The sequence below is a fragment of the Notamacropus eugenii genome, chromosome 6, assembly GCF_028372415.1.
Source record: "Notamacropus eugenii isolate mMacEug1 chromosome 6, mMacEug1.pri_v2, whole genome shotgun sequence".
NCBI lineage: Eukaryota > Metazoa > Chordata > Mammalia > Diprotodontia > Macropodidae > Notamacropus > Notamacropus eugenii.
Genome location: NC_092877.1, coordinates 166657360 through 166729448, shown reverse-complemented (window position 1 = coordinate 166729448; position 72089 = coordinate 166657360). Strand labels below are relative to the sequence as shown.

The 72089-nt window shown below is 37.2% G+C and overlaps 1 pseudogene; it reads right to left on the bottom strand.

Annotated features, from left to right (window-relative positions):
• Nucleotides 1–37338: 37338 nt before the first annotated feature.
• On the bottom strand, nt 37339–38433 carry LOC140510843 (mitogen-activated protein kinase 13 pseudogene; annotated as a pseudogene).
• Between the last annotated feature and the right edge of the window lie 33656 nt (nt 38434–72089).

Sequence of the window (72089 nt, the reverse complement as noted above, 5' to 3'; positions counted from 1 at the left end):
TGTCTGGTACCTTATCCTTCCAGATGATCCTTAGAATCTTCCTAAGACAGTTCAAATGGAAGCAAAATCAAAAAAGAGATTGACTATAGAAAGTTACTGTGGTGATAAGGAGGATCAAAGCATAAACTTAGAAGAGGACAATAGTGTCAGAAGAGCAACATGTGAATCCTCAAAGAAAAATGTAATTGAGTGTCAGGTCCAAAAAGAATTCCTGAAAGAGCTTAAAAAAGGATTAAAAAAACAAATTAGAGAAGTAGAAGAAGAATTGAGAAAATGAATGAGAGTAATACAAGATGAAAAAGGAGTCAAAATCATGGGAAAAGATATAAAAAAAATTTAACCAAGGAAAATAACTCCCTAAAAAATAGAAATGACCAAAGGAAAAAGGAAGTACAAAAACTCACTGAAGAAAATACTTCCCTAAAAAGTAGACTTGAACGAGTGAAAACTGATGACTCTATGAGATATCAAAATATGATAAAAGAAAGAAGTAAAAGAAAAATAAGAAAATGTGAAATTTCTCATTGGAAAAACAACTGTCCTAGAAAATAGATCGAGAAGAAGTAATATAAGAATTATTGGACTACCTGAAAGCCAAAATGATAATAATACTAAAAAAAGTATGGGCAACACCTTTCAAGAAATTATCAAAGAAAACTGCACTGATATAGTGGAACCAGAGGGCAAAATAAAGATTGAAAGAATCCATTGTGTGTGTGTTCATCCTTTATTGCTGAAGAAGACCATGCCATCAGAAAAATAATGACATGACTTACACTTGACTTTGTTTTGAGTGAGGGAGGGCTGTGCAAGTCACCAGCCTCACTTCTCCTCCAGAGACATCTGAATCCAGTTACCAGATATTCATCAGGATAACTGGACATGACCCAGGATGAGGCAGTTGGGATTAAGTGACTTGCCCAAGGTCACACAGCTAGTGAGTGTCAAGTGTCTGAGGTGAGATTTGAACTGAAGTCTTCCTGATTCCTGCGCTGGTGCTCTATCCACTCCACCACCTAACTGCTCCAAAAGAATCCACTGATCATCACCTGAAAGAGATTCCAAAATGAAAACTCCCAGGAACATCATAACCAAATTCCAGAGCTTATAGATTAAGGAAAAAGTATTATAAGCAGCCAAAAGGAAACAATTCAAATATTGTGGAGTCAGGATTACACAGGATTTGGCAGCTTCCACATTTAAGAACTGGGGCGTTTGGAATATGACATACTGGAAGGTCAAGAAGTTAGGATTACAACCAAGAATCATCTATCCAGCAACAATGAATGTAATCTTTTTTTTGGGGGGGGGGGAGGAAATGGATATTTAATGAGATAGAGGACTTTCAAGAATTCCTAATTAAAAGTGCAGAACTGAATAAAAAATTTGATCTCCAAATACAAGATTGAAAGGAAACATAAAAAGGTAAAAAAGAAACAAGAAAGAAAGTATAAGAAAGTCAATAAGGTTAAACTGTTTATATTTTTGTATGGCATGATGCTATGTGTAACTCTTAATACCTTTATTACTATAAGAGCAATTAGAAGGAGTATATGTAGATAGAGGGTGTGGATATAAGGTGGCTTTGATGGGATGATATTCCCAAAAAACATTAAAGGGGTGAGAAAAAATTGAACTGGAAGAAGGGGGAGATTGAATAGGGTAAATTATCCTACATAAAAGATGCACAAAAAGGCTATTATAATGGAGGGGAAGATTGGGTTGGGGTGGTGGGCTAAGGTTTTTTTTAATTTTAATTTTTCATTTTTAACACAGTTTATAACAGATAAAACAATTCAAACTTTTGGTCAGGTGATACTTCTTTTTAAAGCATTTACAATATAGACCACAAAAGAATTTTTTTTTAAACATTAACCAACTGAGACACAAATAATATTTATGTCACTAACTTCACAAGCTCTTGACCTAATTGTCTCCATAGTATTACTAAGAATTAAAGGACCCTAACTTATTGTTGTTGGTCTAAAGTCCTATGCCTAATAACTTAATTTTAGACTTAACCTCAGATGTTCCCCTACCAATAATCTATAATTTAATAGATCTGGTATTAAGCTTACAAACCTTTTGACTATAGGAAATTGCCACCAAGAGTAGGGACATTGCAAAGATACAATATCTCCCCAACTTCATGTCAATTCTAGGCAGAATTATATTGTCCACTTGCATCAGTCAGGCTTAAAGTCTGCCAGGTGTCAGTGGGGAAATTGAGTCAGGAGAATCCTACCTTAGCCCAGGCTGAACAGCCACTCTCCCATCCTTCCCATGAGATCACCTTTTGCAGTTGCAGTCCTCTCCTACTTTCCTGTGGTGTCATGTCAAATTTAGTGAGCATGTTATTTCCTCCTTCATCCACATGTGGAGAGAGTAGCTTCACTTTTCCCCTCTCCCCTTCTCCCTTTTTTCCTCCATTGAATAAGATTATTCTTATCTCTTTTATGAGTTATACCCTGCCCTGTTCCATTTCTCCCTTTCTCTTCCTGGAATTTTCCTTCTTCACCCCTTAATTTTTATTTTATTTTATTTTTTTTGTGTGTGCATATCATCTCTTCTGATATAACACACCCTGTATTCTCTATCTATATATATGTGTGTGTATGTACAATCTCTCTATCTACCCAAATACTGAGAAAAGATTCAAGAGTTAAAAATGTTTTCTTTCCACGTAGTAATGTAAACAGTTCAGCTTTGGAGAGTCTTTTATGATTTTTCTTTCCTGTTTACCTTTTCATGCTTCTCTTGATTCTTATTTTGGGAAGTCAAATTTTTCTGTACAGATATGGTCTTTTCCTCAATATGAATGATTGAAAGTCATCTATATCACTGAATGACCATTTATTCCCTTGAAGTATTATACTCAGATTTGCTGAGTAGGTGATTCTTGGTTTCAATCCCAGTTCCTTTGACTTCTGAAATATACCATTCCAAGCCCTTCAATCCCTTAATGTTGAGGCTGCCAGATCCTGTGTTATCCTGATTGTATTTCCACAGTACTCAAATTGTTTCTTTCTAGCTGCTTGCAGTATTTTCTCCTTGATCTGAGAACTCTGAAATTTGGCCACAATATTCTTAGGAGTTTCTCTGTTCGGGTCTCTTTCAGGACATTATTGGTGATTTCTTTCAATATTTATTTTGCCCTCTGATTCTAGAACATCATGGCAGTTTTCTTTGATAATTTCATGGAAGATAATGTCGAGGCTTTTTTTTTGATCATGGCTTTCAGGTAGTCCCATAATTTTTAAATTATTTCTCCTTGATCTACTTTCCAGGTCAGTTGTTTTTCCAATGAGATGTTTCACATTACCTTCTATTTTTTCAAATTTTTGGTTTTGTTTACTAACTGCTTGGTTTAACTCAAAGTCATTCATTTCCCTGAACTCAATTCTCTCTTTCAACAAATTATTTTGTTCAGTGAGCTTTTGAACCTTCTCCTGCATTTGACTAATTCTGCTTTTTAAAACCTCCTTTTCCTCATTGTCTTTTTGGACCTCTTTTTTCCAATTGAGTTAGCCTCTTTTTAAAGCTATTATTTTCCTCAGCATTTTTTTGGTTCTCCTTTAGTAAGCTGCTAACTTATTTTTTAAGGTCTTCTATTGCCTGAGTCCAGTTTAAGTTCCCTTTGGAGGCCTTGGAGGCAAAGGTCTTGACTTCCTCTGACAGTGTGCCTTGTTCTTCCTCACCTGAAAGTATGGGGGAGAGACACCTGTTCCCCAAGAAAGTCACTTCTATGGTCTTATTTTTTTCCTGATTTTTGGGCATTTTCCCAGGCAGTTACTTGACTTCTGAATTTCCTCTCCACAAGCACCTCACCTCCAGTTCTGCCAAGCCAGCACTAGGGGCTGAAATTCAGATGAGCTGCTCCAAAGCCTCCGGGGTTTTAGGCAGGGGCAGGGCTGCTATTCAGTGTGAGATTAAGATCAGCTGCTCAGCTGGGGGCAGGGCCATGACACAGGGCTCAGTTCCCTCAGGGGGTTTATTATGAGACTTTCAACAATGGATGCAGGCTACTACCTGCTTTGGGAGCCCCTCTCTGCTGCTGCCTCTACTGCTGCCTCCTGAGGAGGCCTGAGTTATGGGGATACCCTGCTCCCCTCTCAGCCCCCTGAAAAGACCCTCTCACTGACCTTTGGCACCTGTGGATTGAGGGATCTGCGCTGCCACCAGAGATTCTGTCCCTGAAGCCTGCTTGGATCTGCTCCTTTTTGGTGCTGTGTGGCCAAGGTAGGACTGGACTCTGCTCCACGTCCAGTGCACAACAGACCTTTCCCGTTGGTCTTTCAGGTCTGTCTGGGATAGAAATCTCCTCCACTCCATTGTTCTGTGGCATCTGCTGCTCTAGAATTTGTTGAGAGTTCTTCTTTACAGGTATTTTATGGGCTGTGGTTAAGAGCTAGCATATGTGAGTCTTTCTACTCCACCATCTTAGCTCCTCCCCTCATGGGCTAAGGTTAAACCTTACTCTGATCAAACTTGGCTCAAAGAGGTAATAACAAACACACTCAGTTGGATATTGAAATCTGTCTTACCCTATGGGGAAGTAAAAAGCAATGAGAATAATAAAAAGGGCAGAGGGGTCTCATAAAAGGGAGGTTACATTGGGCAAGGCAGTGATCAGAAGTAAAACACTTGTGAGGAGGGAAAAGCAATGGGGTAAGAGAGGATGATAAACAAGTGGAAAATAGCATGAAGGGAAACACACAGTTATCATAAGTATAAATCAAATAGGATGAACTAACCCATAAAATGAAAGCGGGCAGCATAATGGATTAAAAACTGGTATCCTACAGTAGGTTGTTTACAGGAAACACATTTGAAGAAGAGAGATTCACACAGGATAAAGGTAAGGGGATATAGCAGGATCTATTATGCTTCAGCTAAAGCAAAGAAAACAGGAGTAGCAATCATGATTTCAGACTAAACAAAAGCCAAAGTAGATCTAAGTAAAAGTGATAAATAAAGAAACTATATCTTGCTGAAAGGTACCATGGACAATGAAATCACATCAAAACTAAACATATGCCAAATGATATAGCATCTAAACTTTTGAAGGAAAAGCTGAATGAGTTACAGGAGGAAATAGATAATAAAACTATACTAGTTAAGGAGGTGAATAAAGTTCTGGAAAAGTTATATATGCTAGATCTGTAGAGAAAATTGAGTGGGAATAGAAACAAAGACACACCTACACAAAAACTGACCATGTGTTAGGACAGGGATTCTTAAATTTTTTCCATTCATGACCCCTTTTCACCTGAGAAATTTTTACACAACCATGGGTATATAGGTATTACAAAATAGGTGTACAAACCAAACATTTACTGATAAGAAATCATAAATTTACTTAAAAACAATTCTTTGATATATATACATATAATTTTGCTATTTATTAAAGACAAGAGCAAATGTGCATAGTAATGAGATGGATATGCTTGTTTATTTTTACATAAAGAATTAAATGTTTGTGGAATATCTGATACTGCAGGAATTAGAGAATCTTCAGTGTTTTTCAGAGTTGACTGATATTTTGATTTTATAATCGTCAATGCTGAGAGCACCACTTTGCAAAATATGTAGTGCAAATTGGCAGATGTATGTTTAGGGCCATTTAAGAAATTTCTGGAAATTCTGTAGCAAGCCAAAACTCATTTAATGATTTTTTTTTAGAAAACTCAAGTTTTAAAACTGCATGTCTTGATAATTCAGCAAATTCTTCTTGAACTTTAATGACAAATAACTGACATTTTTTATTTCAATTGTATTTGGTTTATGAACTCAACTTGGTTTTTTAGAATCATAATTTGAAGGGAAGTATTTCTGAAACTGTCTCCAGGTACTTCAGATGATCAATTATATGTCTTACAATGCAATGTCTGGGAAGGTAATTTTCAATTATAAAATCATCTGTGTCTGTAGACATTTCTAAGGAATCATTTTCCACTTTATTATTCTTTATGTTAACTTTTTAGTAAAACTTTCAATTTTATTTTTTAACATAAGTATATTATAATTTTCCTTGAAGTGACATATTTAAATTAGTTTTTGTGGAGATAAATACCACAGTTTTGAAAGCCATAAGTCACCATGAAAAAAATTAACAAAATTGTATTTTTGCTCAGTCAAAAATATAACAACTTTATCTTTCAGTTTCAACAATCTGTTTTAAATTTCTCCCTCTTGAGAGCCACCTTACCTCTGCATGTAATAATAAGTTCTTGTAATTAGAGACCAGGCCTTTCCAAAGGTTTGAAAACAAACAACTGTTAAGAGCATGGCTTTTAATGGAGTTAATGATTTTGATAGTATCATGAAGTGCAACATTTAACTCTGGTGATATTTTTTTTAGGTTATGAGTGCCTCCCAATGGATCATGCAATGAATAAAAGTGACATGTTTATTGCTACCAGTTTTAACTTTTGCTACAAATTCGACATTCTCACCCATCATTGCTCCAGCACTGTCTGTATGGACTCCAATGCAATTTTTCCACTGTAAACCTTCATTTGTGATAAATTCATTGACTTTTAGATACATTTATCTTCCCCTCTTGTGTACTCTTCCAAAGAATGACAAAAAAACAATTCCTCATGTATGTTACCTTCATAAACATATCTTACACAAACTAAGAACTGTGCCATGTTAGAAATATCAGTTGTTTAATTTAACTGAATTGCAAACTTTGGGCTTCCCTTAAGTGTGGTAATAAGCTTCTGGACATTATTATTTCAGAAATTGATTCGATATCATTTGATGAAGAAATTTTGTGGTTTTCATTGCCACATTCTTTCCCATGAACTATTTCTGACATTTTAATTGCTTCAGGTGACATGAGACTTCTTATCACATAGGGCTTTTTGTTTTTGCAAGTAAATAAGAAGTTTCATAATTCACAAGTAAACACTTTTCATTCACAATAGCACATTTCTCAAAACATTGTTTTTCTTTTATTTGAAAATTTAAAAAGTGTTAAAAATATTCCTTTGATAGCAGTACACTGCATGCTTGGCATTAAGATATTGTTTTGGTTTGACTGATTTCATGCTCTCCACAGCCAAAACTTCATTACACATTAAGCAAAGAAGTTTTTCTACACCATCATTAATATTAGAAACAAATCTATGTTGCAAAGATGATTTGACTTATTTTCTTTTTTTTGTCAATTTAAGTGTACTACAGCCTGGCAGAGAAGACTCTGTGACATTATCATCAGTATTTTTATCTCTGCTGTCTAAATTTAACCACTTCTCCATAATAAAAAATATTTTTGTCTTAAAATATAAATAAACATTATTAATAGTTTCTCAAATAAATACTAGCTTTACTTTATGAAATTACATTTGTGCTTAATTAAAGAAAAGACATGTTCATATATACATATATAATGGTGGAGAAATATTATTAAAGGGCTTTATCTATACTTGCTGCAGTTAAACACTTAGGTTTCTGTAAAAGAAGGAGATAGCAGCAACTTTAAAAATCAAATATTCTAACACAATCCAATGCAGATATATTAATTTGAGACCTGCTGAGGAATGATGGTAGAAAAACATTAGAAGTCTTTATTTTCCATAATTAAAGTATATGTTTCTGTAAGAGCAGAAAACTTTGTAAGTACAGTAAAAACACTGCAATTTCTAAGTCAAGCTGTTTCTGGCAGCTTTTGTTGGCATTGCGTGCCATGATGGCATGTGCAGTGCAAAGTACACAGGTTATGTTCAGAAAGAAGGCTGTGGTGAAATCTTGCAATGAAACATGGGAAGTGCTCCCAGAAACACTTCAGATTCATCATGCATTTGATTTTGTATAAATTTTTGGTTGTCGCAATTTTACTGTTGCCAAATTTTTTCCACTTCCACATTCAGTTATGTGACCCTATGTGAGGTTGCAACCCATGGTTGAAGAAGCACTGTGTTAGGACATAAAAGCCTCACAACCAAATGCAGAAAAGTAGAAACACTAAACACACCCTTTTCAGATGATATTGCAATAAAAATTGCATTAAGTAATGAACAGTAGAAAGAGAGATTTAAATTTAATTGGAAATTAGATAATCTGATCCTACAAAATAAGTGGATGAAAGAGCAAATCAAAGAAATGATCAATTTCATTTAAAAAATGATGAGTCCAAACAAAATTAATGGGATGCTGCCAAAGTGGTTCTTATGAGAAAATTTGTATTTCTAATTGTTTATGTCAGTAAAATAAAGAAAAAGCAGATCAATGAATTGAGCATGCAAAAAAAAAAAACTGGAAAAAAAAACAAATTAAAACCCCCAATTAAACACGAAATTAGAAATCCTAAAAATCATAGGAGAGATTTAGAAAAGTGAAAGTAAGAAAGCAATTGAACTAATGAATGGGAGCTCGTTTTGTGGGGGAAAGCCCCAATAAAATAGATAAACCACTTGGTTAATTTGATTAAAAAAAGGAAAGGAAAAGAAAAACAAATTACTAGTATCAAAAAATTCACCACCAATGAAGAGGAAATTAAGACAATTGTTAGGAGATATTTTACCCAATTACATGTCAATAAATATGACAATCTAAATGAAATGGATATCTACAAAAATATAAATTACCCAGATTAACAGAAGAAGAAAGAAAATACTTAAATAACCCAATCTTTGAAAAAGAAATAGAACAAACCATCAATGAACTTCCTAAGAAAAAATCCCTAGAACGAGATGGATTCACAAGCAAATCCTACCAAATATTTAAAGAATAATTAATCCCAATACTATATAAACTATTTGGTAAAATAGGCAAAGAAGGAGTTCTACCAAATTCCTTTTATTACACAAATATGATGCTGATACTCAAACCAGGAAGAGTCAAAACAGAGAAAGAAAACAATAGACCAATTCCCAATGATTACACAAAATTTTAAATAAAATACTAGCAAAGAGATTATAGCAACATATAACAAGGTTCATACACTATGACTGAGTGGGGTTTATGTCGGGAATACAGGGTTCATTCAGTTTAGGAAAACTATTAGCATAATTGATCATATCAACAACACAACCAACAGAAGTCATATGATTATCTCGATAGATTCAGGAAAAGCCTTTGACAAAATATAGCACCCATTACTATTAAAAACATTAAATGTAGGAATAAATGGAGCTTGCCTTAAAATGATAGGTAATATTTATCTAAAATGATCAGCAAACATCTTTGATGCAGGTAAACTAGAAACCTTCCCAGCACAATCAGGGATGAAGCAAGGATGTCCATTATAACTTACATTATTTAAATTATACTAGAAATGTTAGCTATACCAATAAGAAGGCAAAGAAATTGCAAGAATTAGAAGAGGCAATGAGGAAACAAAACTATCATTCTTTGTAGATGATATGATGTCATATGCAGAAAACACTAGAGAATCAGCTAAAAACTGCTTGAAATTATTGAGAACTTTAGCAAAGTTGCAGGATACAAAATAAGCTCGCATAAATCATTGGCATTTCTGTATATCACTAACAAAGTCCAGCAGCAAGAAATAGAAAGGGAAATTCCATTTAAAATAACTGTAGACAATATAAAATACTCAAGACTAGACAATGTAAAATACTCAGGAGTCTACCTGACAAGAGACATTTAGAAACCATATGACAAATGGAGGAACTATAAAACACTTTTCACACAAATAAAGTCTGATCTAAAGAACTGGAAAATATTAATTGCTCATGGGTAGACCAAGCCAATATAATAAAAATGACAATTCCACCTAAATTAACCTATTTATTCAATGCCATAACAATCAAGCTATGAAAAGTTATTTTGTAGAGCTAGAAAAAATAATAACCAAATTCTTCTGGAAGAACAAAAGTTTGAGGAAATCAAGAGAATCATTGAAAAAAATTTGAAAAGGACTGGTCTAATTGTACCAGATCTCAAACTGTATTGCAAAGCATTAATTATCAAAGCAATCTGGTACTGGCTAAAAATAGAGTGATGTATCAGTGGAATAGATTAGGTACAAATTTCATTATGGTAAATGACCATAATAATCTAGTATATTGAAAACCCAAGATCCAAATTTTGCAAGAAACCTCATTATTTGACAAAAACTGGAAAACAGAATGATAGAAACTAGGTATACACCAAAATCTCACACCATATACTAAGATAGTCAAAATGGGTACATGGTTTACACATAAAAGGTGATGCCATAAGCAAATTAAAAGAACATGAAATAGTTTATCTGTCAGATTTATGAATGAAGGAAGAATTTAGGACCAATGAGGATACAGAGAGCATTGCAAAATGTAAGATGGATAATTTTGATTATATAAAATTTAAAAGTTTTTGCAGAAACAAAATCAGTGCAGCCAAAACTATAAGAAAAACAAAAAAAAAACTGGGAAAAATTTTGCAACAAGAATCTCTGATGAAGGCTTCTTTTCTCTAATATATAGAAAACTGAGTCAATTTATAAAAATACAAATCATTCCCCAATTGATAAAAGGTCAAATAATATGAACAGGCAGTTTTCAGACAAAGAAATCAAAGCTATCTATAGTCTTGAAAAAAAATGCTCCAAATCACTATTGATCAGAGAAATGCAAATTAAAACAAGTCTGAAGTACCACCTCACACCTATCAGAGTCACTAATATGACAAAAAAGGAAAACATTAGATGTTGGTGGACATGTGGGGAAACTAAGACATTAATGCACTATTGTTGGAACTGTGAACTGATCCGTCCATTCTAGAAAGCAATTTGGAACTATGCGTAAGGGACTATAAAACTCTGCATACCCTTTGATTCTCTTGGTCTTGTATCTCAAAGACATTCCAAAAAAGAGAAAAAGACTTATTCATATAAAAATATTTATAGTAGATGTTTTCGTGCTAGCAAAGAAATGGAAATCAAAAGGATGCCCATTAATTGGAGAATGACTAAACAAGCTGTGATATATGACTGTAATGGAATATTATTATACTATAAGAAATGACAAGCTGGATGATTCCAGACAAACCTGTAAAGGCTTGCTTGAACTGATGCAAAATGAAATGAACAGAACCAGGAGAACATTGTATACAGTAACAATAACATTGTTCAGTGAAGAATTGTGAATGACTTGGCTGTTCTCAACAACACAGTGATCCAAGATAATCCCAAAGGACTAATGATAAAGCATATTATCTTGAGAAAGAATTGATATTGATTGAATATGGATTGAAGTAGGCTATTTTTCACTTTCTTCTTTTTCTTTTATTCTAGTCTTCTTGCACAAAATGACTAATGTGGAAATGTTTTACGTAATTGCACATAATTGCTTACCATCTCAGGGAGGAAGGAGGGATGCAGGGAGAGACAGAATTTGAAACTCAAAATTTTAAATTAAAATGTCAAAAAGTTTATAAAATGTTTATTTAAAAAACTGCAAATCTACTATGTTCAACTTGCTGTTCCTTTCAAATTTTTCTTCCCTCCCTAAAGATGATACCATTAGACACAGATAGGTATATATGTGTAAAATTATTCCATACAAACTTTTATTTATCAGTTCTTTCTCTGGATGCAGATAGCATCTTTCTATATTTATTTTGGGTATTTATAATAGTGAAAATAGTTCTTCTCATTTCAGTCTTCATTTTTTGTGCAAGTCTTTCCATGTTTTTCTAAATCATTGAGCTTATCATTTCTTATAGCACAGGATTCTTTCCTTCACATTGTCTTTTGGGTCCCTTTTAGCTACAAGCCTATGATGGCTTTAGGGATCTTCTTAGAGGGTACTGATGGTACCTGGGGGAAGATTGGTATATGAGGGAAGTTTACTTCCTTTTATGCTATGCTTTCCCAATGAGAGATAATTGTGCTGGATCAGAAACATGGAAACACTTTTCCATTGAATAGGGTTAACATAGTTATAGAATACAACTCCAAAGAGAACAATGGAAGGATGAAAGAACATAATTAACATAGGACAGCATGATCCCAAACTGATGTCTTCATGTTAGAAAATAATTCTCTGATATCCTGGGAGATGTACTTTATGTTATAAAAAATATGGGTTTTAAATTAGTAATAGCTATTTCACCTTTAAAACTATTACCTTTGAAGACCTTTCAATGGGAAGCAACATGAAAGAATGACAAGAGCTTTAAGGCACAGAGCAGTAGCTAGCACAGATCTGATAGGCCTCTGCCTCTAGGTGCTTACATTTGAGGACAACTAGATGGCACAGTGGATAGAGTGCCTCACCTGGAAACCAGAAAGACTTATCTTCCTGAGTTCAAACCTGGTCTCAGATACTTACTATCTGTGTGACTTTGGGCAAGTCACTTAGCCCTGTTTGCCTCAGTTTCTTCATCTATAAAATAAGTTGGAGAAGGAAATGGCAAACCACTCCAGTATCTTTGCCAAGAAAACCCCCAATAGGGTCAAGAAGAGTCAGACATGCTTGATGACCAACAGCAACAAACTGGCATTTGAGGGTGGCAATGGGTATAACTTTCTTAGTAGGAGGGTTTTCTTCACAAGGGTTTTCTTCACTTGCTGTCTTTATGCTATCTTTATCTCACAGCCTTCCCCTGGTCTTCACTGCCACATGTTGCAACTAACTTTTGTTGCTACCCTCATTATCCCCTTTCTATGGTGCTCCTCTCCCAGTACATTCTTCCACTTCCCACATGGTATAAGTAAAATTCTCTATTCTCAGAATGACTATACAAACTGTTAGATTCTCTTCTCTGCATCTCTACTTTCTCTTTATGACTATTGCTCCTACTCCAACCTTCCCAGGTGCTTTTTCCACAAGTGAAGTAATCTCTAATTTCAGTTTACTGACTCTGGAGTCAAAAGACAGAAAATCCTGTTTTATCAGCTACTGACTAAATGTTACTGAACAGATGGCTTGTATTTCATGTGCACTTATTTATTCATCTGTCCTTTATATCAAAATAAATGAAATAATATGCTTAGTAAGACCTATGTGCAACCACTGTGCTAAGTACTGGGGATACCAATACAAGTCAGCCCAATAATCTCTCCTCACAAGAAGTTTACATTTTCATAGGCAGAAGACAACATCAGTAGAGGAGTGGTGGCCAGAAAAGAGCGTTTTGGTCAAGGAAATCAGAGGGAATGGCTATTGGTCTCATGATTTGCTGACATATTTTCTCCAAGAAAAGTAGTGTTGATTTGAGTACTCTCCTCAGGGCTAGAGTTGGAAAGATGGTGGCATGTCTGTTGGGGACTTGTTTTTACTACTACTTGTAATAGTACTCAAAGGAGGAATTAGCAGCAGTATAATTTTTACTCCATTGCTGTTGGAGGTCTGAACTTTTGATCTGATTTTTTCATCAGTGACTTTCATGACTCTTGTAGATGTATAGAGGGCAATTGAAGGTGAGTTATAGACTGTCATGGTCTGGAAAGCTTGGTATCTACAATTAAAGCTATTGTGAAGATTTCATTAAGATTTTTAAAAGTATTATAGGCTTCATAAAAGAGCTAAGGTAAGTGGGTGACCAGGGTGCACAGACAGAGGTCATTCCTGTGATTCCAGTATACTCAGTCATGCTTTCAATTTCCTTGCCTCAGGACAGATGTGCTACCTTCTTCTTTATATCTATGCCTTTTCCACTCCAAAATCCTTTTGGAATTCTCCTTCTTATCCTTTGCATTTTCAACCCAGACCCCTTCTTCCAATGTGTATACTTTCCCTTTGCTTCTTGGTTCCTCTTTGCATTTCATATCCCTTTCCAAAACGCTACAAGTATTTACTTCAGAGACAAGTTTCAATGTCATTAACCCCCCTCATTCACACAAACTGTGCCATTTTCCAAAGATAATATTCTCATTATTTAATTTTGGGCTCAGATTATTATCAACTTTCAGTCTTATGCATTATCCATCCAACTGATAATCCTAGACTGAAGAATAGACTTTCTTTATCTACTTGATTTTTATTCTGTGGAGAGTTGGTCTGAAAACATTTGAGTGATTATGAGTCTCATTTAGGAAGCTCTTTAGTATCCTAGGGATTGGTGCAGCCAGTTTAATACCATCTACAAATGAAAACATCTAGAGGACCTCTAAGGAATATCTTTCTTTTGTTGCATCTGTGCTGTGCTTTTTCTGAGCATTTCCCCTTGTTTTATGCCTCAGCTGATATTAATAATCAGAGAGTTATCCTGTTAGATCTTTAAAGACATCTTGTATGACTTATGAATATACAGATTTTTGTTGGAGGATGTATAGTTTTCCTTATGATTTTGTAGATGTTGAAAAATAAGCATACGAAGCTTTTTATTTTTGGTGGTGGTGGTGGAATAATAGAGACCATAATTTTTTCCCTTAAGTTTTGATATCCTATCCTCTTTAAGATATTTTGAGAAATTATCCCTCTATTCTCTTAAAACAGTCTTTTCCTACAGATATTATTTCTGTATACTTGGTCTGGATAAGCCTCTTGTCTTATCTTTATTTTCTTTATTTCTACCATAACCACTGCTACTTTTACCTCTGTCTTCACTGCTTTCTCCCTTTCTTTGCTTCCTTTTTTTGTTCCTTCATCATCTTTCCTCCCTCTTACCTCTCAGTTGGTCTGGGATAATAGGTAGGGGTCTAGAATCAGAATCAAGAACATCCAGATCCAAATCCTGCTTCAGATACTGTTTAGTAGCATGACCATGAACAAGTTACTTAACCTCGTTGTTACTCAGAATTGGATTTGGTGGCCTCCATTGTCCCTTTCAGCTCCAAATCTATGATTTCATCATCCCTTCCTTCTTGCCTACTTTACCTTTCACTGCTTCAGTGCTGAGAAGTGTACTCTGGACACAGTAGGGACTTGTTGATTTAAAGGAAGTGTGTGTCCATCCCTTGTCTTTTTGGAAGCATCTCTCGGAAGCCTGTGTGTAGCTCACCAAATTTCAGCACACTTTGTCTGAAAAGAGGAAAGAAATTTCACAGTGGGAGAAGACTCAGGCTATAGGTCTAGGCAGAAGAACAGGGAGAGGTGAGGGTGGGGGAATGGATTAATAAACCATGCCAGCACTAAAGCCCCATGGTAGAAATGAAGGCAGGAGGCATTTCCCTTTGCCTAGTTCTCCTCAGTTCTTGTGCCAAGAAACCCAATGTGCCAATATTCTTGTTGTATATATCAAGCCAACATTCTACTGTGAGATCCCTTTGCCAACCAAGCTGTGCTGACAATCTAGTGAGTGGCAATGAGAGAGAGAAAAGATGATTCAGTGGCATCACTTGTAACCCTTTTTAGTAGACCAGTGCATGAGTAAAACTTCCTGAATCCCTCTTCCATTGTGTTGAAGATATTGTTGAGTGGACTTTAGAGGTATTAATTTGGGGAATTGGTGCTGTGAACATTTTCGTGTGGTAATATGTGATTTATTATGGCTTGATCAGGGGCTAGTCAGTAGACCTGGGAGCTCATGAGCTTTGGATTGAGTTAAATAAGTGCCTCAAGTACCTTGGGCTAGAGACTAACTGATTTGAAGGGGAAAGGTTAAGGGGTATTTTAGAGCATTAATGCTTCTTGAATAATCATTGAATGACTCAGACAGGGAGTCCAAAGATGTTAGTGCAAATAGTGTCCCCAGGTAACACAAAGATACAGAAAGAGATATAGATGGAGACTTAGCTATTTAACCATTGTAATTAAATAACACTGAAAGTAGAGCTGAGATCTTCTTTAAAGTCTTCTGTCTCACAGTTCTGAATAATTTGAAAGAATGCAGGGAACTACAGAAAGAGTACGCAAGCAAGCAAAGGACATAGAGAAATGAGGTAATTGATCATAGTGCACTCTGATAATGTTTTTCTACCTGTAGGGACATCATAAAAAGCATATTATTCTATTTTGATCTCGTAGCACACTCGACACCTGAATAGTTCTGCTTTTACTGTTCTACTCTTATACTTGAATGTTCTTACTGTTGTTAAATGCTGAGCAGAGGAAATACCACTGCTACACCAAATTCATAGTCTATACAGTTTGTACTCATTAGCTTCTTCATGGCCAAGAGACCTGTAGCTACTACATGTAACTCCTGGAGGAGTATCGTTAATATCATTAATAAATTGTAATGACCTTTCAGGAAGCAAGACAAAATAATCAACAATGGAATCCTAGACTATAGCCAGCACACCCACACTATAGGAAGACTTGCTCACATTAATATAATTGGGCTGGGCCAGATTTGGGCAGGATGAATAATAGCCAACAGTAGTAGAATCAGAGGCAGGCATACTTGAAGAGGTCTTCATGAAAACACAGCCTCAAGGTAAGAGATATAACCATTTTATATGCAGAGAACAGGGACATCCACCAGCCCAACCAGGGGTGTAGCTATGGGAAATGAAGCTCTGTCTTTTGAGCAAAAGCTTTTTCCCAGCTCTTAGTCTAAGAGACAAAATGAAAAAGAAAAATGGGCACTTGAGAGTGATGGCCACACTCACTAATTTAAAGATGAGGTTAATGATCTCAGTGCAGAAAGGACTTTTGGCGCTTTCTTGATATCTTCAGACTCACTCATGCTAACTATAATTCAACCATGAAGTGGCGCCATTTTCAAAAATAAATACTACATTCAGTATAATTGGTGTCTTTTTATAGAGAGAGGGAGGGAGCAAACTCACTTGCTATTAAAAACACATTTAAGAGCATGAACTTTGAAGCAAAGTTAACGCAGTTATAATTAAACTGATAGATTTTTTTTCACAGAGTGAAGTATGAGTAGATTTACATTAGTATTTACATTAGTATTGAGCATGTTTTGACAGGTGCTTTGAGACCATTCTGGGGAAAGAAAGAACAGTGTCTTGATAACATAAAAATTTGTCCTAGGAAAGTGGCTTCTTTACCTTGGCTTTTGAGTTTCACAGATCTGGAGCTAGAAGGGACCTAAGCATTCATCTAGTTCAACCCTTCATTGTAAACTGGGAAAACTGAGGCTTAGAGAGATTAAGTAAATTCCCCAAGGTTACACAAATAGTGAATGACAGAGGTAGAATGGGTGAGGAGGAGCAAGGAGAAGGTGAAAGTGCAAGTATGAAGTGAGAAAACATAGAAGTGAGCTCAAGTATACGGCTCAGTAGAAGCTCAGAAGAAGACAGAAAGTTTGGTATAGTGGATAGAAGGTTGGCTCAAAAAGACCTGGATTCATATACTACCACTGACTGTGTGAACAAAGGCAACTCATGTAATCTCTTTGAGCCTCAGTTTCCTCAGCTTTAAGGTGAGAGGAGGTTGAGGCAGATAGCTTCTAAAGTCTTTTCTCACTCTATGTCACTGATCTTATGATGTATATGGCTCTGTACTTGGGAATCTTAGCTCTCTTCAACTTGGTAGAGCCAAGCGTAGTTGATTTTTTGAAGTCTGACTGAGCTGCTGAGATGGATTACTTAACAAAACCCCCATAGAAACCATGTGAATGATTCCACCTTCTTGATTCTTCTCTTTTCTTGTAAGCCTAGTGAACACCATATTTACATGTACTAATAGATAGCATGCAGCTGGTCCCAAGCAGAGGGCCTGGCTTGTGATCCATCATTGTGACATTTCGGTTCTGGGAAACACAGCTACTCAAGAGAGGATATAATATAGGAATGGAACTGGAAGATTGCCAGGCTGGTGGGAACCATACATCAATAAAAGAAAGGGTGGCAGGACTTAGAGGAGGGATGGGGGCAGGAGTGATGGTTTATATTCTAGATCTGTTAGCAGCAACATGGATTCCACTCTCAAGTTCAAGCACAATTCTTTTAAAATGTTCTTTCTTTTTCTTTTAAAATTAATCCCTCCCCTGGAGGTCATAAATCTCTGTCACTTGGGAACCATTTGGAGGTTTGGAAATCAAGTGGCATCCAGGTTGGTGTTTGTTTCACAGTGGCAGCCAACCTTGGAAGCAGGAGTGGTTATAATTTCAATTGGTCAAGTGTAAAATCAAATGGTTTCTAATCATAAGGTTAGAGAGCTGAAAGAGTCCTCTAGTTCAAGTCCCTTATTTTTAAAATGAGGAAAATCAGTTTCAGAAAATAAAGTAACTTTCCCAAGCAGGACAGGGCAGAGCTAGAATTTGAACCCTCATTTTCTGATTTTAAATCCAGTGCTCTTTGCCCATGAGCTGTACTGTTTCCTTAACTGTTGCATGAAGATGTCCAGAATTTATAGCAGGGTCTAGGATTGAAATCCAGATACATGAATATAGGATGAAACTATATGTAATGGACTGAGACTAGTACTTTGGCCTTCATTACACTTTTCTCAAGGTAGAGCAGTTTGAACTGTTGAAAATAATGTAAATTATGATTCAGGAGGCAAGATATCTAGTGAGAGTTTATTAATGGTGTTTAAAAATAAATGCAAACAAATATTAAATTATGTTGAAATTTTCTAAAATCAAAGAAATTTTACATGAGTTACTTTCAAACAGCAAAAGAGATGAAGAAAGGGAAAGTGATAGTTCAAAGAACTTTTAAAAATTGAATATTATTTAATTCAGCTAGTGGGTTTTTTTACATACCAGACAGCTATTGATTAAATTCATAGTACTTGGTACTAAAGTACTTATCAATCTCTTATAAGACAAATACTGGAAACTCCATCACTCCCAGTGTGGGGGCTACTCGATGAGAGTTTTATCTTCAAAGAACTGTATGATGATTGATTAGATGATTTTCCTAATATCTCCAGGAAGTAATTAAAGCTAAACATTCATTTTTCTGAGTGGAAAAAAAACACAACTGAGGCTAAGAAAGTTACTTGCCAGGGCCATACAAAAAAGGTTTTTTTAATTGTAGAATTTGAAGGTGTTCTGACTTTTAGGAAACTAAAACCCATCAGCAAAACACCCTTAATACATATCTAGAGTGAAATCTGTTTAATTCCTTATCTCATTGCTCTGGGAGAATGGCCCTACCTGAGAATATGCATTTTAATTAAGATGGGCTAAATAACTCCAAGTCAAGTTGGACTTTTCTATTTTGACTGTGATCAGAGCATCATACAAAGAGGGCAAGACAACTGGGACTTTGACCTTGAATATTTATAGTTAGTGAACATGCCTGAAGTCTTCTTTTCTTTTTCTCTATGGTCCTTCACCAGACTTGTGCCATATGACACCACAAAATTCCCATGAAAAGTTCTTCTTCTAAAACCTGCCTTCTGTAATGAGGGTCCTGCCCCATTACTGCTCTGATATGCTTCTTCCACCAACCCTCAGCCTTCTCTGGGGGGTTGCCAAGTGTGGCTAAACTTGACCAGAATAGACTGTTTCCTTTGTGTTCTCCTCTTCACTTGCTCAACTGCTCTTTGACCCCAGAAGTCCCCATCAGCTCAGTCTGCTGCAATCAAGATTTTAGATATGATAATAGTAATAATGATAAAGCAATCACCACCATGATCACAATAACAATAGCTAACATTTATATAGTTCTTTAAGGTTTGTAAAATGCTTTACAAATATTATCTCATTTTATTTTCACAGTTCTGGAAGGTAGGTGCTGTTATTAATCCCATTTTACAAATGAGAAAACAGGCTGATGATGATTAAATGACTTGCCCAGGGCCACACAGCTAATAAGTGTCTAGAGCTGAATTTGAACCCAGGTTTCCTGATTCCGGGTTCGGTGTTCTACGTACTGTGCCACCTATTAATCACCAGTAACTAGATTAAAGCTAATTAATTAGTGGTAATTATATTAGTAGTCTAATAATAATAATGATCATAGTAGTAATAATAGCAGCTTATATTTATGTAGAAGGCAGCTTCCTTGAGAGCAGGGACTGTTTCAATTTCCTCTGCATCCACAGCACCAAGGACAGAATGTAGCATGTAGTGCAATTGTGACTGATAGCATTTCAGGGTTTCCATAGGGTTTTGCATACATTATTAGATTATCAGGACAGCAAAAAGAGCAATGAGCTACCAGTCAGAAGATGTGGATTCAACTAATGATTTTGAGATGAACAAACTTTTATCTCAATCAAATCATTTAAATTCTTTGGTCTTTGGTTTCTCCATCTATAAATGAAGGGGTACTGAACTAGGTTAGGGGCTCTCAAAGTTTGGATGGAAGACCTCTAAGGGTCCCTGAAACCCTTTCAATAGCTCTACAATTTTAAAATTATTATTTTAATGATAAGACATTTTCTGCCTATTAAAATGCTCCTCCTTTTATAATTATTGTATGTATGTAAGATTGTGATGATTGTACTGTGTGAGGTTGGATTTTCTTCATATACTTTGACCAAAATAATGGATTGAATGCAAAAGTAGATATGAAAATTGCACTGTCTTCTATCAAGTGAGACATTAAAGAGCTTTGTAAAAATATGCAAAACAATGCCATTATTCTCATTAATTTTGTTTTAAAAAGTTATTTTTCATAAATATAGTATTTATGTTAATATTCAATAAACTTATTGTTATTTTTAAACAAATTAATAAATAGTTTAAAATTTTATCCATTTTAATTTCTATTACAGTAATTGTCAATAATATCCCACATAAATAAGAGCTTTTTGGGGTCTTCAGTAGTTTTTAAGAGCATTCATACGTAGAAAAATTATATTTATAATTTCTAAAAGTTTTCTCATTATTAGGGAAGTTAGAGGGAGTATACATAGACAGAAAGAAGAGGTGTGAGTTGAATGTGATGGTATGATGATCTGTTTTCCAGAGGAGTTTTTCAGAATTTCTCCTATTTTTTTTTACTTTTTTGATTTTGTTTGATTGTTTCTTGGTGTCTCATAAAGTCTTTATCTTCCTTCTACTTGCCCAATTCAAACTTTTAGGGAATTATTTTCTTCAGTGAGCTTTTATACTTCCTTTTACATTAGGCCAGTTCTACTTTTTAAAGAGTTCTTCTCTTCAGTGAACTTTTGTGCCTCTTTTACCATTTGGCCTATTCTGTTTTTTAAGGTGTTATTTTCTTCAGTATTTTTTGTTCCTCTTTTACCACTCTGTTGAGTCTTTTCCCATGATTTTCTTGCTTCACTCTCATTTCTCTTACCAATTTTTCCTCTACTTCTCTTACTTGATTTTTGAATCTTACTTGATTTTTAAAATCCTTTTAGAGCTCTTCCATGGCCTGAGATCAATTCATGTTGTTCTTTGAGGCTTTGGATGTATTAATTTTGACTTTGTTTTCTTTTTCTGAGTATTTGTTTTGATCTTTCTTGTCACCATGGTAACTTTCTGTGGTCAGAATTTCTTTTTTTCAGTTGTTTGCTCATTTCTCATCCTATTTCTTGACTTCTAACTCTATGCTAAAGAGGAGGTCTACTTTCCAAGTGGAGGGGGTGTTGTCCTAAGCTTCAGGATTTTTGTGCAGATGTTTTCAAAGAATTCTGGGGACTTTTAAGGCTTTGGCTTTTCCAAAGTGGTATGATCTAAGGAAAGGTGGGTTTACTATTCTTCTGTACTATTCACTGGTTTGTGAGTGACGTCAAGAATTCTTTTCAACCCTGACCAAGGTCCCTGCTCCACTGTAGTCACAAGTTCTGCTGTACTAGTGTTCATCCTCACCCTAGGACTAAGGCCCAGGTCTGTGACCCCATATCTAAGTATAGGAAATGCTGACCCTGGTGTGAGCAAGGGACCCCTGTACATTTCCTTCTCATCTGTTGCCCAATCCCCTTAATGTCTTTGTGCTGAAATGTCTGTAAATTGCCACTGCTGTTACTGCCTTAGTTGCCAAGTTGCCCTGGCATGGCCTGTGCTGGGCTATGCTCCTCTCTCACCCTCATGCAATAGGCCTTCCCTGCAGACCTTCTAAATTGTCTTGGGCTGGGTTCTTTTGTGGATTCTGGTGCTCCAGAATTTGTTTAGTTTCATTATTTAAAGGTATTTGGAGAAGTTTCAGGGAGAGCTCAGGTGAGTCCCTGCCTTTATTCTACCATCTTGGCTCTACCTCCCCCCCAATTTTTTTTAAAAACTAGAAGTTATTAATAGGAGCCAAAAGTCAGCAAATTGTGATCTTGCTTCTCTTTATAACCCACAAATGGAAAATTCCACTGCAGACAGTCAGAATCATTTAATTATAATAGTATCTCAAATGGTGGGAGTGAACTTTTGAGCTGTCCCTTCAACTGTACTACCATTAAGTTATAATCCATATATTCATACATTTTGAAAAATTTTTATCGTGCAGCTCCCACATGTACAGCACCATACTAGAAAGTGTGGGAAATAATAGATTGCATAAGATAAGCTTCCTTAGGGAGCTTACAGCTAATCTATAGACAGGGGTGTACTGTAGACAGCCAATTGTTAAATTTTCAGTGTCAGCACTTATACTTCAGGGATTAATAAACATTACAATTAAAGACTTGATTTATTATTTTGTTATTGTTCAGACTTAAGAAAATGATGTAGAAAATATTAATAATGCAGATTAAATTTGAAATTGGATCATATGTATGTTCCCCACCTAGCCAACTATTTGTTAAACATTTATTAGCACACCACTGCATATAAGACATAAAACATCTTGATAAATTACTATAAGACAGTATTAGTAAGTGCCATCTGAGTGGTTTAAAATAAGAGTTATCAGAATAAATAGGAGGAAAAAATCATTGATGGTTAATCTGATGATCAGGGAAAGCATCTTGGAAAACCTGACATTGGAGCTGAGCCTTCAGAATCATAGATTTGGTAAATAAAGGGGAAAGGGGAAGACATTTCAGGTAAGGAGACCAGCATAAACAAAGTCACAAAAGTAGAAAAATGCAATGTGTCTGTCTTTGAGGAATAGGGGTAACAAAGATTGACTAGTATGTTAGGTAGGGTTTTGGGAATTGGTAGGAAATTAGAGAACCAATGGAGGTCTTAGAGGAGGAGACTGACATAGTCATAGTGGTATTTAAGTAAGATTAATCTGGCAGCATTGAGGACGGTGGAATAAAGAGGGTATGACTATTATAGCAAAGGAGAACTGTGAGGGAACTTGTAAAATCCTGTATATGAGGCAATGAAGGCCTATATTACAATGGAGGCCATGGGAATAAATGAAAAAGGGGGGCTACCAGAGACATTGTCATTATTCACCCTTGGCTTCCACTTGCAAAAACATAGCTTAAAGACCGCTTTCTGTGCCTTAGAGCAGCCCTTGAAGCAAGACTGTCTCAATGAATTTCTATTACACATTAATATGATATGAGGAGTGACATTGTGAAATTGCAGATAGAGAGCTAGTTCAAAGTCAGGGAGACCCAAATTCAAAACCTGTTTCTGATGCACCCTGGTTGTGTGATCCTGGGTAAAGTAACTTAACTTGTAAGTGATGGAGAAAACTTTCTAAGATTTAAGTGGTGTAAAATGAGTTGGAAAAGGAAATGGTAAACATTTAGGTCACAGAAAGGAGATGAGTTTGGTTAGAGCAATGAGAATATTGAAGGTAGAAACATGAAATAAGATTAGTAAAATAAGAAATGGCAAACCACTCTAGTGTCTCTGCCAAGAAAACCCCAAAAAGCGTCACAAAAAGTCCCATTGACTAAAAACAAGTAGACAACAACAGCATTGTTTATGAATAATGATGAGAGATTACTCTGAATTGTTCACTTTATTCCCTGTGACACAACTGTGGAGATTGGTCACTTAGTATTAGGAGATGTTGGAATTCTTTGTGCCTTTTGGAGCATTAGGTGAGGGCTGTTTTCTAATTTCTTGAGGTTATGATTATTAAGAAAATAGGTTGATTTCTGGAAGAGTATACCTAAATATTTCAAGGTTCTTGGTAATCTGTGCCAAGCTATTTTACCAATATTAGTTCATGTTCCTATCTTCAACATTCTCCTCTCTCCTCTGGGACTCAAATGTGCCATGTCTTGTGTGTTGAGCATACTGTTCCCTGGGTCTGGAATGCTTGCCCTATTTCTTTTCACTTATTTTCACTTATTGAATTTCTACCCATCTTTTAGAGGATGATCCAAATGACCCTTCCTCCAGGAATCCTTCTCCATCTTCCCAAATGGCAATGATTTTGTCCCTTTATTGTTGCTGCTGAGTAGTTTCAGTCATCTCCTACTCTTTGTGACCCCATTTGGAGTTTTCTTGCAAAAATACTGGAGTGCTTTACCATTTCCCTTTCCAGTCATTTTACACATGAGAAAACTGAGGTAAACAGAGTTAAGTGGCTTGTCCAGGGTGACATAGCTAAGTAAGTAAGTGTCTAAGGTCACATTTGAAATCAGGTCCTTCTAATACCAAGCCTGGAGCTCTATTCATTGTGTCATCTAGCTGTCCAATTTTGTCCCTAGAGTCTCCCATATCATTTTGCTTTGCAATTCCCTACTATGATATTCTGTTTGCATTGATCTTTGTATATGATTTCATCCCCTCCCAGGACTTGAACTTCCCTTAGGGTATACTTTGCACACAAATTGAAGAACTTACCATCAGTATGGTAGTTGACCTTGATGCTGTGTTCATCCTCATTGAAAGCATTTGACATCATGGCTGAAAACATCATGCTAAAAATCATGGGAGCAAGCTCACAGTCCTGTTTCACTCCATTAGTGACTGGGAAGGCAGGAGAGCATTGTCTAGTATGCAGAACTCAGGCACATGCTATCACGAAATTGACATACAATATTGATGAACTTCTCTGGGCAACCAAATTTTGACATAATTTTCTACACAACCTCATGACTAACAGTGTCAAAGGCCTTAGTCAGACCTACAAATGCTGTGTGCAGACATCTGTTCTGCTCCTGGCATTTCTCCTGGAGTTGTCAGGCAGCAAGTACCATATCGACTGCTCCTTGGTCCTTTCTGAAGCCACACTGGCTCTCAGGTATATGACCATCTTCCAGGTGAAGGATCAGCCTATCAAGGAGGACTCCAAAAAGAATCTTACCAGAAATGACTGAGAGACCCCCCCCACCCCCACCCCATGATTGTCTTACTTTTATAGAGATGGACAATGGAGGCATCCTTGAACTCCTGGGGGATAACCTCCTTTTGCCAATGCTTACCAAAAATACTATTTCATGGAGAACTTGCATGGGGCAAGTGTTCACATGGTGGTCAGAAGTGTTACAAAGACTTTTTTTCTCAAGGTCTTTCTCAAGAATTTTGGATTTGATTGTTTAACATGAGAGACACTGACACAGGAGAGCTCAGCATGGCATGCCCACATCAGAAAGGCTGTTGTGCTCCATGAGCAAAGCAGAGTTGAGATAGCACAAAGTAAATGTAAGATTTGCAAATTTGGAGTATCCACTCCAAATGTTGACATGGAATATCTGTGCCCAACCTGTAGAAGAGCATTCCAAGCTCATGTTGGTCTGATCAGCTACAGTCGGACACACTAAAACTTCACTTTGTCACAGTAATGTCATTTTGGTCCTCTCTGAGAATGAAGGACTACCAACTAGCCAGCAACCCAATTTTGCACGCAATAGGTGCTCAATAAATATTTGAACAAATGACTAGGCTTGCCTTGATTCTCTGTATAGATCCAAACTGTAGCTACTGTATGTCTCTGTGTAGGCAAACAACCCAAATTTCTCCCCACTTCTACTCTTCAGTGCCTCTTTCTTGAAACCTCCTATAAATTCAGCTAAATTCCAAGGTTAAAATGCTGCCCTGATATAATCACGATTTACTCTTTTTGGTTAATTCATAGTTGTTTCTTTCACTGGAATAATTAAAATTATCCTGTGTGATGACTGAATCTTCCAGTTGAGACTCTAGAAAAAGGGTGCTGATTTTTGTAAGGTGGCCAGAAGAAATTAATTAAATAGCAGACCAGGAATTTTCATTCCAGTTAGTGTAACCTCTTGGTTTTAAACTCTTTTCCACACCTCAGTTTTGAATATTTGTGATATAGAAAATTGGATCTAAATACATTTGTCTTCCTAACTAGAGCTTTGTCAGTAGTGTAAGTTATTCACCCACCCACCCCCCACACCCACACCCACACCCACACATACACATATGCACAAATCCAGTATGGAAATAAATGAAATTTTTATCTATATATGAGCCACAGAGAAATAAATGATCTAGCTGCAGAGAGTGGCAATCAATTTAAGTAGTAACTATCTTCCTGACTGTCTCTTAGGTTGTGACACCAAAGTTATTGTTCAATGATGAAATGGAAACCAGCATTTTGGGGATCACATCAGGAGAAATGAAAGTGATGGCTATAGTTTATCAGTTTGTATTGAGCATCTATTTTATTTGTAACTTCCTCTACCCAGTACCTAAATCAGTGTGGGAAATAAGGGGGTCTGCTGAATATCATTGAATAGCTAGCCTAATCCAACTTCTTTTGTCATGGGTATAGGGAGAAGGAGTTGGGAAATATGTCTGTGAAATATATACAAGTAAAGAACTATTATGGCTTTTAAAAAAAGAAAAATAGAAAAAATAGATTCCCTGAAGCCATCCACTTACTCATCCATTTTTAACACATTTATATTGTACCTGTCACAATGACACCAAAGCATTCTGGCTAGTGTGTCTCTTCGGCATGCAAGTGGGCAATTTTAAAGCAATGCTGCTATCCATTTTTTGTGATTCATGTTTTTGCAAGTCTGGTCTGCTTAACAGGAGCATCAGTGGAATTAAAAGTCTGTTATCCAAAGTGTTCCACCTCCAGTATGATCTCAAACAAAGAAAAATGGTGTTTGTAAGTCATTGTTACCAAACTTTATTTTACAAAAGCACTCTCAGGAGGTGAAGGATGTGTTTTTGATCCATTTCCCGGCTGAAAGAGCTGATTGCTTAGGGTCAAACAAATGTATACATTTCTTGCTAGACTAACAGAGCAGTAACATTTCATTTTTAGTATCCCTTCTTCTGAATGCTGTACTGGATCTTTATACATGAATGGCTCCAGCAAACTGTGGGCACTCAACACATGGTAAGTGATTTGCCTAAAGCTTTTATGTGTACGATTTGGGCAATTTCTTGCATTATATTACAGATTTTACTTTATCTCATCTATGTGTAAGTAGACTTCTTGATGGAGCCTGTGATTCTCCCCAAACTCACATGGGCAGTGTCTGATCTTGTGAAACTCTGATTTGTTTTTCTTGCCCAGAGTTTATTCTGGAAAAATCTCCAAATATAACTTATGTATAGCTCATGTATAGATTTCTACAAATGTGGGTAGTGAGGGTCCCCAGTTCTTGTATAAGCATTCAAAATAAAAAAAAAATGAGTATTGAGTAAAGGACAGGCTTTATTTCACCTCGTAGAAAATGAAGAAGGTCTTTCAAAGGACTTTTAGGACTTCCTAAATCGATAGGGGAAATACATAAAGTACTTGTAACAACCCCTTAATTTCCTTTGGAAGAACATTGAACCTGGGGTTGTGAGTGTAGTTATATAGCCTGATACACTAGAAAACCCCTCTTTTTCCAGAGTCCTACATTGCCCCACCTAGTCCCTTCTGGACTCATAGTTCCATCCAGTAGTTTGGATTTTCTTTGGAAAGCAAACTCCTTTCCATCAGAATTACACTATTTGAATCAATTACATTAGTAGGAGAAGTAAAATAACCAAATGTGTTTTATGTTCCCCCCTGCTGTGGCTTTAGTCAGTTACTGTACCATGTGGGTGATCTTCTTCCTTATCCAACAATCATCCAACTCAAGAGCTCCTCATTATCTCTTTAGAAAGTTAGATTTTATTGAATATTTTATTTTTTACTTCCAATTACATGTAAAACCAATTCTTGACATTCATTTAAAAAAATGAGTTCCAAATTCTCCCTTTCACTCCCTCCCTGACTTCTCCTTAAAATGATAAGCAATTTGATATAGGGTATACACACGTAATCCTGCAAGACATATGTTCATAGTAATCATGTTATGAAAGAAAACACAGAGCAAAAAAAAAAAACTCATGAAAAATAAAGTAAAAAATAATATCGTATCTGCATCAGGCTCCATCAGTTCTTTCATCATTAGTCCTTTGGAATTGTCCTTGGATCATTGTATTACTGAAAATAGCTCAATCAGGAGTGGGGAACCTGTAGCTTTGAGGCCACAGATAGCCTTGTAGGTCCTTGGGTCTTGCCTTTTGACTAAGTCCAAATTGTGTAGAACAAATTCTTTTGTTAAAGGGATTTGTTCTGTGAAGGTTGGATTCAGTCAAAGGGCCACACTTGAGCACATAGAGGGCCACATGTGGCCCTGTGGCCACAAGCTCCCCACCCCTGAGCTAAATTATTCACAGTTGATCATCATACAATATTGTTACTGTGGTACAATGTTCTGGTTTTGCTCACTTCACTTAACATCAGTTTATGTAAGTCTTTCCAGGTTTTAGAAACTTAGATCTTTAAATTCCTTACCCTGAGATTAACTTCGAGGCAATCCCTAAGAAATATTCCCCTTTGTAATCTTCCCCTTTGTAATTTCCCTTCTCTGTGGGAAAGCTGGATTCCAGGATCACATAGTCTAGGAAATCTCTTTCTTTAACCAGGATGCAAGGTTTCAGAAGCATTGTCTATTAACTATCCTTTTGACTATACAGGAGAACACATATTATCTTCCATGTGCTTCTGCAGGATACTCTGCTATTACTCTGGCTGCTATCTCTTGACTAGGGGAAGTCCACTCTCAGAAATGCTCATTTCAGGCTATGTTAGTAAAAAATGTGTGGTCAAGGACATGAAACTCCCATGTTTCATGAAACTTCTCTTCAAGATACTATCATAGTTTCTAGGGGTGAAAGGGAGATTATGCACATTGATTTTCCCATTAAGTCTTCTTCCCTAGATCCCAGACCCACTCTTTTATACTCTGGTCTAACTTCTATACAGGGAAAAGGTGAGAAAATTCCAGGAATGTTCTGGCAGCTTATAGAACAGCACAGAGTGGGTGTTTTCTCCAAAAAGAGTCTGGTCTCTTTGGTATCCCAACTGACTGGATCTCATTGGAACCACCTCCAGTTATAGAAACTTAATCAACATTTGTTCTTTTATCCACTTAACAAGGTGTCACGGGGAGGGAGTATTCAAATCTTATGTAGAGAAATGTGTATAATCAAAAGTCCAAACAAAAGTTTACTTCACAAGAAGCTCATCAAATTGATCACAGAGATCTCTTATCACAGGGTCACAGATTCTCATAATTGGAGGGGACTTCAGAGGTCATCTAATTCAACTTTTACTTCAACAAGAATCTGTTCTGTAATGTCCCTGACAAGTGATTGTCCAACCTCTGCATCTAGTGATGGGGAAGCCATTGCTTCCCAAGGCAAGTCATTCAACCTTTGGATAACTCCAATTTGATATGTGAATTGACAGAGGAAACCTAGCTAAAAGTTATAGAGAGATGACTGTACAGATTATGGCCGTGGGATAGGTGGGTATGATGAAAGAAAATCTTGTCATGAGTTGTCTTGGGGTTGGAAATGACTCAGACACTGGATTTCCTTGAACTGTATTGTTGTTCAGTCATGTCCGACTCTGTGATCTCATTTGGAGTTTTCTTGGCAAAGATACTGGAGTGTCTTGCTGTCTCCTTCTCCAGTTCATTTTACAGATGAGGAAAGAGAGGCAAACAGGGTTAGGTGACTTTCCTAGAATCACATAGCTAGTAAATGTCTGAGACCGGATTTGAACTCAAGAAGATGAGTCCTCCGGACTTCAAGCCCAGTACTCTATCCACTGTGCCACTTCCTTGAACTATAGAAAACAGTATAAATAGACAGGCAGCCTAGGTAGTGCAGTGTGAATAGAAGACTGAATTTGGAATCAAGAAGGCCTGGGTTCAAATCCTGCCTCAGGCATTTACTTGCTACATGATGCAGGGCAAGTAATTTAACCTCTCTCAGCTTCAATTTTCTCATCTGTAAAATGGGGATAATAGTCGCAGCTACCTCACAGGGTTATTGTGAGGTTCATATGAGGTAACATATGCAAAGCACTTTGCAAACCTCATAACACTATACAAAAGGTAGCTGTCATCATCATCATCATCATCATCATCATCATCATCATCTTCATCATCTTCACCATCCCCATCCTTTAGAGATCATTATTTCAGATTATCTTCTGTGGTGCAGCAAGTTAGGAAAAAATATGTTGGACAAGAAAAAGAGACCAATAGGAAGGAAAGGGTTTACAAGCTCAAGGTAGAAAGTCTGAGGTTTGTTGTTGCTATATTTCTGCCTCATCATACTGTTTAACGTTGGCAATAGCTCCACCTTCTGCATCATCAAATTCCAACCTATTTTCTATCCTTTGGAAGAAGTAGTTTTCAGCTTATAGGCATTTTTTTGTGCTTTGATCATATTAGATCTCATAAGAGAAGCAAAGTGTCTGGGCAAATGACCTGAGAAACTGAGCTGCAGAAAATGTGACTGCGGACTAAATTAGTGCCATTCTAATGTTTCTGAGCTGGTTTTCTACTGTACCTTGTCTGCTGGTGGGAAAGGCCACTCTTCTGGAGTTCTAGTTATTTATAAAATTGATAAAGATTTTTGGGTCTTCATGCCTTTGCTCACAATTTTCCTATGCCTAGAATATTTTCCTTTTTTCCTCCTTGCCTGTCAAAGATCTGTACTTTTTTTCAAAGTCCAAATCAAATTATACTTCCTTCTGAAAGGCTTTCTAGATACACTGTCTGCCAATAAATAGGTGGCCAGTGGACAGCAAGCTGGTCCTGGAGTAAGAAGAGCTGAGTTCAGGTGTGGTCTCAGACACGTACTAGCTCTGTGATCCTGGGCAAGGCACTTAATCCTGTTTACCTCAGTTTGCTCCTCTGTAAAATGAGCCAGAGAAGGAAATGGCAAACCGCTCAAGTTTCTTTGCCCAGAAAACTCCCAGATAGAGTCACAAAGAGTCAGACATGACTGAAAAGACAGAACAACGATAAACAGCCTTTCCTGTAAGATGATGACGCTTTGCTTTGTAACAAACTCACTCTCATCTAACATAAATTGTTATAGATGTTTATGTTGGTATCCTATCCCCAGGAGAGCACAGTCAAGAATTAAGAGGTCAGGGATTGTCTGAACTAAATTTTGCATTAGTTTTAGTGCTAAACCCAGTACTTTTACATACTAAGTTGTTAATAAGTGATGATTGACTTCGAATTCATCACATACCAGAGATGACGGATTCAGGGTGAAGCATGAAACTTGTATTTTTTTTAAGTTGCCCAATGAAGATTTTGTTTTGTTTGATTATGATGGAAAACAATAATGTGGTTTTCTCAGCTCTGAATATTACAGAATGATCATAGATTTAGAGCTAAAAGGAACTTTGGAAGCCAGCTAGCTCCTCTCATTTAATACATGAAGGAATTGAGGCAGAGGGAGGTTAAACAACTTGTCCAAATTTACGTAGTACAAATGAAAAGTGAGATTCAGACTGAAGTCTTCTGGCTCCCAAGCCAGGGCTCATTTGTTTAAACTTAAGAGCTTCTCCTGCATTTCTGATAATGGCTGCTGTCTTTCTCAGCTTCATCTTTCCTTTTTCTTCTTTTATCAGTTTGATGTAAATAATTGGGAGGAAGCAGTGGCTTAATAACCTCATAAGTTAAGCAGTGAGAGACTTCACACAGCTCCTGCTGTCTTGGTATAGGCATTCTGGAAGAGGAATCTTGCTTTTTCAATCTCAAAGATCTCAGAAAGTGTTAATGCATTTTTGGTGAGTCCGTTTCCTTTTTGCCCTTTTTGGCTGCCTTAATTAATGTGACTCACTTTTTCTTATTTTCACCTCCTACCTAATATTGCATTTCTAGGAACCAAGGTGTACACTACTCCCATTTATCATCAGCGTCTAGATTTATTAGCAAGTTTTCTTGTTTAATTTTGGCAGTTCTTTGAGAATTGTCACATTAAGGGTAATGTAGTAGCAGTTTTATTTTCATTCCCAAGATACCATTCCTACCATTTTTGTTATTATTATTAGCAATCATAGTAAATGGTTGTTAAATTCCTAAATTTTAAAGTATCATTAAAATGATGGAGCATCTGGATTCTCTAACATTTTCTCCCTGGGTTATTAGTTTGCATTTTTTTCCTAAGTGGTATTTTGTTTTGTTACTTATTATCTCCATTTGTTGAATTGGGGTTTTGAAATCTTGATGTAACTCTCTTTGCAATGGAAGGAACTCTTCTGGAGAGAAAAGTGCAATTCTTTAGTAGACAGGGACCTTGCTATGAGGACCTTGGAGCCCAGGACACCAGGGCCAGGTGTTATAATCAACCTGAAAAGAAATTTAGAGAAGCCATGCTCTTAGATTGTCCAGGATAGTTCTTTGGAATTTGTACTTGGTAAGACTAATGCTCTACAGGGACCAAGTTAAGCAAATTTAATCCCCTTCCCCTGAATGGAGATTATGCTCCCTGGCTGTTGAAGAAATTTTTGTATGGCTGCTTTGGCTCTATCTTTGAAATAAATTTTCCTTTGTAAAAGTTAATGACTGTTAGGTGATTAAATGGAACTGAGGTGTTTGGACTCCTAAAATTAAAGGGATGTTATTAACAAAATTAAGGTAGCTTGGTCAATGACAGAGAAGATAGCTCCCCCTCAGACCCTTCTAAAGGGGGGGGGTCTTTGGGTTCCAAACAACAGCCCATTCAATATTTAGAATCAATAGATTTTTCACTATAAGAAATATGACATGTACAGTGTAATTGGAGTAACCCAGATTCCTTAGCAAAATCCCAGAGTGCCTTTAACAATGCTGCGTGGCAAATTAGAAAAAGAGAATTATATTTTAAGAGAACAAACTGGGTGAACAATTAAGGCTGTTCCATTGATAACTATGTACTTGGGAATATGCCATCAGTAGCATCTTGGAGTTAATTGCTTTATTTCCCTCTCTCTTCAGTGAGCATGGCACTTTAAAAATTCTACGATCTTGATTATAAGTCACTACTGCAGTGCTAGCATTTCATGCCATTCCTTGTCTCTGAATTTTGATAACTCTACAAATGCTCTATGACCGTGGAGGCTGAAGATTTAGTTTCAGATTCTGTCTCTAATGTTTACTACTTGTGTGATCCTGACCAAGGACTTGGTCCAAGTTTCCTCATTTATAGAATGAGATGGTTGCACTTTCAGAAGAAAGGTCCCTAAGGTCTGTCTGCCTTCCTTTCTTTCTTTCTTTCTTTCTTCCTTTCTTTCTTTCTTTCTTTCTTTCTTTCTTTCTTTCTTTCTTTCTTTCTTTCTTTCTTTCTTTCTTTCTTTCTTTCTTTCTTTCTTTCTTTCTTTCTTTCTTTCCTTCTTTCTTTCTTTCTCTTCCTTCCTTCCTCCCTCCCTCCCCCCCTCTCTCCCTTCCTTCCTTCCTTCCTTCCTTCCTTCCTTCCTTCCTTCCTTCCTTCCTTCCTTCCTTCCTTCCTTTCTTTCTTTTATTTAAAATTTTCAACATTCATTTCCACAAAATTTTGAGTTGCAAATTTTCTCCTCATCTTTCTCCTCTCCCCACCCCAAAACGCCTTGCATTCTGATTGCCCCTTCCACCAATCTGCCCTCCCTTCTGACTCCCCTCTCTTCCCTTATCCCCATCTTCTCTCTTGTCCTGTAGGGCCAGATAAATTTCTATACCCCATTACCTGTGTTTCTGATTTCCCAGTTGCATGCAAAAACATTTCTCAACATTTGTTCCTAAAACTTTGAGTTCCAACTTCTCTTCCTTCCTCCCTCCCCACCCATCCCCACTGAGAAGGTAGGCAATTCAATATTGGCTATATATGTGTAGTTTTGCAAATGACTTCATGTTGTGTAAGACTAACTATATTTCCCTCCATCCTATCCTGCCCCCCCCATTTCTTCTATTCTCTCTTTTGACCTTGTCCCTCCCCAAGAGTGCTGACTTCTAATTGCTCCCTTCCCCCATTTGCCCTCCCTTCCATCATCCCCCCCACCCTGCTTATCACCTTCTCCCCTACTTTCCTACAGTGTAAGATAGGTTTCAATACCAAACTCAGTGTGCATATTATTCCTTCCTTGAGACAAATGTGATGAGAGTATGTTTCACTTTTTCCCTCTCACCTCTCCCCTTTTCCCCTCCATTGAAAAAGCTTTTTCTTGCCTCTTTTATGAGAGATAATTTGCCACATTTCATTCTCCCTTTCTCCTCCCAATATATTCCTCTCTCACCCCTTAATTTTATTGTTTTAGATATGATCTCTTCCTGTTCAACTCACTCTGTGCTCTCTGTCTCTCTCTGCCTCTGCCTCTGTTTCTCTCTCTATGTATAGGAGTGTGTGTGTGTGTGTGTGTGTGTGTGTGTGTATGTATGTATAATCCCTCCAACCACCCAGATACTAAGAACAATTTCAAGAGTAACAAATATTATCTTTCCATGTAGGAATGTAAACAGTTCAACTTTAATAAGTCCCTTGTCATTTCTCTTTCCTGTTTATCTTTTCATGATTCTCTAGATTCGTGTGTTTGAAAGTCAGATTTTCTTTTCAACTCTGGTCTTTTCATCAGGAATGCTTGAAACTCCTCGATATCACTGAATGATCATTTTTCCCCCTGAAGTATTATATTCACTTTTACTGGGTAGGTAATTCCTGGTTTTAATCTTAGTTCCTTTGACTTCTGGAATGTCATATTCCAAACCCCTTGATCCCTTAATGTAGAAGCTGCTAGACCTTGTGTTATCCTGATTGTATTTCCACAATATTTGAATTATTTCTTTCTAATTATTTGCAATATTTTCTTCTTGACCTGAGAACTCTGGAATTTGCCCACAATATTCCTAAGAGTTTCTCCTTTTGGGTTCTCTTTCAGGAAGTGATAGGTGGATTCTTTCAATATTTATTTTTCTCCCTGATTCTAGAATATCGGGGCAGTTTTCCTTGATAATTTCATGAAAGATGATGTCTAGGCTCTTTTTTTGATCATGGCTTTCAAATAGTCCCATAATTTTTAAATTGTCTCTTCTGGATCTATTTTCCAGGTCAGTTGTTTTTCCAATGAGATATTTCACATTATCTTCCATTTTTTCATTCTTTTGGTTTTGTTTTGCAATTTCTTGGTTTCTCATAAAGTCATTAGCTTCCATCTGTTCCATTCTAATTTTTAAAGAACTATTTTCCTCAGTGAGCTTTTGAACTTCCTTTTCCATTTGTCTAATTCTGCTTTTTAAAGTACTCTTCTCCTCATTGGCTTTTTGGACCTCTTTTTCCAATTAGCCTGTTTTTAAAGGTGTTATTTTCTTCAGCATTTTTTTGGGTCTCCTTTAGCAAGCTGTTGCCTCACTTTTCATGATTTTATTGAATTGCTCTCATTTCTTTTCCCAGGTTTTCCTCCACCTCTCTTACTTGTTTTTCAAAATCCTTTTTGAGCTCTTCCATGGCCTGAGTCCAATGCAAATTTATTTTGAATGTTTGAGAAGCAGGAGTCTTGACTTTTACGTCTTCCCCTGATAGTAAGCATTGTTCTTCCTCATCTGAAAGGATGAGAGAAAAATACCTGTTCACCAAGAAAGTAACCTTCTATAGTCTTATTTTTTCCCATTTTTGGGCATTTTTCCCAACCAGTTACTTGACTTTTGGGTCCTTTGTTACGAGTAGGGTATACTCTAGGGACCTGTAAGTTCTCAGTTCCTCCAAGGTGACACAGTTAAGGGAGAGGAATTACTCCCTGGCCAGGCTCATGGCTGAGATTCAGATCAGCTGTTCAATTCCCCCACAGTCTTTAGGCGGGTATGGCGCCACCACTCAGGGCTGAGGTTTAGATCAGCAGCTCAATTCCCCAAAGGGCTTTAAGGTGAGGGCTCCACCAATGGATGCTGGCTGCTTCCTCCCACAGCCACCATAGCCTCTGCTGCCGCTGCTGCTGCCACTGCCACCACTGCCTGGGGCTGCAGTTGGGGGGGGGGAGCCCTGCTCCCTTGTCACTGAGGTGAAAAAGCCCCCTCACTGACCTGTGAAACTGCCTTTGGTGCCTGTGGGTTGAGGGATCTGAGAACCTCTGCTGCTGCTGAGGATTCCACCCCCGAGGCCTGCTCTGGTCCTACTCCTCTTCATGCCACATGACCCAGGCTGGGCTGGGCTCTGCTCCACATCTGGTGCAACAGACCTTTCCCATTGGCCTTCCAGGTTACCCTGGGCTGGAAATCTCTACTCTGTCGTTCTGTGACTCCTGCTGCTCTAAAATTTGTTGAGAGTTATTCTTTACAGGTATTTTATGGGCTGCAGGGGAAGAGCTAGAGTATGTATACCTTTCTACTCCACCATCTTGAATCCACCCCTCTAGGGTCTCTCAATCCTACATCTATAATTCTATTTTCAATCTGGTCATATGTAAAAATCATATCTCCTTAAAAAAATTCTAGTAGGTTGTCTAATCTCAGACAGATTTAAAATTTAGAAGTATATTTATAATCATGAAGGATAAATGATTAAGATACTGATTTTTTTCCTTTGGGAAACTATTTAACAACTAGCCAACGTAGGACTAAGGAAGAACTGGGATTCTGCTGATCCACCCAGCAATTTAGGATCTCACTACATCAGGCAGAATGGAAGGAGAGAGTAGGTTGTCCCAGAATCCCAATTCTAACAATGATATTTAAAGAGTGAGTGAAGGCTAACAAACCATTTCCCTCACAACAACTCTGTGAGGTAGCAAGTACCTTAAGTACTACAATCTCAGTTGAACATTTGAGAAAACTGAGGCTCAGAAAGGATAAATGACCTGCCCATGGTTATACAAGTCAGTGTCTGAGACAAGATTTGAACCCAAGTCTCCTGGATCTGAGTCATGTACTCTATCTGCTATCTCCATTCTGCCTCTTACTTAATAATCATACTTGCTAATGAATACTTGTCTCCACTAGTCCTTTTAACACACCAAACTATCCATTCTGAGACCAGGGATCCCAAGAATCCAGGGAAAAGTTGGAATGATCACCATAAAAGGAGTGCATTTTTTTCTCCTGCCCCTTTGTCATCATGTGCTGGTAAAAACAACACCATGCTGCCTTCACTTGCCCAGAGGCTCAACAATCTTCTGAAAAACTGAGTTTCAATGTCTCACTTACTCACCAGCACCCCTCCCTGCCAAATAACCTTAATACATCATCTTCCTGGTCATTGCATTTGTGATTTTCTTCGAATCTCTCTTAATTCTGCTGCAGACTCCATCTTGACTGGGCTACACCCGAGCCACACAACAGTACCATTTGTGCCAAAAATAAAGGAAAAGAGTCAACAGGTCTGCCCATCAGGAGGTCACTGTTCCCCATACCCCACAAGAAAACAAGAGTCTGCCTGTCCTCTATTTGGATTCTCACATCAAAACACAGATTCCATTTTATTGGGTACTAATAAATATCTTCCTAGGGGTATCTCCTGAGGTGGGGCCATCTTATCTTGAAAGCATTTACGCAACTCGATGATCTGGACTAGTCACTGTAATTTCATGAGACTTCTTCTCTTGGAATCTTTCTGTGTATTAGGGCTGAAATTAGAAAACTCCTTGTAGATGTGATTCTTCCATTCGTTTACTGTGAGCTTCTCATGTTCCTTGGAAGCATCAGATAACTGTTGGGCTGCAGTCTCCTCTTCTGGATCCTGGAATTGGTCCAAGAAGGGATGGGCAAGAGCCTGTGTAGCTGTCAAGCATTTGTCCACATTCAACTCCAGCATCTTTTCTAACAGATTTACTGTCTGAGGGCTAGCACAAGGGAAAAGCTGTGAAAAATCCTTCTTGGGATTCTGAGGTAGGGACTGGATACAGGATTTGGTCACTTTGTCCTGTAACTTCTGTACATAGTCTGCTCCAGGAACCTTGACACTTTCAGGATCTGGATCAGTTGATGCAAGTAGTCTTTTCCCTTGAACAGAGTTTTCTCAGTTGGCATCTCTGCCATGATGCAGGCAACAGATCAGATGCCCACTGTCTGATTATAGTGCATCCATCTGAGAATCACTTCTGGGACCTGGTACCAATGAGTCACCTCTGAACCTATCATCTCAGCATCTGCATGCCTGGCCAACTCAAAATCTAGGATCTTCAGTTCAGTTTTCATTCACAGCCAGGTTTTCTGTTTTCAAGTCCCTGTGGAAGACCCCAGCAGAGTAGATATACTTGAGCCCTTTCAACATCTGATAGACAAGGTATTGGATCTTATCCTCACTGAATTCCATGCCCATAATCTTCTAGAGATCCGTCTTCATGAATAGCATCACCAGATAGAAATCATGGTAGTTGTGCAGAGAGGTAGCTGAAGTAAAGATGTTCAATAGTCGAACAATGTCCTCATGCTGTACGTATTTCAATAGAATCAGGTCCTGATAGGCCCTCTTGGCAAAGATCTCCAACTGGAAAGGTTGGTTCAGTTTCTGATTGCCACTTCTCTTCTATCTTCTTATCAATGACTGGGCACACTGTGCCATAGGCCCTGCTGACCACATAGGGCAGAGTCACGTAGTTCTTGGGCAACTCCCACAGAATCTTGTTAACTTTTTGATGTAAAATCCCCTTTTCTGGGTAAAGCTCATTATGGGCTAGTGTCTGGGCTCCTAGACAGCCAGTGTATAGCACACAATGAATTTCCTGGATGTCATGCTTCACGGGGTGTGCTCTAGGCCGAAAGGGTAAGATACTGATTTTAAATGAAGAATTTTCCAACTTATTGCTTTGTAGTCAGTTCCCTTATTACAAGTGAACTTGTAAGGAGGAAATTTGGAGGCCTTTTTTGGATTGTGTTTCCAAAACATGGATAGTTTCTCTAAATTTCAGTGGTCAATATTTTTGAAAAGTGGAGGAATATACGAAAAAGGTTGACAGTTCCAATGGGTCTCAATGTCTCATTTTCTTTTTTTTTCAGTTTTCAACACTCACTTTTGTAAAAATTTCAATTCCAATTTTTTTTCTCCCTGCCTCCCCTGCCCATTTCCCAAGATGGCAAGCAATGTGATATAGGCTATACATGTACAATCATATTAAATATACTTCCACATCAGTCATGTTGTGAAAGAAGAATCCTAACAAATGGGAAAAACCATGAGAAGGAAAAAAAGAAATAATATGAGTTGATCTGCATTCAGACTCCATAGTTCTTTCTCCAGATATGGATAACATTTTCCATCATGAATCTTTTGATGTTGTCTAAGATCATTGTATTGCTGAGAAGAGCTAAGTCTATCAAAGTCGCTCATCACACAGTATTGTTGTTACTGTGTATAATGTTCTCCTGGTTCTGCTCACTTCACTCACCATCAGTTCATATGTGTTTTTCCAGATTTTTTTTTGAAATTTGCCTGCTCATCATTTCTTATAGCACAATAGTATTCGACTACATTAATATAGTACAACTTGTTTAGCCATTCTCCAATTAATCAGTATCCCCTCGATTTCCAATTCATTATTGTCACAAAAAGAGCTGCAATAAATATTTTTCTACATTTGGGTCCTTTTCCCTTTTTATGATTTCTTTGAAATACAGGTCTAGCAGTGGTATTGCTGGATCAAAAGGTATGGACAGTTTTATAGCCCTTCGGGCACAGTTCACAACTCCACTAACAATGCATTAGTGTTTCAATTTTACCTGGTCTTCTCCAACAGTTATCATTTTCCTGTTTTGTCATGTTAGACAATCTGATAGGGGTGATATAGGACCTCAGAGTTGTTTTAATTTACATAATTAATAGTGGTTAAGAGCATTTTTTCATATGACTATAAATAGTTTTAATTTTTTCACCCGAAAATTGCCTGTTCATATCTTTTGGCCATGTATCAATTGGGGAATGATTTGTATTTTTATAAATTTGACTCAATTCTCTCTCTATTTTAGAAATAAGATCTTTATCAGAGACACTATATGCAAAATTTTTCCCCCAGCTTTCTGATTTCCTTCTATATTTTGGCTGCATTGGCTGTGGGTTAGGTATCAGCACCATATTTGTACAATAAAGCAAATTTGGTAGGACTCCAACTATTTTTCCAAATAGTTTACACAGTATTGAAATTAATTGTTCTTTAAATGTTTGGTAGAATTCACTTGTAAATCCATCTGGCCCTAGTGATTTTTTCTTAGGGAATTCATTGATGGCTTGTTCAATTTCTTTTTCTGAAATGGGATTATTTAAGTGTTTTATTTCCTTTTCTTTTAATCTGGGCAGTTTATATTTTTTGTAAATATTTATCGATTTCACTTAGATTGTCAGATTTATTGTCATACAGTTCAGCAAAATAGCTTCTAATGATTGTTTTAATTTTATCTTTATTGGTGAATTCATCCTTTTCATTTTTTGATACTATTAATTTGGTTTTATTTTTTTAAAAATAAAATTTACCAAAATTTGCTCTTTTACTCCTGTTTTAATAAAACCAGATCTTAGTTTTATTTATTAATTTAATACTTAATTTCAATTTTATTAATTTCTCATTTAATTTTCAGAATTTCTAATTTGGCATTTAATTGGTATTTTTCATTTGTTCTTTGTCTAGCTTTTTTAGTTTCATGCCCAATTTATTGATTTCCTCTTTCTCTTTTTTATTCATGTAAATATTTGGAGATATAAAATTTCCCCTAAGAACTACTTTGGCTGCTTTTCATAAGTTTTCATATGTTGTCTCATTATTGTCATTCTCTTGGATGAAGTTATTGATTTTTATATGATTTGTTATCTGATCAACTCATTCTTTAAGATTAGATTATTGAGTTTTCAACTAATTTTTAGTCTGTCTTTCCATGGCCCTTTTTTATATGTTATTTTTATTGCATCAAATTCTGAAAGGATGCATTTAACATTTCTGTCTTTTTGCATTGAATTATGAAGTTTTTATGTCCTAATATAAGGTCAGTTTTTGTGTAGGTGATGTATGCCATGTGAGAAAAAGGTATATTCCTTTCTATACATCTTCAGTTTTCTCCAGAGGTTAATCATATCTAACTTTTCTAAAATTCTGTTCACTTCCTTATCTTCTTTCTTGTTTATTTTGTGGTTAGATTTATCTAGTCCTGAGAGGACGAGATTAAGGTCCCCCACTAGTATATTTTTACTGTCTATTTCTTCCTGTAACTTACTTAATTTCTCTAAGAATTTGGATGCTATGCCACATGATGCATATATATATTTGTTATTGATATTGCTTCATTGTCTATGGTACCTTTTAGCATGATATAGTTTGCTTCCTTATCTCTTATAACTAATTCTATTTTTCCTTTTGTTTTGTCTGAGATCAGGATTCCTACCCCTGCTTTTTTTTTTTTAAACTTCAACTAAAGCACAATAGATTCTACTCCAGTCTTTTATCTTTCGTCTGTGCATTTCTATCTGCTTCACATGTGTTTCTTGTAAACAACATATTGTTAAGATTATTTTTTTTTAATCTACTCTGCTATCTGCTTCTGTTTTATGGGCAAGTTCATCCCATTCACACTCATAGTTATGATTACTGTCTTTCTTTCTATCCTATTTCCACCTGTCCCCCATTTATACTTTTTTCTCTCCTTTCACCCTTCTCCTCGTCATCGGTGTTTTGCCTCTGTAATCTTCCCTCCCTTCAATCAACCCCCGTCTCTTTTCTTTCTTCTTTCCTCTATTACTTTTCCCTTCTTTTCTGCTCTCCATTATAATCACCCCCCAACCTTTTCTTTTCTCTTTTGTAATGGGATGAGTTAGAGCTGACCCCTGCCCATCTCTGGACACCACACTGAGAGCCTGCCTAGCTAAACTAGGGGCTTGTCAGTAGGGGTGGAACAAGATGGCATTAGGAGGAAGGGTCTCGCCCTGGTTGACAACGTGGCAGTTCGAGTATAGAGTGAAGAAGCTATCCATATAAGGAAATCAGTTATGTGATAGGCTTGCAATGTATGCTTATGTAACCAAGGCTATAAAAGTGTGTGACCTAGCTGGAATAACCTGTCCTGTCTCCTGTCTCATTCATTACTCACTAGATCAAGGTCTCTTGTGGGACAAGATCCTTGGGTAGGGTTTAGGGGACCCCCAAAATGGTCTAGGGGACCCCAACAATTGTCATCCAAACATGGGGCAGGGAACGGTACACAACACAGGGCCAAAAGCATAGTCCTTTAGCGGGGGAAGAGACATATCTGCGTGCCCTTAGGAGCCTCTGGACGGGAGCAGTCCAAGACGAATTTTGGTGCACTCAACCTCAGGAGAACAAGAGAAGGAAGACAACAATCTGAGTAACCTGTTTATAAAACAGTGAAGTAAGAGGGATAAGAAATCTTACTATGGGGCTAGCAGAATCAGCAGAGACTGCTGACAGAGAAACCTTTATGAAGATAATTTAGAAATCAGCTAAGACACAAGGGGTTGCCATTCAATTGAAAGTGATCAGGGAGTTTTTAAAGGAAATAGAAAAAATTCGTCCTTGGACAAAAGAGAGACCTTCGGTCTCTATAAGCTCATGGAAAATTGTAGGACGAGACTACTTAGTTGGAAATCTGAATTGTATGAAAGATGTTTGGAACACGGTGATAGAAAGCAAGCCAAAGTTATAATTTGTACAGAGAATTTCTGACAATTTTTTCTCAGTTTTTGGATTCTTTTTTTTATTGTCTGTATATGTGTTCAGTCTTTACATGTTCTGTGTGTGTGTGTTTGTGAGTTATTATGGCCGGCTCCATTGTAGCTGGAATTTGGCATCTTATCTCTTTCCCTCCCCCTCATCCCTTCTCTCTGATGGCTGCAGTATCAGGGAGGAGAATGGGAGAGAGAAAGTGAGAAACTAATCTTATATTATTTAGTTTATATGATTGCTAAATGCAGTTTTAGATAAGAAATGCAAGGAAATCATGTATGTGTAGTTTTAAAAGGGCTTTAATCAAAGCCCACTAGGAGTACAACATGGGTATGAAGTTTAAGGAAAGCATAAACGTTTTGGAATTTATTGGAAAGTTGTTGGTAAAATTCTCTCTCTCTTTCTACCTTCTAACTCTGGCCAGGTTGTGAAGGTGGAGAGAAAGACAAGAAGAAATTGGGAAAATTTTTCCCCTCATATCAGAAAGGCAGATTGAATAGCGTTTTAATTATCTCATGCCTCACCTAAAAGAGAAAAATTTTTGTATATGGGATACAGCTAAAAGGTAGTTATTGTGGTCATATTTTAAGTGAAACATGTCACTCCTGATTGGATGTTTAAGACAGGTCAGAATTTATTGTATTATTTGGCACTAAGGCAAACTGAGAAAAGGCATAAATCTGGAAATGGAAAAAGACACCTCAGAGATAAAGCTTTGAACTCCCAAGTGGAAAGCAGGGGTCTAGGTGCCACTGGACTTTGTTCCAGAGTCTCCCTCACTTCCACTTGCAGTTTTACAACTTTCTCTTTCAAAAATATTTTTAAGGAGTAGACATAGATGTGAAATTTTATTGAGTAAAAATTAGAACCATTGTGATTTTTATTTTACTCTGTAATCCAGAAATGGTGTTAGAGAAAGCAATTTGTAATCTGAATTTTGTTGAAACTAAAAGATATTGGAAAAATTGTGTGTAGCCATTTATGTTATTTAAAAATTTTATCAGTCCTACTAACCTTACCTTATAATGTTTTGTAATTGCCATTTAGAAAACCAGGTATTTTCACCTTTGCCTGTTAAAGAAATTACAGCTAAAATAATTTGGTTATCATTTATAAAAGTTGTAAGATTGTTAACTAAGTTTTTGAAGTTGCTGTTTTAATGCTAAACCTAAAATTGTTCATTGATTACTATGTGTGGAAAGAAATTAATGGAGTAAAAATTTTATCTAGACTGGTTCTGCCCATTCAGAACAGTCCTCCTGTATGTTTGGGGGTTGGCAGGCATGGGATCCACTCCAATTACTTTTATTTTGTAAAACTGCCAAGGCTTCTTTCACGTGGACAAGGTCATCAGTCCTAAGAAAGAAATTTGTTTGGCATATATAATTCATAAACAATGAATATGACTTGATCAAAAGTTGTAATAGATAGAAAAGATTTTTACCAATTGACTTTTATATCAGGACAAGTTTTAAATTTGAGAAGGAAGGATCTTAAATGGAATCTCTTATGTGTGTGAGTCCTGTTAATCTTCATTGCTTATTGCAACTCCATGGGAATACAAATAACTGTATTTGGCTTTAAGTTGTGATTAATGAAATTTGCTGTTTAAGGTAAAAACATTTGGGACCATAAATATTTTTGTTTAAGTTTGAATTTGGGTATAGTTGTCTGCATTAAATCAGTATCTGAAAGAATATGCCATAAGTTATTCAGAGTGACTGTGATCCTGCATCCTGTACCGTTATCAGGTGAAATTTGTGTCTGGAGAGGAAACACCGAGGGGACAATTCTAGACTCAATCTAGGCTGGGAATCCTCCTGGTCAGTTTCCCCATTGTGTCCTTTTATAAAGGAATGTTTCCCACCTGACTCTTCCTGAGTCTGGCTATAATACAGATACTGCATGATTGGAAAATTTCACTCCTACCTGAATTCAAACAGAGTCAAAGATGTTTTATCCTATCATATTTTCTATATCACATGTCCCTATTTTTTCCTTCTATAGCAAACTTCTATGATCAATTACAAGTAGTCAGTATAACATGTGAGCCCTTTTGTGTAATCTTACTGGAAAACAATATCATTTTTATCTGAAATTGGAACATGTTCAGAAATTTATGTAAATGACTTAAGACTCACTTTAAGATGTCCCTATTGTTTAAAGGATTTTAAAAGCAGTATTTTTTTTTTTTGTAATCAGTCTCTTACTGTTATCAATGTGAGATTCTATTATGCACTTTTATTAAAGCATTTTGTGATATCTAGGAATTCTGGAATACCTAAGAATTTGGTTTGTTATAATACTTTGGGAATTCATATTCCTTAGGACATTTTTATACCAACTAAGTTTTAATAAATTTTAATTTTAAAAGGTTTATTTTTGCTTCAAAGTGAAAAGATAACTATCATTTTAAAAGTTTTCACCTAATCTTCTTTTTAAAAATTTAGTAACTCTCTTAACATTATGATAAAATTTCAACTATTTTAAAAAAGAACAAGGAATATTTTTAGAAGAAATATTTTTCAAAATAAGGCTAATGCCTATTAAAATTTTCATTTTCAAGATAATGTATTGCTACTTAATATGTTACGATCTATAAAGCAGAAAACATCTTGCTGTTTTAATAAGCAAAAATTAAAATTAATGTATGAACTTATTAACAACTTAATTTCTAAAGTTTTTCTTCCAGAGGGAATATAATAAGAAAAAGATAAACAAGCCGACGAAATGATGATCATCTATTCAGTTGTAAGATTCAACTTAGAAATCTCTTTTGTTTAAGACAATACAGCTACGCTAGTGAACAGTAATAACTTATGCACTATCTTGTCTATGGTAGAAATATAAAGGAATATGAAGCAGTCTGAATGATCAGTTCTAGAGATTTGGAAAGCTAAATACAAGCTTGATCAAAACATGTAGAAAGCAGATAAAGAAGTTGGGGACAAATGGGAATCATCCAAGCCCTTCCTATCCCTAGATAGTTACTAAGTATGTCAAGAGAGTGTGAGGAAGTCTGACAGTATTCTCACACCTACCTCACTTCTAGTTACTTTATTCTTACTCTTTTTTGGTTCTTGTTTGGTTAATCTCTGTGCCAGATTTGTGTCTTCTAGGTTTCTTTGTCCAAGACCATCACCTATCACCCTCTGAATCGTCAAGTTCCTCATATTAGTTAAAGACCCAACGCCTCCAAAGTTGGGACCCTGTGAAGCAGAGTCACCTCTACGTCTAATCTCAGCAGGAAGCAGTTTCAGAAGCTGAGACCTTCATCCCTTATCCCAAAAATATGTTGGGTCCCATCTCTTTAATGGGGGACAGGGTGGGGTGCTTGAGATGTACTTGGGCCCCAGTTCTAATATTGCATTTCTCTTTACAAATCATTCATATTTCAGGAATACCATATAACCCTATGGGTCAGGCAATAGTATAAAGGAAGAATAAAACTCTCAACCTGTTCCTTCAAAAACAAAAAGGGGGAATGCTGGGTAGGTCCCCTTGGGAACAATTGGCACAGGCCGTATATACAATGAACAACTTAAACTTAGATTATGAAAACCTTACTCTTTCACAAACATTCTTTTCATTTTTTGCCCATAATGATATCAGAATTATTAGTGAAAAGCAGATTGCACTACAGCAACAACAGGTGTTGTGGAAGGATGTCAGTGAGGTGTGGAGAGGACCTGATAGGGTGGTAACTAGAGGGAGAGGATTTCCTTTTGTCTCCACAGATGGCAGAGTCGTGTGGGTAAGAGAAAGAGATACGAGACCTGTCCAAGTGGATACAGAAGCTGAGCCTGCACAAAAAGACCCGCCGGGAGCACAAAAGAAGAGGAAAGGGTAAAGGAGATACCAAACAGACCTTCATTGAGCTCCTCTTTTTACTGAATTCCCTTAACTTGGTTAAGGCTGACAAAAAGTGGACTGTGACAGCACGAGGGGATAACACTTTCAATGTCACTTGTTTGAATTGCTCTGTGAATACTTGCATAAATGAAAAAGTAGGAGGCCAAAAGGTGTTTGTTATTAGACGGAGTCCATTTTTTCTCCTTCCAGCTGAGGAGACTCAATGGTATGAAGCTACAGGAGATCAGACTATTGATTTGCTTCACAAAAAATTTCTTTCTCGTAAAAAAAAAAAAAAAAAAAAAGGTGAATTTCCTGTATTATTTTTGGAATTATTGCTTTAATAGCCATTATTGCTAGTAGTGTAGCTTCAACAGAAGGTATTATGAGTGTATAAACAGAAGTTAAACAAGCCAAATATTTAGATCAATTGTTTAGAAATATTACAAGGGCATTTCAAGTACAAGAAAAAATTAATAAGGATTTTTATCAAGCCATTGATGAATTGCGATGGCATGTAATAGAAATTAATGAACAAGTTGAGATACTCACCTTATATAGTAGATTGAAATGTGATTATAGGTATACCCATTTTTGTTTGTTAAATGTGAATTATAATGATACCCATTATAATTTTACCAAAATTGCCAGTCACTTAAGAGGATTATGGAATGTTAATAATGTAACTATGGATATGGATGATTTTGGAACAAATCGTTCAGATTATTGATGATGTCAGAAGTCATAGCCACTTGGATCCATCTGAGGCTGCACAACAGATTGCAGATGTGATAAATAGAGCATTTGGGTTTTTAAGTGATCTTTTACAAGACCTTGGACTGTTGGTCATAGGCCTTGTAAGAGTATTTTGTATTTGTATCTGTGCTCCTGCCCTGCTGTCCTTAATCATCAATACTATACATAACCTGGCATTCAACATTCAGATGAATAGGAAAAAGTCATACCAAACCAAAAGGGTGGTATCAATCTCGTGCAGATCATGTATTTTATGAAATAGAGGAGCAGATTAATGCTATGTCAGTTCAGAGAGTAAAAAGATGTTTCAGTTGTGTGATTTTAGGTATTACTTTACTTATTACATTAATTACTCCTTCTATATCAATTGCTATGTCAGTTTCTAATGCTCAAAATGAAATCACACAAGCAAATTTCTTGAATGAATTAGCAAGGAATGTGTCCGTGGGATTTCAAGAACAAAGACAAATTGATCAGGAATTTTATACTATGATAAAAGAACTCTGAGATGCCATTGTGGCAGTCGGAGATGAATGGGATATTGTGGAATTTAGGCAGAGATTGGTGTGTGATTATCGTTATTCTCATGCATGTGTTACCAACGCCTTGTACAATGAGAGTCATTACAATTGAGAAAGGATTCGTAATCATTTGAATGGAGTGATCGATAATCCCAGTGTTACTCTGGATATCAATGCCTTGCACAATATTTCCTGACACATTTAAAATGCTGCTGATCAGGCTCTTATCCCAGATAAAACTGCTCAAAATATTATTGAATTTTTAAACATTTATCAGTTCCAAGCATTTTTCATGATATTGTTAGAGTGCTTAAACCTGCAGCTATAGTGTTGATTTTGATACTCTTACTTTTGCCATTCATCTTTCGATTATTTTTCCGTGTCCTGAATGAAGCCTTGGATGTTCTCTGATTATGACCTTGGAGATCACACCATCAAAACAAAAAGGGGAGTTGTAACGGGACAAGTTAGAGCTGGACACCACACTGAGAGCCTGCCTTGGTAACCTAGGGGCTTGTTGGTAGGGGTGGAACAAGATGGGGTTAGGAGGAAGGGTCTCTCGCTGGTTGACAACGTGGCAGTTCGGGTATAGAGTGCAGAAGCTATCCATATAAGGAAATCAGTTATGTGATAGGCTTGCAATGTAGGCTTATGTAACCAAGGCTATAAAAGTGTATGAGCTAGCTGGAATAAACGGAGTTAATCACTATCCTGTCTCCCCTCTCATTTCATTACTCACTAGATCAAGGTCTCTTGTGGGACAAGAGCCTTGGGTAGGGTATAGGGAACCCCAAAAATGGTCTAGGGAACCCCAACACTCTTTCTCCTTGTATTTCTCTGTAGGGTAAGGTAGATTTCTATAACCAACCAAACGTGTATGTTATTCCCTCCTTGAGCCAAATCTCATAAGAATAGCATTTAAACAATGCTTGTCCTCCTCCATTCTTTCCCTCTAGTAATAGTCAGCTTTGCAACTCTTCATGTGATGTAATTTACCCTTTTCTCCCTGCTCCTTTCTTTTTCTCCCAGTACAATCTTTTTTTCAGTCCTTAATAATTTTTTTTATCATCACGTCAAAGTTGACTTATTCCCACACCCTCTTTCTCTGTATGCCCCTTCTGAATACCATAATAAATATACGGTTCTCAAGAGTTACAAGTCTCAGCTTCTCATGTAGGGATATAAACAGTTTAAACTTATTGAATAACATGGTTTTTTTCTTTCCTATTTGCTTTTTTATGCTTCTTTTTAGTCTTGTATTTAAAGACTGAATTTTCTGTTCACTGGTTTTTTCATCAGGAATGATTGAAATTCCCTTATTTCTCTGAATGTCTATCTTTTCTCCTGAGAGATTATGCTTGATTTTGCTGGGTAGTTGATTATTTTGCTTCTGAAATGTAATAAACCATGACATCTGATCCTTTAAGTTGTTAAGCCCTGCATAAGCCTGACTGCACTTCCACGATATTTAAATAGTTTTTTTCTAGTGCTTGCAGTATTTTCTCCTTGACCTGATGATTCTGGAATTTGGCTACAATATTTCTTGGTTTTTCCTTTTGAATCTCTTTCAGGAAGTGATCAATGGATCCTTTCAATGGCTATTTTACCTATGTTTCTAGACTATCGGAAATTTTCCTTGATAAATTCTTGAAAGACACTGTCCATGACTTTCAGGCAGAGCAATAATTTTAAAATTACCTCTCCTGGATATATTTTCTAGGTCAGTTGTTTTTCCAACAAGTTCTTTTCTTTTCTTTTATGTTTTGGTTTTTAAATTTTTTTTTAATTTTGTTTGACTGATTCTTGATGTTTCCTATAGTTGTTACTTTTCACCCAATTTACCTTTGCCCAATTCTACGTTTTAAGGAGTCATTTTATTCAGCTAACTTTTTAACCTCCTTTTAAATTTGATCAGTTCTACCTTTTAAGGAGTTGTTTTCTTCAGTTGATTTTTTTTCCATTTGGCCAATTGTATTTTTAAGGAATTGTTTTCTTCAGTAATTTTTTGTCTTTCCTTTTCCAATTTGTTGACTCTCTTTTGTGAATCCCTCATTTCTTTTCTCTATTTTTCTTCTACTCTCTTATTTGACTTTTGAAATTCTTCTTGAGCTCTTCCAAGAAGGCTTTTGGGACTTGAGATCAATTCATCTTTGAGGTTTCAGATGTGCTGTCCTCTTCTTAATTTATGTTTTAATCTTCCCTGTTACCACAATAACTTTGCATCATCAGTGTTTGTTTTTGCTTCTTGCTCTTTTTCTGACCTATTCTATGACTTTTAAAGTTGAACTCTTCTCTTGGAACACAGGAAGCATTGTCTGAAGCTTCTTGTGCTGGGGTCCTGAGGCTTGATCACTGGCTTTGTGTGCTGGGATCTCAGAAGCTTGTGGCTGGAGGCTGTAGAAGTCTGGCAGCTTACCAGGTGGTGGTATCTGGGATGTGCTGAGACCAGGTAGGGCTTTTCTGCATTTCCTTGGGGTTACACTGAAGTACGTGGTGGTTCTTGGAGCTGAAGTCTGCTGATTTCCCTGGCTATGCTAAGATGCATGAGGAGTCCTGCTCTTGGTGTTTTTCTTCTCCACCACCCTGGGGCTCAGGATCTCCTACTGGTTTGTTGAGGTAGGGTTTGGTTTTGGCTCACTGGGATGGTTTCTGTCCTGGACTTTGCTCCCCTTTTACTTGAATGATAAGAACTTTCTTGCTGATACACTAAGTCTCCTGTGCTGAAAGACTCCTCCATTCCCTTTTTCTGTGACCTCTGCTCTTCCAGGATTTGTTCTGGGTGCTATTTTATGGGTATTTGGAGGTGAGTATGGGAGAACTACAGTGATTTACTGCTTATTCCACCATCTTGACTCTCAATGCCTCATTTTCAAAGGTTTGTCAAAGACCTGGGATAATTTGAATAATTGTTAGCTCTAGGTGCCAGGAGCTTTATGGGAATTGAAAGGGATTTACTTACCTTAAACTGAATATCAAATAAGCATGGAGAAATCTAAGCCAAGTTTTTAGAAAGGAAAGTTCTTGACTCAAGCAGCCCTTTTCTGGCTGAGTAGAGGGACAAAAATGCTAAAATCTACTCTTAGCTATCATCAAGGGATACCACTGCCTTAGAGGAAGAAGAACCCCAAGCAGGAGATTGCAGGCATAGCTCAGCAGAGAAACAGTGCAGAAGTAGAGGATATGATTGCAATAGTTTTGCCAAGAAACAGCCCAGTAGCAGATGAAAACAGAGGACAGAGCCTAGACAAAGTAAATGACAAAAGACAATGCTTCAAGATACAAAGTGTTATGCTTTCCCACAGATTTTTATGCTACCATGAGAGAGAAACATTTTCAGAAAGACTCATAATACTAAGTAATTAAGCTTTATTTATACATCAAGGAGAATGCATCAATTTCACAATAATTTGTGGTGGAAAACAAATGACAGTTACAACTCCGAGACATTTTTAGAAGGGAATGCGGAATTATCGAGAGGAATCTCAGCTGCCATGAGGTTCAGTGGGTTTCTGGGACATGGTGCTGTGACAGGTGTTCCAGATGGGTTTCATTCTTAGGATCATGAATTATAAGGGGATGTTTCTTTATCTGCGGGAAATTTTACTCCTTTGTGTATTAGGAATTTTGCCCTGTTAATTTGCTATTCTGTCTGAATTAAATATTTTTTGTTATTTAATTTATGGTTCCTGGTCTCTGTGTAGAAAATGCACATGGTTGGAACTCAAGTTAGATTTGCTTAATTATGATTATTCAATTCATTCCACTCTAAACCTGGAGTATAGCGTTTTATGTTACACTTCCCAAGTTATTTTCCTGTAACATGTTGCACATTGTAAATTGTTGTGAAATTTCTTTCTCTTTGGTGTACAAATGAAACTGGGATCATGAGTTGCCCTGAGAAAATTCCCTTTCCCACTGAAAATATTAGTGTCTGGGGAGTGGAGCGATTTGTATGTGGAAGGATTTTCCTTTGTAATCACATTGGCAAAATCAGCCCTAGTGTTAGGTTTAAGAAATTATTTCCTATTCTTAATTTTGGTTCTCATAGGCAATGCCATCTCTCTCTCTCCGTCTTCAATTTATTGTCTTATTTTGCTGAAGAAAATTATTGTATGTGAATTTTAGGATTTTTTCCCATCTATCAGTATCAAACTCTATCTATCTCTCTATCTCTCTGTCTCTCTGTCTATCTATCTATCTATCTATCTATCTATCTATCTATCTATCTATCCATCTATCTATCTATCTATGATTGCCAACTTAAGAAGTTTGGATTTTATTCTCTGGTGGTATTGGTGGTATTGCTGCTGCTGGTGGTGGTGATGGTAGAGTGTGTGTGTGTGTGTGTGTGTGTGTGTATTTGTGTGTGTATTGGTGAGAGACAGAGAGCTGAAATGAAGAAAGTTTGTTTTAGAAAGAGATGTGGGGTAGCTTAGCGGTGTAGTGAATACAGCATCAGCCCTGGAATGAGGAGTATCTGAGTTCAAATCTGGCCTCAGACTCTTGACACTTATTAGTTGTGTGACCTTAGAGAAGTCACTTAACCCCAATTACTTTGCCTTCCCCCCTCCAAAAAAGTAAAAATGGAAAAAAGAAGGTGATGTTCAGGGTAAATGAGAGAAAGAAGCTAGAGTCTCCCAATCTTAGAAACAAGCTCCCATAGAAATCAAAATACACCGCATTCAAAGTTCATATGTGTTGAATGTATATACTTATAGGATTCAAGGCTCAAGAATCATTAAATGGATAAACAAACTAAGATTGGCTTCTGATATGTCTGCTTTAAAGTAGTGCTTTATAATGGGTTCCCCCAGTTCCATACTGATAGATGTTGTGGTGTATTGACAGAGAGAATAGTGTAGTGGGAAGAGCAATGTTCATATCCCACCTCTTGTTCTTTCCTGCCTTTTTTTGTCACCACGAAGAAGTCACATAGCCACTTAACCCACAGATTTTTGTGAGGATTCAATGAAATACTGTATAGTAAACACTGTAGCAATATATAAATACTAGCAACATGAATTAGACATTTTTAATCAGTTGGATATCCTTGGATGAAGTATTTAATTTCTAGACTATTCTCTAGAATTTGCAGAGAAGGTGCCAACCTGTATTAGGAGAGGAAGTTCCTTGCGAGGAGCATCTAAACCAAGAAAGTCACAGGTCCAGTTCCTTATCCTTATATTTTTTGGGGTAAAACTCTTTAGGAAGCATTCTGGTGCTTTAATAGCTGTTGATCTTTACCTCTGTAAGATTACAATTCAACCACATATGTGTGATTCTTTTTGATATCTCTCTGTAAATCCTAGAAAGGATGTCTATTCATTGTACTTGTGACCTTCCTTTAACTCTTTTCATATTTCTTGGATACTACTGTACCATGTGACATGTCCATATGTTATGTCATACTCTTTGCAAATGACCTCTCCATGTCTTTTATGCCATGTCTCACATACAATTACTATGCTATCACCAACTTACACCATCATACATCTTTCCATTTTTGGGGGGGATTACTCTATAGTTTTGCTTCTTTTGAGATCCTGCTGTCCCATAATTCATGGTCACATGACATTCTGTTTATAAGTGATATTGTGCTTATTACATTGAGTATTAGAACATACTTTTCAGACCTTCTCAGTAAGATCCATGTTCATTCAAAACCACTTGACCTAAAAATAAAGGAAAAATGCATATTACTCAAATTGCTCAAAGAATGTCTGATTCCATCATGTTGAGAATCTACCCAACAAAACAATAGAAACCTTGGTATGAATTAGTAAATAAGTCCAAGGGAGCTTCTTGAGGCACACAAAATTTAAATGATTTGCCCAGGGCCACATGTCTATGAGATGTCAGGAGCAAAATTTTAAGTCTCCTTCCTGTTTATTATATGCATTTGGACAGACCCCTGATTTAAAATAGAGGTAGATTCATTTTGTACAGGTGCTATAGATAGACAGTTGAGTTGAGCTCAGAACTGAATAGGATGTGATCAGATTGGATTGTTTTTGGGAAACTGCACCATGATTTTGTTGACTCAAGATACTTAATTCTGCAAAAGACTATCTTTTTTTTTTAAATTAAAAAAACCATCACTATTCTCTTGGTGATGTTTTATGGATGCCTATGACAGCCTTTGAGAAGAAATATATGTCAGTTCTCTGAGACATTCCTTTTACATCACTCCTAACTCTCCTTTCCTTCATTTTCTGATAGAGAGGTTCCTTGCCAAGGGAAACATATGCCCTTGAGTCCATCTCTTCCCATCTTTTCCAGAAAATTGCCTTTTCAGTCATCTAGTCACCCCTCCTTTCTACATTTCTCTCTCTTGATCTCTTTTGCTCACTTTCTGTCTCTCCACCTTTCCATATCATTTCTTTCCTTTCTGCTTTTAAATGTACTGTTTCCCCCTTTCTTCACCAGACACTACCATCTTTTCAAACTATTTTCTCAGTCAAATCCCTAGAAAAAAAAATATCTATTCTCCTTTCTTAAACTTCCTATCCCCTCACCCAATCCTCAGCCTTTACAATTTGACTTCTGACGTTGTCACTCAACTGAAATTGCTCTTTCTAAAGTTGTCAGAGATATCTTAATTGCCAAATCAGATGAGCTTTCCCCCCCAAATTCTCATTCTTCTTGACCTTTCTGCACATTTGGTATTATCGAGCACATTTTCCTTTTGATATTTTCTCTTCTCTGTGTTTTCGTGACAGTATTATCTCCTAGTTCTTTTCCTGCCTGTTTGGAAACTTTTATTTTCCCTTGATGGTTCATTACCTGCATTATGCTTCCTTACCATATCAGCTCCCCAGGTCTCTGTCTGAGCCCTCTTCTCTCTTTCTCTGTATCCTCTGTCTTCATAATATCATCCACTGCCATGAGTTTAACAATCACATGTTTATAGATAACTCACAAATTTCTATGTTCAGAAGCTTTTCTCTCTCATCAACTTCCCACTGGACATTTCAAATGGAAATAGTACAAACTCCCCATGACCAAAAGAGGACATCAACTTTTCCAACAAATATCCCTTCAACCAGACTTAGTGATAGTTATTGAAAGTACCACCATTCTTCCAGGTATCTTGGTTCATGTTCTTAGCATCATCCCTGCATCCTCAGTATCCCATCAGTTGCCAAATCTTCACATCTCTCCCATAAATTTCTTTATCTTCATTCATACAGCTATGATCTGAATCTAGGCTCATTACCTGTTGCCTAATGGTTTCCTAATTGGTTTCTCTACCTCATCTCTTCCTTAATCTAGTCTATTCTAGGACTCCCATAAGAGAGTCCTTCCTGGGATGATGTAGGGTTCTCCTGTTATCGTTACTTGCTATGACTGGGTTCACAGCACCATGCTTCCCCCAGGATGACTGTGGCTATAAACAGGTTAAATCCTTGTCTGGGTACCTGGCTTATGTGCAATGAAAGACCCTTGGGTCAGCCAGAGATGTCAAGTAAAACAATCCCTCAGTGAGGTCAAATGCTGAGAATAACATGAAGCAATGGGAATGGATTCAAGGCAAAGCTTTATTGGAAGCACTTATGGAAGAGGAAGAAGGAAAGAGGGGGAAGGAGCCTTGATATACAACTGAGACATACATACTAATGTATCTCACATAAGAGCAGTGCTGATTTGGAGTACACAGAGACATCTGAGGTGCACAAGTTCATTCAGCAGGAAGGGTGAACTTGAAAGGGAAGGTATGCTTCTGCTGCAGGAAGGTGTTCCAAAGAACTCTTCTAAAAGTAGAGTTCTTATAATCTGATTTTGATTAGCTTCCTTTGCACTTGCCTATTTACATATCAGGGCAAAATATTATTTGGGAAGTTTGCTTATCAGGTAGAAAAACAAGCTTGTGGTAGACAAAATATTATTTTGAAAGTTTGTGTATTGTGGAGAAAAAGCAAGCTGGTGGTAGACAAAATATTGGTTTGGGCACACAGTTATATTAACTTTAGAAGAAATATTATTGTCAGTATTTTTCCATGAGTATATTCTAAATAAGCTTATAGCTTCCTTTAAGCGGAGACCATTATGATGGCCTGAAGACCATCAGGCCTAACCTTATAACCTTCTAATGATTTTCATGCATAGATTCTATAAGTTACAGCTTCCCTTAAGGGGTAACTGACATGGTGGTCTCAAGACAATCAGGCCTAATCTTATAACACCAACAAAGTAATTTTCCTTAAGTGTAGATATGACCATGCAACTCCTTAATCACATTCCATTACACACAACTAGATATGTGTGTGTATATATATATATATATATATATATATATATTATGTACATATATATTTGCTCTCTATATACTTTTATTTATTAGTTTTTTTCTCTGGATGCAAATGACATCTTTCTTTATATGTCCTTTATAGCTAATTTGGGAATTTATAATAGTCAAAATGACTTACTTGTTCAAAATTGTTTTTAAAACAATATTGTTTTTACTATATACAATGTTCTCTTAGTTTTACTTATTTCGCTCTTCATTATTTTATTTAAGCTTTTCCATGTTTTTCTAAGATAACTGAGTTCATCATTTCTTATAGCACAGTAGGATTATTCCATCACAATCATAGACTACAACTTGTTCATCCATTCCTATGGTAGCCATCTGTAGGGCAGGGGTGGGAGGATGGGGGAGGGAAAGAAAATAGAAATTTATATGACAACTTTATTATATGTTTAAAAGGAATAGCAGGTTGTACATAACAGATTTTCAGTTTCATGTGCAATCATCTTTTTTATTATACTATGCTATGGAAAACTTGTTTTATTCCATAAACTAAAAATAAAGTAAATAAATGTGAAAAAATAATATTCCAGTGGCATTCTAATACTTGTAGGATAATATGTAACCTCCTTTTGCTTTTTAAAACCTTTCACCTTGATTTCAACCTATTTTTCAAAGCATCACATATTATTCTGCTTCCTACACTCTCCAATGCAGACATACCTTCTCTCTGTTGCTCATACAATTCACTTCTTTCCTCTCTGCCTTCTCATCTATGCCTCAGAGGATCCTTCACTTCCTGCAAAATTCAGCTCAAGTACTTTCTTCTATAGGAAGTCTCTCTGGATACCTCCGACTTTAGCTAGTGCCCCACTAATTCCCTTCATTGTATTTATTTTTGTACACAGGGTATCTTAGTGCAGTTTAAGATTTATATTGCTTTTTAAGGCTAATTGTCATTAAATCTTAAAGCTAAGTCTTGGGCTTGCCTATATACCTGTATATGGACATGTTTTCTTCTCTAAAAAAGAGTAACTCTTTGAGAATAGGAATAAATTCTTTCTTTATATTCTTTTCTCTAGCATCTAGCACAGTTCCTGGCATATATGCATGATAAATACTTGTTGGTTGATCGAATTCTCTAAAAATCACTTTGTATCTTCCAAGCATAGTTGCTTCTGAACAACTTAGGCCCACATAACATATATGAAAGTAGTAACCCTTTCAAATCCTCTTGGTCTTTATAGAACAAATTATAGGTTGAAGAGGTGCATATGGAGTCTCTAGTCAAGTAGGTGTTCCTTATCATGTTCAGTTTCAGATTCCCCTTAAGCATGTTTCTTTTAACCAGTCACATCATTCTCCTTAACATAAGAAGATGGAAGGTAAATAGGATTGAAGGAGAGACAGAGACAGACACACAGACACACACACATACACACACACACACACAGAGGCTCATGTGTTGTCCAGACTCTGCACATTCCATTCATCCCACATGTATTCAATACTACCTCTGTGTACTGTGCTAGGCCTTAGAGGAAATACAGTGGGAAATAAAACTCTTTTCTTGAGCCAGAGAGAGAATATATTAGTCTTGCTAGTACCCCTCAGATTTCAGAGATGATCCAATAAAATTATTGACATATTGGCCACTGGTTAATCGAATCAGACTCTTTATTAGACAAAAGATCATAGGTGCAGAGATCTAGATATGGAAGGAAACTCAAGAGGCAAATTGAGTTCAATACCTTCATTTTATAATGGAGAAAGTTGAGACCCAGTGACGTAAAGTAGTTTGATCAGGGTCACAAAGGTACTGAGTGAGTTAGCCAGGATTCAGATCCAGGCCTGTGACTCCAAATCCAGCAACAGTGATTCACACTAAACATACTCAACAGCTACAATTGAGTAAATGATAACAACACTAAAAGCAAATTGATAATTAATTGAAATGACCAATCTAATCTTAAAATACAATTAATGAATTACACATTCTTCCTCAGTGGAAACTTTGTTGTTTAGTCTTTGCAGTCATATCTGATTCTTCATGTCTCCATTTGGGGTTTTCTTGGCAAGTATACTGGAGTGGTTTACCATTTCCTTCTCCAGCTCATTTTACAGATGAGGAAACTGAGGCAAACAGGGTTAAGTGACTTGCTCAGAGTCACATAGATAGTAAGTATCTGAGGCCAGATTTAAGAATTTAGGAAGATGAGTCTTGCTGACTCATATACTGAGATTGCTCTTGGTAGGGACTACAGATGTATAGTGTTGCATATCCTGGAATCCGCTGGTTTCACTTTTTTTTTGTTAGAGAAGTTTTTACAAGGTAGGAACATGTGGAACATCAGCCTCATAGTTACTTACAGGTGCTAGATTCCCCAATCTTTGGGCTATTGGTGGCACAGATATCATTCACGCATGCATTTATCAGGAAGTCAGAAACAATTCTGGGACAATTGTTCTAGCTGAGGTGACCAGAGTTTTAACTACAGATGTGGGCTTCTTGTACAGGAAACACCAGATAAGCCAGCCATAACAAGGATTTCTCACCTCACCCAAATTCTGCACTGATCAGTTGACAGCACAAAAGAATTGTCCAATGGAGATCAAAGATGATAAGGCAACCAATCAGCTACATGGTACAATGGATAGAGTTCTAGGCATGGAGTCAATAAGTTGAAATCAGACACTCAGACACTTCCTAACTTCGTGACCAAGGGCAAGTCATTGACCTTTATAACACCAACATGATATTCACAGTACCTATGGTGGCCATGAGTATCCTGCTACAATACTGAATTGCGAAATACAGCAGACTCTCCACATGGAAGACAGAACCAAAACATTTATTCAGATACCAGAAAGCCAAATCCATGATAGTAACAAAGACATCTATACACAATAACAATGCAGAGGGCAACATCAGCCCCAAGTCTTCCTTCTGTTAGGCTTCCCACAAACCAGCTCCCTTAAAAAAATCACGGACAGGCTCCCTTAAACAAAATGCCCTTCTCTCACTCACAGCCAGCTGTGGGATTGCTTATGTCCTTCACTTCTGACTGCTCTCTTTTTTTCCTCAGCTCTACTTTATCTCTGCCTCTTCCTGTTGCACGTTTCCTGCACCACCCCTTCAGCAAAATCCTCACTCCACAGACTCATGTGACTCAAGTTTCCATGTGACCTGGGTAGGTCACATAGGTCTATTAATGAATGGGAAAGATCTTCCCATTTAAATTACCATTGCAACCTTCTTTCTGCCTCAGTTTCCTCAACTATAAAATGAGATTAATGACAGCATTTACCTCTGGGGTTTGTTGCCATGATCAAGTAAAACAAAATTTGTAAGGTGCTTAGCACAGTGCCTAGCATATAATAGGTGCTTAACAAATACTTAAGTCAGAAGGAAGTGATTTTCCCAAGGTCAGAACTGGGATTTGACACAGGTCTTCTAACTCCAAATCAAGCATACATTACTCTGCATCATATTGCCTCAAGATACTGAGTAACTTGACTTGATTAGAGGCAGAGTCAAGATTCAAACTCAAGTCCTGGGATCCCCACACCAATATTGTTTTCACTTTCCCATTTCATGTCCCTTTACTATATTTATCATGCTATTTTCCATGAAGTTATCTCTGATTGCCTAGATTGAAATTACTATACCCTCCTCAGATTTTTTATACTATTCTATTTAACCTCTACTATCAATTCTTTTTAAAATTTATTTGTTTATTTTTAACATTCATTTAAATTTTTTTGAGTTCTGAATTCTTTCATTCTTCTCTCTCAATTGAGAAGGCAAGACATGTGATGTCAGTTCTACATGTAAAAACATTCAAGACATATTTCCATATTAGGTAGGTTGCAAAAATATCAAGAAAAGTAAAGAAGTTTTAAAAAAATATGCTTCAATCTACACTCAGACTTCTGTGCACTGCACTCAGCTCTTCTATGGAAGGGTATAGAATTTTTCATCATAAATCTTTTGGAACTGTGTTGGATCATGGATCATTGATTAATGATCAGAATAGCTAAGTCATTCACAGTTGATTATCCTTACAATATTGCTCTTACTGTGTACAATGAGCTGTTTCTGCTCAATTCATTTTGAACCAGTTCATGTAAGTCTTCCTCGATTTTCCTGAACCAATCCTGTTGGTTATTTCTTATATCAGTATTACATCACAATCATATATGACAACTTGTTTAGCTACTCCCCAATCAATGGGCATCACATCAATTTCTTAGTCTTTGTAAATAAAAAGAAGAGTTGATATAAATATTTTTTGCACAAATAGGTCTTTTCCCTTTTTCAGACCTAGTGGTGGTATTGCTGGATCAAAAAGATGCACAATTTTATAGCACGTTGGGTATAGTTCAAAATTGTTCCCCAGAATGGTTAGACCAGTTCACAACTCCACCAACCATTAGTGTTCCAATTTTTCCATATCTTTTCCAACATTTGTCATTTTCATTGTCTCTCATGTTAGCCTATCTTATTGGTGTGAGGTGGTACCTCAGGGTTTTTTAAATCAGTATTTCTCTAATTAATAGTGATTTGGAACATTTTTTTTATATGACTAGGTATAACTTTAATTTCTTTTTATGAAAACTGCCTGTTCATGTCCTTTGACCATTTATCAACTGGAGAATGACCCGTATTCTTATAATTTTGACTGAGTTCTCTCGATATTTCAGAAATGAGACCGTTTTCAGAGAAACTTACTGGGAAAATTCCCCCCAGTTTTCCATTTTCCTTTTAATCTTAGCTGCAATGGTCATGTTTGTGCAAAATCTTTAAAATTTAATATAGTCAAAAATCATCCATTTTAATTCCCATGGTCTCCACTATCTCATTTGGACATAAATCCTTTTCTTTTTTATTTATTTATTTAACTTTTAACATCCATTTTAACAAAATTTTGGGTTCCAAATTTTCTCCCCTTTTGTCCCCTCCACCATCCCCAACACCAAGCATTCTAATTGCCCTTATCACCAATCTGCTCTCTCTTCTATCATCCCTCTCTGCCCTTGTCTCCATCTTCTCTTTTGTCCTGTAGGGCCACATAACTTTCTATACCCCTTTACCTGTATTTCTTATTTCCTAGTGGCAAGAACAGTACTCGACAGTTGTTCCTAAAACTTTGAGTTCCAACTTCTCTTCCTCCCTCCCTCCCCACCCCTTCCCTTTGGAAGGCAAGCAATTCAACATAGGTCATATCTGTGTAGTTTTGCAGATGACTTCCATAATAGTCATGTTGTATAAGACTAACTATATTTCCCTCCATCCTATGCTGTCCCCCATTACTTCTATTCTCTCTTTTGATCCTGTCTCTCACCATGAATGTTGACCTCAAATTGCTCCCTCCTCCCCATGCCCTCCCTTCCATCATCCCCCCCACCCTGCTTACCCCCTTATCCCCTACTTTCCTGTATTGTAAGATAGGTTTTCATACCAAAATGAGTGTGCATTTTATTCCTTCCTTTAGTGGAATGTGATGAGAGTAATCTTCATGTTTTTCTCTCCCCTCCCCTTTTTATCCCTCCACTAATAAGTCTTTTGCTTGCCTCTTTTATGAGAGACAATTTGCCCCATTCCATTTCTCCCTTTCTCCTCCCATATATTTCTCTCTCACTGCTTGATTTCATTTTTTTAAGATATGATCCCATCCTCTTCAATTCACTCTTTGAACTCTGTCTCTACGTGTGTGTGTGCGTGTGCATGTGCATGTGTGTGTGTGTAATCCCACCCAGTACCCAGATACTGAAAAGTTTCAAGAGTTACACATATTGTCTTTCCATGTAGGAATGTAAACAGTTCAACTTTAGTAAGTCCCTTATGACTTCTCTTTGCTGTTTACCTTTTCATGCTTCTCTTCATTCTTGTGTTTGAAAGTCAAATTTTCTTTTCAGCTCTGGTCTTTTCATCAAGAATGCTTGAAAGTCCTCTATTTCATTGAAAGACCAATTTTTCCCCTGAAGTATTATACTCAATTTTGCTGGGTAGGTGATTCTTGGTTTTAGTCCTAGTTCCTTTGACTTCTGGAATATGATATTCCACACCCTTTGATCCCTTAATGTAGAAGCTGCTAGATCTTGTGTTATCCTGATTGTATTTCCACAATACTTGAATTGTTTCTTTCTAGCTGCCTGCAATATTTTCTCCTTGACCTGGGAACTCTGGAATTTGGCCACAGTGTTCCTAGGAGTTTCTCCTTTTGGATCTCTTTCAGGCAGTGATCAGTGGATTCCCTGAGTACTTCTTTTGCCCTCTGGTTCTAGAATCTCAGGGCAGTTTTCCTTGATAATTTCATGAAAGATGATGTCTAGGCTCTTTTTTTGATCATGGCTTTCAGGTAGTCCCATAATTTTTAAATTATCTCTCCTGGATCTATTTTCCAGGTCAGTTGTTTTTTCCAATGAGATATTTTACATTATCTTCCATTTTTTCATTCTTTTGGTTTTGTTTTGTGATTTCTTTGTTTCTCATAAAGTCATTAGCCTCCATCTGTGCCATTCTAATTTTGAAAGAACTATTTTCTTCAGTGAGCTTTTGAATCTCCTTTTCCATTTGGCTCATTCTGCTTTTGAAAGCATTCTTCTCCTCATTGGCTTTTTGAACCTCTTTTGTCAATTGAGTTAGCCTATTTTTCAAGGTGTTATTTTCTTCAGCATTTTTTGGGGTCTCCTTTAGCAGGGTGTTTACTTGTTTTTCATGCTTTGCTTGCATGTCTCTCATTACTCTTTCCAGTTTTTCCTCCACCTCTCTAACTTGATTTTCAAAATCCTTTTTGAGCTCTTCCATGGCCTGAGCCCATTTGAGTGGGCTGGGATACAGAAGCCTTGACTTCTGTGTCTTTCCCTGATGGTAAGCATTGTTCTTCCTCATCAGAAAGGAAGGGAGGAAATATCTGTTCACCAAGAAAGTAACCTTCTATAGTCTTATTTTTTTTCCCTTTTCTGGGCATTTTCCCAGCCAGTGACTTGACTTCTGAATGTCCTCTTCACACCCACTTTGCCTCCAGATACTCCCAGCCAGTGCTTGGGGTCTGAGATTCAAATTCTGCTTCCCAGTCTCAGGGCTTTGGGTGGGGGTGGGGCTGCTATTCAGTGTGAGATTAAGTTCAGGTGCTCAGGTGGGAGCAGGGCCACCACACAAGGCTCAGTCCCTCAGAGGGTTTATGTGGAGACCTTCAACAATAGATCCTAGCTCCTGCCTGCTTGGGGAGCCCTGGTCTGCTGCCACCGCCACTGCTGCCTCCCGAGGGGGCCTGAGTTAAGGGGGCACCCCACTCCCCTCTTGACCCGCCAAAGAGACCCTCTCACCGACCCCAGTCACCTGTGGATGGAGGGACCTGCGTGGCTGCTGGAGATTCTGTCCCCGAAGCCTGCTCGGATCTGCTCCTCTAGGCGCTGCACAGCCAAGGCAGGACTGGGCTCGGCTCCTGGTCCGCAGTGTGACGAACCTTTTGCTAGAGGTTTGCAGGGCTATCTGGAACAGAAGTCTCCTCTACTCCACTGTTCTGTGGCCTCTGCTGCTCCAGAATTCGCTGGGAGTTCTTTTTTACAGGTGTTCTATGGGCTGTGGGTTCGGAGCTAGTGTATATGCATCTTTCTACTCCGCCATCTTGGCTCCGCCCCTCCATCAATTTTTTTTTCTTCAAATGGTGCATTAAGTGCCTCTCAAACTTGGATGTTTATGTTTATCAAAGACTAGATCACTATGATCATTAATTACTGTATATTGTGTATTTAACTTATTTCACTGATTCACCACTATTTTTAGCTGGTACTAGATTGTTTTCATGATTATTGCTTCATAATAGTTTGAAGTCTGGTATTATTAGGCCACCCTCCTTAACATTTATTCCCCATGGATCCTCTTCATATTCTTGACCTTTTGTTCTTTTAGATGAATTTTGTTCTTATTTTTTCTAGCTCTATGATATGAGCTTTTGGTTCTTTGGTTGGTATGGCACTGAATATGTAAATTAATTTAGATAGAATTTTCACTTTTATTATATTGGTGTGGTCTACTCATGAGCAAGTAATATTTCTCCAGTTGTTTAAATCTGCCTTTATATATGTGAAAAATTATTTGTAATTGTTTGTTATGGTGCCTGGGGTTGTCTTGGCATATAGATTCTCAAATGTTTTGTACTATCTACAGTTATTTTCAATGTAATTTTTCTTTCTATCTCTCACTGCTGGATTTTGTTGATTGTATATAGAAATGTGGCTGATTTATGTGTTTTTTTAAAAATTTCCTGCAACTTTGCTAAAGTTGTTCATTGTTTCAACTAGTTTATTAGTTGATTCTCTAGAATTCTCTACGTTTGCCATCCTATTGATTTCAATAAGACTGAGAGGATGATGGTGCCATTAATATAAAGAGGGAAGTTTGGAGGGATGGTCTGAGGGAGACACTGATGATGATTTCACATTGGGACATGCTGAGTTTGTATATCTGTGCCCTAATCTCATTATAATTTATGTTCCTCTATTATATTATAAACTTTTTGAAGATAGAGGGAGTGTGTGTTCATCCTTTGTTGCCAAAGAAGACTGTGCCATCAGAGAAATAATGACATGACTTTCACTTGACTTTGTTTTTTCTGAGGGAGGGCTATGCAGGCCACCAGCCTCACTTCTCCTTCAGAGCCACCAGAATCCAGTGACCAGATATGCATCAAGATGCCTGAAGATGACCTAGGATGAAGCAATTGGGGTTAAGTGATTTGCCCAAGGTCACACAGGTAGTGAGTGTCAAGTGTCTGAGGTGAGATTTGAACTCAGGTCCTCCTGAGAGGGAGTGTACATTTGGTACTAATTGCTATCCTTTCCTTTTAATCTAGTCTCTTTTTTTTTCTGGGTTTTTGTGACACTGTTGTCTCTGATTTTTTTCCTAGCTGTCTGAAAACATTTTATTCTCCTTTGCTTGTTCATCATCCACATTATGCTTTGTGATCAAATCAGCTATCCCTCTGTTTGTTCTCTTCCTTGATGACCTTATAAGCTCCCATGAAGTTAATCATTATATCTGTACAGATCCCTGTATCCAGCCCTATTTCTATTGCCTGTTGGACATTTCAAATGGAAACTTTTCTAGCTCCACATGACCAATAAAAGAACTTTTCACAACCTTGTGCCTAGTATGCCTATTATACCTAAAGGGTAATAAGATTTTGTTGGCATTTGCATAGTACTTGAAGTTTTGCAAAATGCTTTATATTATCTCATTTGATCTTCACAATAACTCTATGAGGGACCTATTATTAGTTCAGTATTACAGATGAGGAAATTGAGGCAGACAGAGTGACTAGCCCAGGGTCAGACAGCTACTATGTGAAGGAAGATCTGAAGTCAGGTTTTCCTAAGCACAGTACTCAATCAGCAATGATATCTAGTGGGCTACCTCATAAATGTTTGTCTAATTGAATTGAAAACTTTTTTTTCCTCTGTGTATGACACTGCTTCATTTTCAGGCACATCTACAACCAGAAGTGATGGTGGGGCATCATGTAAGGAGAATGAGAGATGATAAGTGGATATCCTACTTATTTAAAGAAGCAGAGGAATTCTTTCTCCACTCTTGGACCTTGCTCTTTTACTGCTCTCTTACCCTAGAACTTTCCTCAGTACCTGGGGCTGTGAGAGTCACCCTGGAATATCCCTCCTCATTGCCTGCTCCTTTCTCCTCCTTCTAAGTTACTTCTGGAACCTCTGTTTTTGGGGAGCAGCCCAGGCTAGACCTGTTTATGACTTTCTGTACTTCAGAACCATGTTCCTTAAGCCATGTACCTTTCTCCTTCTCTCCTACCAGCTATGCTGCTCCCTTTTGTGTGTTGTTTTTCTACATTAGAATGGAATCTCCTTGAGGACAGGGACTGATTTTCTTTTTGCTTGTATTTACATCCCCAGAACTTAGAACTGTGCCTGGCACACAGTAAATGCTTAATAGATGCTGCTTTCCTCCCTCCCTCCCTCTCTCCTTCCCTCCCTTCTTTCTTTCCTTATTAGTGAATCACCCAGGGGATATTTATGAAAGGACATAGATGAAAATCCTCTAGGAAGATCAGGCTTGGAGGGGTTGAGATTTGTACTAGTGAAGTGAATCTCTATACTCCCTCATAAATATTCCATTAAATATTCAAATATTTTTGTGTTCAAAGTTTAGTATGGACAAATCACTAAAGTCCAAGTCTTTTCCCTAAGCTCATTTTCTCCTCTTCATCTTTGGTTACTCTTCAGAAGGTGGTCAGTAGACAGTTAAGAAAAGGGACAGCACCCCTGAAGAAAACTTCAGCAAGGTCTTTTTCTTCTCATTTGTCAGTTTCCTTTGTGAAAGAAAGGAAAAGTCAATAACATCTGTTCCCTGAATGAGGACAAGAAAGCTTTAGTAACATAAACAGTGTAACAAGTGCTTGGATGGATTAATTAAAACATCACAGAACAGTAGGAAATAGCATTTCTGATTTCTTTACAAATGGTTTTTAATGAACTTCTAGAAGAAAGAATAAGAAAAGAAATCTTAGGAGCTACCTGGAGACAGATCTGGGTCTCAATTCTCCAATAATTTCATTCAGTGAACTTGCCCCCTCAAAACTTCTTGCAAAAGCTAATCTCTGTCTTTGGGGATGGTTCCAGTGCTCCTGAATGGTGAAGGAGAGATCTGGAGGAGGAATACAAATGAAGAACTAGTGCTGGCATGGGTTGAGCGCTGCTGACAGCCAATCAGCAGCACAAGTACCAAGGCAAAGACTTGCCCTAGAACACTTTGACATTTTAATGTATACTAAATATACTAAATACTAAAGATCAGTTCAGTCAACCACATTCATGGCAGTCATCAATGCTCGAGGCTGGAGACTGCAAAGGATGGAAGAAAAGTGTTTCTGGGTCTCAGAGGTTATACTATAATGGATACTCTTCTGGGGTGGGGTGGAGGAGGGCTGAAAGAGGAATATTAATCAACATCTCTGAGGCTTAAATCATTAAAGTAATTTAGAGAGAGGCAGACTACCATGGTGTATTGAGGTCCTGGTCTAGGAGTCAAGAAGATCTAAGTTCCAGTCCTGCTGGGCAAGTCACCTAACTTCTTAGTGTTCCAGTCTGCTCTCTTAGACTCTTAGTTTCAGAAAAGCTATCAGTTTGTAGAGGTAAAAGGAATATCCTCGCTTGAAGTTCTCCATCCCAATTAAATCACAGGTCTACAACAGCAACTTCAAAAAAGTAATCGAAGACTTTACATGCTGAAGTAAAAACTGGTATTTATGCAGTTACCTTGATCAGCAAAGACATTCTAACTGACGCGTTCAAGGCAAAGAAATCCAGTCTGAGATCTGTAAAAGCAAGCCCAGGCCTGCTGTCACAGGTTCTTAGATCTGCACTTCTAAATGGAAAGGCGAATTTTGAAGGGCTAAATCACTTTAACCAAGCACATGTAATCAAACACTTTGTTCAGGGGAAAAAGTCAGCACCCTCAGCTTTAGAGAAAACACAGAGAAATAAAATTCTACAGTACTTCCAAATGCCTGACCATAAGCAGTGTGTACATCACGATCAACAGACATCCAACATACGTAGTTACCAGAGAGAGAAGTGCCAACATCTGGGTGTTCAAAGTTGAGTTTGGGGGGCACTGCTTAGAGGCTTCTCAGAGTTTCATCTGGCACATAAACCTTCTTCCAAAAACTAAGCCCCAAAGTAAAACCTCACCTCAGAGGACTTATACATTTTTCTGAGCCAGAGGACATCACAAAGCTTGAGAACCAGTGTCTCATTAGAAAATTAACAAAAAGAGGACTGAGAGAGGACTATTAAGCAACATCTTTGAGGCTTAAATCATTAAAGTAATTTAGAGACAGGCAGCCTGCCATGATATATTGAGGTCCTGTCTAGGAATCAGGAAGACCTAGGTTCTAGTCCTGCTGGGCAAGTCACCTAACTTCTTAATCAAGCTTCCAGTAATAGGCAGGCCCATTAATGGGTGGAGAAGATCCTTAATCTCATTAGCATTACAAGATCTGATTTTTCCAGTCTGTTATGATTATTTGTTTTCCTGTATTAGCTTCCCCTTCCTTCTTATCTCTTTTCTCTCTCTAATGCAACAACAACAGACACCACATGTCAAATGCTCACATTTCCTAAAATAAAGATTTTTAGATTTCTAGAATGGGTGTATGGAATAATGAACAGGCAATCAGTTGCAGTGCCAGGAAAACTTGGGCACAAGCCCTGCATCAGATGCCTACTGATGTTGTGACCCTGGACATATCACAATGGTCCAAGAAATTATCCAATAATAATAGCTAGCATTTATTTGGATCTTTTAGGTTTGTAGAGCCACTTTGCACATATTACCTCCTTTTATCCTCAAAACAACTCTGGGAGGGAAGTTTTTTATTTTTTTATTTCCATTTTAAAAAATTGAAGCAGACAGAGCTTTAATGACTTGCCCAAGGTCACACAGCTAAGGAAGTATTTGACATTGGAATTGAAATCAGGTCTGCCTGACTCTGGGTCCAGCCCTCTATTCTAGGGCTACCTAGCTGCCTAAATATAGAGAAAGTGTCAATCTGCATCGGCAGTGATAACTTTGATGGGTCCAGTGCTTGTCCTCATTCTCATTTTTATGTCTTACCTTGATATTATATCATTAAGACAGAGTGAGCTCAATATGAATAGGGAATGATGAGAATGAGTACAGTTAACTAACAAATCATGGAGGTGAACACAACTCACCATAGGTGGATGCATCTTTCTCATGCCAACCAGTATGACTTGTACCACTCCCCCTCCTTAGACAGATCAGGTGTTGTGAATTGAATTACTTCTTCTTATTATTTAAATTTCCTTTGTTAATTTCACATTATCTTTTTTCACTTTGTATATCTGAATCTTTTGTTTTCTTCCATATCTGCCAGAGCCTTCTTTCCTTGATGTTTTCACTTTGGGGAAAACACAGTGACTGATAGATAGTGAGGCTTAATAAATGTTTATTTGAAAGCCCCCAGGTTGGTGAAGGGCCTTAAGTCTAACTCCATGCCACATGGAGATTACTTGAAAGAAATGGGTATATTTAGTCCAAGGAAGACAAGGGGAGTGTGGGTGGAGGGGAGAGGTTCAGTGATGGTATCTTCAAATGTTTGTAAAGCTCCCTTATGGAAGTTATGGAAGAGGGTTTGGCTTGTTCTGTTAGGTCTTAGAAGGAAAGAGCCAGGTAAAGAGCATGGAAGAGAATTGAAGAAACAAGAGTAGTTTTGATGTCAGGAGAAATAATGCCTTATGATGAGAACTATCCCAGAATGGAATGGGCTGACTCAGGAAGTGGTGGATTCTCATCACTAGTGGTCTTTTTGGTAGTGGGGTTTCTTTTTCTGGTATAGGTTTGACTAGTTGGACATTGAGGGTCCGTTTCATTTCCAATTCTGTGATATTGTGGTTTCGTGATTTGGAAGAACATACCTGATGTCTATAAAGATTAGTTTATGATGATTCATAAGGGTTTCTTGGAAATGAGGGCTTCTTTGAGTAAGAATAAAAGAAGTAGTTACTTGGCCTTGTAAGGGATGATTCAGAGATGGCATGGAAGATGAGTGTGGGAGGCAGATAACAAAAAAAAACAAAAATAAAACCAAAAAAAAAAAAAACAAGTAGGAAACGTGAAGCCCAGAAAATAAAGTGGAAAGCATGAATATGAAGAAATGAAGGCCAAATTAACATTTTATAATGGTGTAAAGAGCCAGGTTGCTGGGGAGAGAGATGCCAAGTCAATCCTGAATAGAGAATGATCTGTTACCTGGCAAGAAAGAAAATTTGGCTAAAGGAACTGCATGTGGAATTTGTAAAAGGAATTTTCAGAACTTGTTTTAGACTTCAGTAGGAGGAGAATCATAGATAGTTTTGAAAAAATTAGGAAACTTGGAGGTGATGTGATGGGTTTGACCAATTAACATTATGAATTAATTATCAATGGATGAATAATTATTAGAATTATATGTCTCTCCAGTGGGATTAAATGTATCCTCAAGGTTTTGATTTTCTCAAAGTCAGTAAAAAGAAATTTTTGTTTTACTTAACCCAGGAAATCTTGTAATTTCTACCACTATAACCTCACAAAATGACCAGACCTCTGTTTACACTATTCTAGTCTTTGCTGAAAATCCAGTCAACATTTTTTTTTTAGGGGAGCACCCCTTCCAGGGTTTAGCTATTAACCCCTCACAAAGAGCTCTCTTCAATTCTTTCCTATTGCATGACTTCACACCTTCTTCCCCCACAACCCTACCCCCACCCCCACACTCTTTTGTGACATTAGGGCAAGAAGATCACATGTTGACCGGAGTTAGCATGGGGAAAAGTTAGCTTTGGTCTTATTCCTTTTAAGAGATGAATCTGGCATGTGTTAGTTTGGACAGAGAGTTAATTGTTAGGTAAATTGCCCAATTTGCTGTGAAACACACTGATATTTAATGTAGTAATTATGCAGCTGGGTATTTCACACTCAAGATCACACATTTTTCGTCAATTTCCTGTCCTCTCCAGTTTTGTATTTTGGAAGGCAATGGATTATCTCAAGCACAACAAATTTGATTTGAAGGTATGAGTGTCTGGATGTTATCTAGTCTGTGAAATCCAAAAGTACTTCTTTGGTTCCTCCTCTAATTTGGGAATGTAGAGAGTTGGTAACTTGTTCATGCTTCCTAGACATGAGATGCAAATCTCATGAAACATACATTTGATAAACTAGATTTGCATAAGGAACATGGGTTCCAGAAGCCATGAGAACCATAATGATAGAATTCCTGAATTAAGCTGACTGTTCATTTGTTGTGGATTTTGTATTTTAAACAGTCAAGGTATTTATAAATGGAAAAAGACCTCAGGAAAATGAGAGGAAGTATGATTAAATGAAATTCAAATATAATTAAGCTTTTTTTTGAAGAGTTATTTTTAACTTTTCAGCTATTGAGGGCAACCTTCCAGAGCTAAGCAGGCACAGTCCCTGAGGTAGTGATGGCAGCCTGCCTAGAGAAGGAAGAAGCAGATTCCCCCAAGTGTTGTTTGCAAAGATTGTATTGCATATAAATAAATAGGGATAAAAAGGAGCCTGTCACTTACTGTTGGAAAGGAGTGGGAGTCAGAAGACTCTTTGGACTCAAACTTTGATCTCCCACAGCTGCTTTTAAAATAAAGAATTTAACCTTTGGGGTAAGTTTTCCAATTTTATTTACCATATCCTTACTGCTTTTCCACAGATGTCTTCTTCTCACCATTAAAAAGGTAATTGTAGGAGTAAAGATAATTCTAGGTTCTAGTTTTGGCTCAGCTACTGCACCTTGAATAGAATGCAAAGTAAGTTACCTAATTTCCCACTGTCTATTTCCTCAGGAAAAAAAATGGGGTGAGCAATCGAATGCACAGACTTGTTTTAAAGGAAAAGTACACTAGGCAAACACTTGACAAACTGTATACATAAAAAGCATTAAAGTAATAAGCATTGCCTCCTGAGAGGATAAGGCATGTGAGAAGATTTGGCACTTCCATAGGATAATAACTGTAAACAGAGCCAGAAGACTTGTCAGAGACCTTTGGAGAGAGCATTATACAGCCTGAAGGCCAAATGACTACTTTTGTATACCTGAGCTAAGAATGGTTTTTACATTTTTAAATACAATAAAACTTTATTTAAAAATGTAAACTGTTCTTAACTCTGGCCAATGGTTCAACATTTTCATTTTATACATAAGAAAATTGAATTAGTGTTAGGGGAGGAAAACTGACTTGTCTAGGGTTACATGGATAGTAAGCATCAAAGGCAAGACTTAAACCCACATTCCCTGACTCAAGTAATAGACTATCAATCTCAGAAAAGAGTTCAAAACCTAGACTGTAGTTGACCCATTCAATGGCAATTCTTCCTCCTAATCTGAATGAGACTAACTCCCCAGTTCTGTCCACTGACTTGCTAGTAAGTAGATAATTGGAGTCTATTTAGATGAAGACTAACTACCCCTAGAACACAACCCTGATGAGAGTGACATAGTACCAACTCACTCTAATAGGTGGGATGGTCTAGTACTTCAGGCTTGGAAATTCTTGAAATCACCTGAGTCCATCATGCATTGGAGTGTGGCTTTGTAGTGAGAGACACCTGCATTTATGTCCAACTTCTGATACTTAAGTAGGTGTGAGACCCTGGACAACCTCCCTGAGCATGCTTCTTCATCTGTAGATGAGGACACAGATAAAAATGTAGATAAAATGGCAGTTGTGT